We start from the raw sequence: 67,922 nt of genomic DNA on the forward strand, positions 1-67,922 counted from the left end.
CCACTTTCAACATTGACCTCCCAAAATGCAAATTTTACTTGTGTTTTTTTTAAATCCCCCAGAAAACATCCTTGCAATGCATGGGTGTAGGTAGGGGAGGGAAAGAAACGACGTGAAAGGCAGGGGGAAAATCACTTGTAGGGGCAGAGGAGTGAGCCAGGCGGCCGGGCCTTGCTGCTCCCAGCCCCTCCGAGCCCAGTGAGCCCGTTCTGCCCCCCGCGCCCCCCGGGGTGGGTCCTTTTTCCTATCGATTTCGACGTGCGCGCTACAAGCGAAAACCCGTGATTCGGGGCTGAAAATATCGATGGTTTGAATGACATCGGCTTCTTGGTGACCGAAATTTGCCCATCAACGCACACACGTTTATGTGCGTGTGTCTACGTGTACGCTTATGTATGTGCCCCCGGCAGCCCCGAGCGCCCCACCAGCTGCCGCCCTCCTTCTCCTTCTCCTTCTCCTTCTCCTTCTCCTTCTCCTTCTCCTTCTCCTTCTCCTTCTCCTTCTCCTCATTCCCATTCTTCTTTCTCCCTCCCCCACCCCACCCGCGGGTCACCTCCGGCTCCCGCGCATGCGCCACTCTGAGCTCCGCCCCGCCGTCGCGTCACCACCTGGCGCGCCCGGCTGACGGCGGGTCTATAGGGAGGAAGCCCCCACCCCCAGCCCGTCGCCCTCTTCCAACATGGCGGCTCGCGCCTCAGGCGTGCAGGCACGCAGGCGCCGCCTCGGCTCCCTTCCGCCGAGCGCCGCAAGGGAAAAAGGCAAGAAGGAACAGGCCCGGGAACTCTATGGTTTCGCGCGGTGGGTAGCGTGGCGCAGCCGCCTAGTCCGCCCGCCCGCCCGCCTGCCTCTGCCCGCGTTGCACGCCGGGACACAGCGGGTCCTCTTTCCTGCCCCCCCCCCTCCCCCACCCCCGCCCGCCGCCAGTCCTCCGAGCTTGCGCCGCGCCGACATCCGCGTTGCTCCCAAGATGGTGGCGCGGGGCTCGGGCTGAGAGCGAGCGAGTCCGCGAGAGGAGGCGCACCCGTGGGCCCAGCCCGCCCTCTCGCCCCTGCGCGCCGCGCCGCCGGCCTCGCCAGGCCGCTCGCCTCTCCCTTCCCCGCCCCGCCAGGCCGCAGCCCCGTTTCCTCCGCTCCGGGGCTCCGACGGCTCCACCGGCGGCAGCGGCGGCGGCGCTGCCTCCTCCTCCTCGCCTGCGGTCCGGCCCCGAGCGCGGCGCGGCCCCCGCATGAGCCCGGGCGGCGGGAGTGAGCGGGAGCAGCAGGCCGCGGCGCCCAGGTCGGTAGGTGCTGCGCAGCGCCCGGCCCGGGGGAGAGCCGGGAGGGGGGATGGCGCCCGTCTCACGCCGGTCCTGAAGGGGAGGGGGCCAGGAGGCTGCCCTACCCGCTCCCCTCCGCCGGGGAGATCCCCTCCCACCTCGGGTGGGGAAGGCGGGCGGCAGGCACGGCGGCAGGGCTGCGTGGCCTCGGTGGTCCTCTCCCTCCTCCCCGTGAGGCACACGGGTTCGTGGCTGCCCCGTCCCTCCCCAGCAACGGGAAGGCCGGGCGGGCGGGTGGCTCTGGGCTTCAGCCCGCCTCCCGGGGAGACCAGGCTTGCTGGGCGACCTTGGGTGAACCCAGCCCGCCGCTTCCTCAGTGTCCCGGCTCGGCTGAGCGGCGCGGCGGCGGTGCCCGCTCCGCGGAGCTGCTGTGGGCTCGGAGGGCCTCGGTGCCTTCGGTACGGCCCGCGGTGGTAGTTGGGGAGGTGCGGGTGCGCGAAGTGCTGCGAGGGTGCGTAACTAGTGTGCAAGGCCCGCCTAACAAAGTAGGTTTGTTACCTTCTGTCCAGTCTGAGGAGTTGGATCTGCTGACCGGCGAACAGGCTGCTTTGCTGATAAACGCGATCTGTCGCTCCTGACTGTAGGACTGGCTGGGTTTCAGTTTTTAAGTGTATCTGCGGTATTTCTTTTAAAGGAACTCTACGGGTTGTTATGGTTCACAGTCGATTTGTAAATCAGAGGTCCAAGGTGATGTGACGTGGTCATTCAGAAGTTCCTACTGCTTAGGAAACAAACCATGTTCCACAACTCTCCTTTAACTGGCAAGAACCTGTAATCTGTAGACTTGTAGTTATGCTTTTTTTCCTCTAGTTAATGAAAATACTTGTTTGTTTCTTTCTTTCTAAGCGATGTTCTAATTCTGAGACAAGCCTGTGTCTTGCACATCACTTCAGTGATGATCCTTCTATGTCTGTATGGAAGTTTCCCTACCTCAGTAGGAGTCTGTGCAAATCAGAGGCTCTGTGAGAATCAACTTGTGAGATTAGTTTTACCATGCCTCTTGCATGTCTACCAAAAAGTTCCTTAGGGGGAAATTGTACCTGATTTTAGCTCTGATTTCCTAAGGAAGTAAGATGTATGTGATTGTATTGTCAGTTTTTCTTTTTTTTTTTTTTGACTGGTTTGAAAGGGAGACGTCTAAAAGATTAAGTTCCTAATTCATGCAGATAGCATCATGTTAGAGGGACGTTCTTTGCTAAGGGTGAAGCTACAGTCTAAGTTTAACTGCATTGTTAGACATCAATGACGGGGTGGGAGAATAATGGAGATGGTGACAGGTACCTCTTGATAAGAATGAAAACTGCTGGAAAATGAGCTTTACAGTTTTTACAAACTACTTGGTTTGGGTGGTGGCACTAAATACTCTGTGCCCTTTCGTCTTGGAAACAGTTTACTTTTTTAAAATTTGAAAATACTATGAAGCTTGGAGTTTAACGAGTGTGTTGAATTGAAAGTATGTGCATTATCAGATTGCTATAGATGTTAAATAGTTTTCCTCACATACATTTGTCTTTTAGAACAGATGCAGTTTGCAGTGCTTATGACTTGTCTTTAGAACAGTAATGTTCTGTCAATTCAATACAGACAAACCTTGGAAGAAAAGCTAGACCACTACTTAGGTTTACAGGGCCAAAAAATACCTTTAATTAAAATTATTTTGATGCAATATTATAGATACTTCATCTCTCTTTTAGAGTGGAATGGAAGGTATTCATAAATGTTTGCTGTTTAATGTAGCATTTTTCATACTGAAATTAACAAGTTTTTTTTTTCCTGTTTACCAGTTGTTTGCTATTTCTTCTCACTGGAGTATCCTGAATATCTCTCAAGAATTTAGAAATAAAAGCAACAAGCTAGATGGCAAAAGAAATAGTTTTATTTGTTTGAGGTTTTTTTTAGGGGAATGGTTGTGTGTGTTTAAAAAAAAAGTGACGAAAGGAAAGACAGGCTTGAAAGAGCAGAGATGTTTAACTTTTTCATAGCAGTGAGTTTCAAAGTCTAGATCTCTGAGTCCAGGTCCTCTTCAGAACTCTAATATTGTATGAGTTTGATCCCTTTTTAATAACAAACAAAACTGTTAGTCTTGTTTTAATTGCTGCTTCTGCTTAAAGCCGTATGCAAATGATAATTCTTTTTTGAACGGAATTTAAAACTCTGCATTTGTTAAATACATCTAGGGATGTTCTCAGCTTGTTAGAGTCTCTGTTAGAGCACCTTGAGTTTGTCTCTGCTCTAATCGACTTAAGAAAATAAAACAGGTTCTGTTTATTTTCATTTAACTTTACTTTCTGTAGGAGAAAACCTGCTTCAGAAATATGAAATTACATATGTACCCCAGTGTAAAATCATGCTTATTTTATTATGAATATGTGCTATGTTCTCTATGAATTCACAGGTTCTATTTAACCAAATATATAATTGGGGAGGGGAAATATCTTTGAGTCAAGTTTTAATAGTTATAAACATGTTTAATTGTGAACATGTTTAAGCGTATAACATTCTGTATAAACAATAATTAGTGTGGTACATGATATGACACTTATGATGGAACAAATTTAGTGTTTATGTTTTTGTAAATATGCATGGTCTTAGTTTTTCCTGTGCAGGGAAGATATTTTTTTATTTTTTATTTTCCTCTGCTCCTTTTGGTTTCAGTTTACTTAGTGAATGTCCAGAGAGAATTGATCTTTTTTTAAACGCAGGAAATACCTTTCTTCCTCCCCACACCAGTGTATTCATACACTTGGAGGTAAAAGCCACTAATTCTTAAAAATAGAACATGCAATTGAGGGACAAGATGAGAGAATTCCTAAAGCGTGTAGGTATATATCTCACTTCCAGTGTCAGTCTTCCATTGCTGTGGGCCAAGTCTTCACTTCAATTTAGTTAATAAATTGATATTGATTTTTAAACAAAGGAGATATATTTTACACTTTTTCTGAAGTGTCCAGTATATTTAAGGTAGTTACGAGTTTTATAGGGAAGCAGCGTTGAAAGGTTTTCTGTCATTAATCAGATTCTAATTTGTACATGGAAGGAGAGAGATAATGCATTTGGTATCAGGGTCTATAACAAGTAATTTGGAATATGATATTTACTTTTTGGAGAAATAATCTCCTCTTTCCCCTCTCCCAGGAGAGTGCTGTAAGCTTTGCTAAATAGTTGGTTCTCAGAGACAACAGCAATGAGCAGATCACATGTTTGAAGTGACTTTTGTCACCTTAAATACTTTGACCTTAACATTTACTGCATGAACTTCCTTATTTACAGGCAATGTCTGACAGCCTCCTAAGGCTGCATTGCCCATGAATGCAAGTTCGGAAAAAAGCTAGCTCATATGAATCGTGATGTGTGTAATGTATCTGGTTGGTTAGCAGAAAGTCAACAAATACAGTGTAAAGGTAATATTTTGTAACAAAGCAATGGTAGCTATACCTGCTGGTGAGACATTTTTCAGGAAAATAACCTCATAGGAGAAATACAAAAAAGATAAAATCAAATAATTGTTGAGATTCAGGATTCATGCTTGGCAGTGTAACACATGACCAAATAGAACTTTAAATTGCTATTTTGAAGAGTTCCACCTCCTTGTGGCTAGGAGTGACAGAACTTACTGATGACAAAATAACTTACTGGTTGCAAAATTGCATTATAAATAAATATTACTGTAGTGTTCTGTCTCAAATACTCTTACGAATGAATCTCTTAAAGGAAGCATTAACTACTTCTTGCTTTTAATAGGTTGAGCCTGCTTCCCTGTATTATGCAAACTGCTGAATGGAGGAAGGGGGTTGAAGTCAGACTTTACCGATACTCTTTCTGTTACCATCCTGCATGGTTCTTTGCCCATGTTTTACAGGGTGGTGAAGAATTAGGAGAAGCTGCAGTTGTTCAGCTGAGTGGAACTAAATGGGTGGCTTCCCTCTGGACCCTCACTTCACTGTCTTAGGTAAGAGGGGTGACCTGCTTCTTTCAAAGAAACTTGCAACTTTCAAAGCAACCTTAGAACTGAGGTGTATATGTTTTAAGAGAAACTTCTAGTTAGCGAAGCAGAGGTTCGAACTCTTTCTGTTTGAGGTTTTTTTTTCTTTTTTGTTTTCTAATCTAGTGACTTGAAAAGGATATTCATAGTATGTAGCTGTTCAAGACTTTTCATCGAAAAGCGTTATTGTTTGCATCCATCCACATATCTTTTAAGGCATGCTCTATGTTCACATACTTTACCTTAGAGAATCGTGCTTATCTTATGTAGTATGTCAACAGTGGGACTGTACCAGAGGTGAATTACAGCGGCGATGTTTTAGCACAAACTTGAACTCATGTGCCAGTTGTCTGCTTGATACGGAGAGTGCTACTTTTTTTCATGTTCAAATCTTGTATGACATAATTTCAAAGCTGTGGCCTACGTAACTCAATAACACAAAACTTAAGCATCTCAAAAACTGAGGTACAGTATCTCAGTTTGAAACCCAATGGAAGCTTGGTCTTGATGGTCCTTACATCAACTGGTGGGATGGAGTCCGTATTTGGGTTTGGTGATTGTTGCTTAGTTGTCTGGCAGCAATTAGTCCTCGTGATTTGTTTTTTATTCTCATAGGACTTCTACTGCCTTGACCGAGCTTAAGTAATAGAGGTGAAGCTAGTTCTTCATCTGTCCTTCATAGAGGAGAACACACTCTTACTCCCTTTGGTGGACCCCTTTTCGGACTTGTTAATACTTTCTTGATAATCATTACACCAAATAAATCGATAAAATGAGGAAGTTAGAATGACAAATAAACACCCCCTCTCCCTTACCTTTAGGAGCTGTGTGCAGGGGAGGCACAAGAGCTATCTGTAACACATTGCCAAGCTTGCGCGGTGCTGAGAGATGCCAGACTTGTCCAGGCAGCCAGACTCTGGCACTACTTGTGTACTCCTGCTCTGGTATGCTCTGTGGGACCTAGGTTGGAGCAGCTGCAGTTCAGCAGGCTTGGGGTGTTAGAGGGTGGTGGAGTGGCTCTTAAAGGAGCTGAACTTCTCAAATGGGCTGCGGTTCAAAATACTTTGGGAAATGCTACCATAGTTGTAGACAAGTTTTTCTTTTGCATTATGGTTAGTCATGTGTTTAGGCTGATTACTTTCATGCTTAAAGTATGTTGATTTTACGGTACAATATTTTCCTTTTCTTAAAAGGTATCAAAAACTTTTACAAAGCTAGATAATACTGAAGAGGTCTATCATGACTTCAGAATTTCTGTTTCCAATATGATGTTTTCATCTTTCTTATTTGTATAGTCACGTTCAGATAATGATTACTTTTTATTTCATCATAGTGAAATCTCATGTCCAAAGTCTTGGTGATTAATATCGTGTTTTAATATGTGCATATACCCTATTTTATTTTTAGAAGATCCAAGGTATACTAGTGTACACTGGCTGCAGTTGCAGCATCTAGATGTGTTTCAGCTGTTGTAGCAAAACTTGTATTTCTGTGGTCCACAATAGACATTCTTATAGTCCACACAACCTGCAAGTCCCATGAGAGTTCAAGGACATGGGAGCTCTTAAGAGTGTGTATCACTTCTGGGAAATACTGGTATTTTTTGGTTGCAAAGATTGAGCCCTTCACATTGTAAGGTGGTGATAAATACTCCATTTGCATTGTTCCTATGACCTGAATATCTTACTGAAAGAAAGATGTTTGTGAATACTTGGGGTTTTTATTTGGCTAATGTTGTTATATTAAGAATGCCAGTCATTGAAGAAAATTATTCTTGTTTGAACTTATATATTAGAAACATCTGTAATACTAGGTAAAATACCTACCATTTTCTTTAGGGTAGTGCACTCAGAATTTTTTTTTTTGTGCTCTTCTCTTGTGACAGTTATTTGGGGGGAAAAAACGTGGAAAACATCATTTAAGGACCTAATAGAGGTGTCTTCATCATGTCTTCCAGACATGAGAGTTGCAAAGTATTGTTCATAGTTTATAATTACTTTCTTAAATATTTTGCCATTCTGTATGCTATGGTTTGGTTAATTCAGTAGCTTAGCATCTTTGCTAATATCATTCAGTGTGCTTTGAAGTCTCTTTTCTTACTGAAAATGTATGACATAATTGTAAAAAAACAGCACTTTTGGCTCTGGTCATGTGACAGATCAAGGTTTCTTTATGTTGAGTGTAAACAATAGGGTTAGCCATGCTTTTAGTCACATTTGCTGTTTGCATTTTTTTAGGCACATGTGGCTTACTGCTAATTAATAAGTGTATTAGAGATGAATGTTGAAGAACATCTGACTTCATGAAATTATTTTCATTCCTTTTAGACAAGCATTGCAGATTTCATGTTTCATTTTGTTGTTGTTCATATACCCTTTGTGCAGATTTTTTTAGTGGGCTGCTGAACTCCTGCTCTGCTTCGGTGGTAGGTGGTGGGGGGGAGGTTGAGGAAAGAGAACCAGAAGTCAGGTGCTTCAGTTTTGTGCTGTTACTTGACTTACTTGCTCTTCTGCTGCTAGCTACATACTATTAAGCAAATCCTCTGTCTCTGTCTCCTCTACTGTGGTCATCTTTCTTCTGTAAATTGTACTATCTTAAACTGCATAGCTTCAGTTATGTTGGGAACCTTCGTTTTCTTTTCTTCTATTGCTGGGTAATAATAATAAGATCCGTGATAGGTGTATTTGAGATACTACTTCATGCTGTACTTTGTGCTCTGCTTATACTCTATGCACACTGAAAGTTGGTGCTTTAGTACCTTAGAGGAGAGTGAGTGAATTTTATATAGATGTCATTGCTCTATGTGTGTACGTGAACAAATACATACATTGGTATTTAAGCTCAAAGTTCTGTGACACAAGATGTGAAAATATTGGTCACGTTTGTCGGAATAGTTTTAATCGAGTTTGCCTAACAGTGTCACTTGGAATGAAGAATTATTCTTTGACAGAATGTAAGATAGATATTCTGGATTTCTGCTGTTGGTATGGAGTGGAAGTGCCATCTCTGAACAGGAAATTTATCAGCTACCATCTTGTACTCTTCATATAAATTTATTTTTTCTTCTGAATGGTAGTAAAGTTTTATTGGCACAGTTGTATAGCATTAACTTATTCATCCTAATTGTACATAAATCCACATAATTATCATAACTATTTAGCAGTCCTGTTTCATGAAACAGATAGGGTGCTCTATTTAACTTTTTAATTTAAATATAAAAAATTGTGTAGAAACTGTTAGTGCTGTAGAGCTTTACTGGCACAACTGTATCAGTCCAGCATCACTCCTTTTGGGCCTTTGCTACTGGATGGGTTCTCTGTTGTTTGACATCTTTAAAACAAATCTGAACGTACTCTTAAGATAACCAGATTAGGGTTTCCAACATGAGAACTCCAGTCTAACGCAGAGATCAGCCTAAATCAGCTGTATTGGATTTGTTTGTTCAAAACATATGTTTGTTGATTTTAATCCTTTTTTAAAAAAGGAGGGAGAAGAAACCTTGCCAGAATCTTCTGGAAGAAGAAAATGGAGATTTGTAATGAACTGGATGAACAGATTGTAAAACTGTATTGCATCACTAGAGAGGAAAGAATAGGGAACATCGTGTGTGTATATACTTTCTGCTGTTGTGGTTTCCCTAATATACTAAGTATTTTCTGTAGTAGTTTTTATGGAAAGCATGATTTAGTCTGGGAAGTCATATGACTTAGTTTTAGGTAGTCCTGCAAGGAGCAGGGAGTTGAACTCAATGATCCTATGGGTCCCTTCCAACTTGAGATACTCTATCATTCTAAGTCTGTGTTTCCTCTAGTTGCATACTTGTGACTAATCGAATGGCCGTTCTTGAGTTAACTTTTGAAGTTGTATCAAACTTTGTATTGGTATGGAACATAGTGCAAGAACTAAAATGTAATGTTTTGCGTTTTAGGTACAAGAACTGTAGAAGTCCATTTTAGAATTTGAAAAAACAAGTTGCTGCAGCTCTGGAAAGATATGGTATGTTTGTTTTCACTTACATTGTGTATATGCTAATAGTTATAATAACAAAGAATTATACTTTTGTTCCCTGATAAAAAAAAAAAGTTGGAAATAAATTCAGGAAGAAACACACATGTTCATTTTTCCCATTTTTTTCCAACTCAGATGTCTGTTACGTAGGCATAGTTCTCCAGAAAACTGAGTTGTTTGATTTTTCTTGGAGGAAAATAAATACTGTTGATGCAACATTGATGAATTCACTTTTAATTTGTTTTACATCTCAGCATCATGCTGCTGCCATCCATCTGTTTCTCCATGGATTGGATAAGAATTGGTGCTGTTTCTGAAAGTTTAAGGCTTTTTTTTCCTTGATACTGAGCATATAGTGAGGCTTATACAGTTTTTAGATATGACTTGAAAAATAAGTTCAGAACTACTAGAAGACGTAAGCAAACGTCAGTGTAAGTCAAATTTGCAAATCAGAATGTTAGGAAATACAGAAATACTTCATTAGCAGTGTTAAGATGAGCCGATGGCATGTGATATCTCTTTTTGTCTAGGCTCTTAAATGTCCAGTCATCTTAAAAATATGTACATAATATTGCTGCCAGGTTGGAACCTTAATTTGTAGTTATTTTAATTTCAATTTTCTAAATTTATTCTGGTGTGGTCATGTGGAGATATTTGATGTTACGAAACAATTGCACCACTCCATAGTGTCTTAAGTTCTGTTGTTCTGCAGTTTGGTACATAGAGAATTTTTGAAACTTTTTGCATTGCTGCATTCAGAAACACAATTATTGTTTAAGTTAATTTTTCTACAGTATTAAATAGGTCTGTTAATCCTTATATAAAGTTGTATGTAGTTACTTCAACAACTGCTTCTAAGCAATGTGTATACTTCCCTTTTTTAACCACTTGAAATGTGAGGAAGAACTCAGTAACTTCAGATGTATATGCTGTGTGTTTATGTGTAGATTTTTCTTTTGAATGTGCTTAACACAACATATTTAAAGTTTTGAAATCTTAACCTAGCAGAGAGGTTGTTGAGTGTCTTTTTTTAAGTTCTATTTCATAAGAAGCTATAGGCAGGAGCTAAAATGATTGATTCTAAGCTGAAACTTTAAATATAGTATGTGCTAATTAAAACCTGTAAATCTCTCAAAAAGCTATAATGTTACATTATCACAATCCAGATGTTCCTGAGAGAATTGTATAGATTGGTCCTTTACTCTAGCAGGCATCTGGCAGGTAGTGTATGTTCATTTTTGCACCCACAGCACCACTGGGACCACCCACCTGCTTCTTGCTCTCCAGTTTCAATACCAGTTGTGTGTATGATGGCTCTTCTTCAAACCTAAACCATTATTTCTTTATTGCTGTTATTTTTGCTGGCTGCTTTTTTCCGAATGTTTAACTGCTTGCCACCATATGTATGCACAGTCTTTGTGATGATATACACTTCATAAATTGATTAAGAATTCCCCTCTAATCCCCTACAACTTGTGAGGAATGAATACTAATGGAACATCAGAAAAGCTGAATGTTTTGCTACAGAATTGCACGATTGCTTGGTTTTAATGTAAGCTATATATAAAAAAACATGCTAGTGACACTGAAAAGCTTGATGAACAGAAAGGTACTTCACATGGAAGACTGCTTGAAAGATGAGTGGCAAAAGATAGCAAAATAACAAAACATAAGCAAAAGGGCAGATGGAATAAAAGTTTAAATAGTTAAGCTGAAGTGAATCTGTAGAACTTAGCTGTTTGGAAAATAACTTAACTTGATACCTAGCCAGTAAAAGGAGAGCTACTTAAAGAAATTTAAATAGATGATTGGATTTCACCTCCTGATGTAGGAGGGGCTTTCCATTCATAAATGTGTTTTATTTTGAAGAGAGCCTGAAGTAGCAGACATAACTGAGATAGAAACAAATGGTTCTGCTGCAGAAAGATAGGAGTGTGTGTAGTGGAAGAAAAATCAGCTGTGGTCCAAGTGAAAAATATAGAAGCTAAAGATAATTTCAGATCTTTCCTTCTTTTGCAAACGTGAATAAAGTACATCTGTGATCTTAGTGGAATATCAAATCAAAAACAAATGTTTAAGGGAAAATCTAGTGTCCAGAGTTGCAGAGGCCGTTGTAGAATATGAGAATAATGCACAGGCTTTTAGCTTTGGGCTGGGGAGAGAAGATGAGAGCAAACACTAGACCTTTTTCTGTTACTATGTGATTTGTGGAATATTGACATAAAGGCAATGTAAGTATACAGATACTGTAGGATGAAGCTTTTACCTAAATCTATCATCAATCTCTGTATATTAAGATGCACAAATTCTACCTTTATTAAACTAAGTAACTTGTATTTTTACTGAAGTGTAAATTCCAGAATGGCACCAGCTTTAATTTGAAGATAATAGCAAATTCAAATCTCCGCCCCAAGTAATTTATTCCAGTTTTAGTTGTCCTCACTATCTTGCATGCTTGTATTCCTACTCTAATTTGAATTTATCAACCTTCAGTTTCTAGTCGTGGGTTTTTGTACGCTTTCTTTTAATTGGAAGATCTTTTTTTATGCATTCTTTCTGTGCTATGAGAAAACTTAGTTTCTTCCAGTATCCATATTGATTAGCTTGGTTAACTTTGAACTCTTTCCGTTATCTAATAACAAGGCACCTTCTCCTATCTTCATGCTGTCTTTGTGGCGCTTTTCTTCTAATTCTAGAACGTTTTTGAAGAATATTGAGTAACTGCAGAACTGGGTTCAGGTTTTGAACGTGTCTGAAATACTTTGTGCAGATGAGCAAAACACCTTTCCAGGAACCCTTTGAGTCATATCTGTTGTTCTAGCTGTAACACTGGGAGTATGTGCATATTTTACTCCTCAGTTGTGACTGCCTTAGTCACTTCAGGCTCGCATTTTGCAGGATAGATCCCAATTATTTTGGTTTTCTAACTGTGTGAATTTGTATTTGTTATTAGTTGAATGGTTTGGTTTGCCAGGCAGTGGAAAAAAAATCGTAGAGATGCCTCACTACTGTCTTTTTGCAGCTTCATTAGAATTTATGTAATCAAGTTTTATTAGTGGCCATTTTATTTTACTTTAGGATCATTGGTAATTTGACCTGCTATTAGTTGCATGAAGAAAACTTATGGAGTCTTATGTCTTTTTATGTTTTCTGTGTTGGAAGCAGCATGCAGGCAACAAAAGCAATTGAGGTTTCCAACCTTATCAAGGAATTAAGTCTCAAACATGCCTATTAGTACATTTTTTAGATTATTTTTTTTTTCCCCTGCAAGTGACAGTTAAGATTGAATTTAGGGATTTGGTGAATATTCTACAGTTTCCTCCAGGATACTTGAATCAATGTCAAGTTATAAGAGGCCAGCTTTCCCATTAGTTGTTAGCTCCTTTTTTGAAGTAGTAAGCTAGCGAGGGTAGTTCTTAGGGCACCTTTCACTGTATGGATGATGAATGTCCATTTCATCATGTTACTCAAAGTCATTCTGGAAAGGTATTGAATTAATTCTTGAGGGATTCGGAGGAATTCTTCAGAAAACATAAAAAAACCCCTGTCTTTAGTGATATCTTCTTGAGAAAGATAGTTATTTTTAATTAAGCAACTCAAATTCCAGCACTGGAAGGTGAGAAAGATCATGGTACTACTTTGTACAGGTGAATCCACCTCTGTTTTCATGAGATCATCTGTCAAAAAGAGAATTTAAAAAAAAAAAAATTGGATCAAAGATTACTTGAGTGGATACTTAAAATTCTTTTGTAAAGGAAACTTAAATTCTTACAAATGCCACTTCCCAGGGCACACATCCTTCAATAAGGTCAATATGAAGTCATAGTTTAAGTAAGAAAAGCGTTCTTCCTCTCAGGGATCTTCCTTGACCTTGGATACTGAGTGTCAGCTGCCAGATTGCTGTGCTGTCACAGAAAGTGAACATCAAATAACAAGGGGAAAGTAGTAGGTATAGGAAATCCATGTAAGTGACAACTTTCTATGAAGTTATTTGTATCTGGAAGCTTTTTGGCTTTGATTTTGATTGCTGACAAGTAAGTACTTGTGTTCTTCATGGTATGGCTTTAGGTTCTGTATGTTGAAGCTGCAGGCTTCTTCTTGGCTTGTGTTTATAAAAGTTCCAGACTTTCAAGACTAAATTAATTATGTGAAGAGAAGATCTCATCAGGCTATGCAACAAAGTTGCTTTTAGCCTCTTGATCCATCTGAATTTGATTTCTGACTTCTTGTTCTTTCACTTGGCTATTACTTATTTCCTCCCTCTTTTTGAGTTGATAGGAACATTCTTTTCAGAAAACTGTACTTTCGCCACCATGGAGAAATGGATGTTGTCTCAAGCTACTGTATAAATGTTATTTATCCTGTTCCCTCTTGATGAGGGCTACTCCATGCCACGTGATGTTCTTCAGATACATGGTTTGAAGGCATGGATCTTGTGTAATGTCTTGCTAATTATAATAGGAGTTGTAGTCCTGGTTGAATCTACCTCTTGTAAATAGTCACTAGGCAGATATAGATTTGTCTGTACTGAAGCCTGCCCAATCCCGAAGAGCCTAGCAGCCATCTGTGGTTTCTCAGACATATTCCACAGGCACAAGCTTCGTGTGATACCTTCAGCTGCTCTGTGTGTCTGTGAAAGCTTAAACTATAAGCCACGCTCATCATGACAGTGAAGACCAGAGAAATCTGTTTGAATCATAAGAATAAATATCTTCTCTGGGGCTGCTATTACTGCCTTCTAGAAGGCAAGTTACATCCAAAGGGTTTTTTTGTAAAAGAATTCCTGTGACAGAAAAGCAGTTGGTTTATGTCAGTTTCTTGATCTTCATAATACCCTTTTCCAAGATAGTACTCTGTTCAACAATAATGGTTTCCCTTTCCTGATCAAGTAGTATCCTTTGACTCTCTTATTAGGCTTTTTTCTGCCTTGTTTGGGTCCTGCAGTCAAAATCTCCTTTGTTCAAACTAGACTCAGAATAAGGAATCTTTGATGGCAGTCTCCTTCGCTACCCACCCCATGTTTCAATGTGCTGGTCTCTTTGCCAGCAGACAGTACTTTGCTGGTGCTTTAATGACTAAGGCTTTAGAAAAATGAATTCTTTCATCTGTGCTAGGGAATCTTTGCCAGTCATATTCTGTCCCACAGGAGTGGCAGCAAGGGTAGGTGTGGAAGGTAGGACGGGGAAGAGAGAGAAAGATTATTCATTAAGATTTCTTATATCTGGATTGTTGAAAAGTAGCATGAGATTTTTAGAACGTAGTACAGTAAATCTAATTTTAAGGTCTCTAGTAACACATGAGAAATACGCTGCAGCTACCCGATTCAAAGCTCTGATCCACAATAAATTCAATTTGTAGATACAAATTTCACTACAAAACTTAGATGAGTTAACTTCAGCTTGGTGAGATTCATGCCATTGGATACTGCGTCTCTTCACAGAGCTGCTGTAGATGCTATGTTCAGCAGTGTGATAGATCTGACAAACAGAGTTGAATCCATGCTGGGCCTGGGCACAAACTTGGTCATGATTGTGGAGCTGCCACCTCAGAGCATATTCTTTAATGCTCCAAAATCTGATGACTTTTGAATCCAGCACTGACACTGTGTGTTCCTTCACTGTTGACAATCGTGTTCATGATTTCTCCCATATGAAACAGCCTCAGGAAAACCCTATTTTACTAAGGCTGCTGTCAGCCTGTTGTTTTAACATGCTTTCATCTGAATGGAAGACTACTGTAATCAGCTTTTGCCCATGGTCTGGGTGATAAGGGACACAAGTCTAGGTAGGGAGTGATTGATTCAGCATGCTTCAGAATGTGAGCTGGTACTTCCAGCAGTCAGGCAGAATGTAGGTTTCCCAGCCAACAAGGCATTAGAGATCACACCACTGTCCTTTTTGACCGGCATACTAAGTTACTTGGGCAAAGAGCTAGAGGGAGTTTTAATTTCTAAATGCATTTTTACAGAGCCATTCCACATCAGTTCAGAAAGCAGCAAGAATTTATGTAACTTTAGAAGAAAGAACTGCCTTACAATAGGCACCTGTTTCTTTAAAGCAAAGGCTTGCCTGAAAGTGGACATTGTCAGGCCTTAAACAGTCAGAATGCCATAAGCACTGTTTTGTGGCTTCTTAGTTTTGCATCAGCATCTTGTTTTTTGCTGTTTTCTTTTCTGTACAGCTGATAGTCAGCAAACATTAATTTGAAAATCTTTACCCTGTTTGTCATTAAACGTTGACAGATGAGGAACCTTTCTAACTGACTTTTATTCCTCGAACTGTATTCCTGGAATTGACTCAGTTAAACTTTGACAAATTACACCTGTAAAACATAGGTACTAGAGAACCTCTGTTTTATTTCGGAGATTTTTGGTAGCCTACTTCTTTTTTATTTATGTCAACTGCAATGCATTTGGATGAGAAGACTTAAATATTACTGATGTTAAAATAATTAAATGGCACTTTTCCTACCTCAAGGAATGTACTCGATAAAACTAATAAGCATTATTCCGAAACTAATTCAAACTTTGTTCCATTGCAGAGTTTGTAGCAGAACGGCAAATTGTAGTAGAATGGCAAAAGTTAGCAGCTTTTCTGACAGACTTTAGAAAATCATGGGCCTTGCTTACTGATCAGTGATTTTGTATCTCTGACAAGTCAACAGACACAAATTATTATTGATAATGCTTGATTGCTCATCAAACCTAAGACCTTACTGAAAGACTCTTGTAGTAGGTTGGACTGAAGCACAAAAGCTTTTACTGAAACATTTAAAGCTGTCTGATGTGCTCTCTTAGTATTTGCACCAGATCATCACGGCTGTGGGTGTTGCAGAGAGCTGCAGGTGTGCCCTCAATAACTTGCTAGCCTTTGTGCACCTTGGTTCTGTATGAGGCTTCTGCATGGCAACCTACAAATGTGGGGTTTCATCTGGGTTAGAGCCACAGGAGTAAACTTCTCAGACACTGTACAGAGGTCTGTTTTCATAGCTACTGGCTGTTTAGAGAAAGTAAGATAACTTTTATTTACTGAATACAGTGATAACATTTCCATTTTAATCAAGGCTTTGTATTAACAGAAAGTGAATAATGCTGTTTGTGATCTGACTCTCCATCAGAGGCTTTTTTGCTTTACAGTTGTTGTCCAGCGCACCTAGGAGCTCGGGTGGGAGAGAGAATGGGGTGAATTGAGTGTTGAGGGTTATATTTGGAAATATTTTATCAGTGAACTTTTAGTTTAGAGTAGATAATAGCAGTAGGTAAGAGACTAACTGGTTCCTTTTCAGCCATGGAAGTAATCAGCTGGGGTGGTCCCAGGGCGCTCTGGGCACGAGTATTGCTGAGTGATCATTGGCTGCCACCTGCGTGACAAAGTAAAGGACCAACCCTTCAATTTATACCAGTGGAGCCAGATCACGGGAAACAATTGACAGGTAAAATACACTTTTGAAAATCTAAGGGAGAGGAGAGAGTACATGTGGTGTAAATGGAGGAAGGAATCTAAAAGATTGACCACAGATAGTGAAGGTTGCTCCTCTAAAGCTTTTTACGTAGCTTTAGCTTACTTCATTTTGGGGAGAGGCACACAGCGAAGCACAAGTTAAACATTGCTCCCCTGGAAACACAGAACCTTGTTAGGAACCAGTATTAATTGAGTTGTAGCAGGGAAGCAACTAACGGAATTTTGTTGTAGTTAGAACTTAAGAGTTCATATTTATGCATGTGCTTCCAAATCTTTGAATGCTTGTTTTCTTGATGTTGGTTGCTTTCCAGTGGTCCAAGAGATGGGTTTTGGTTTTGTTGGTTTTTAGCGAGGCTAAAAATAAGTTGATGAATTTTCAAGTTCACCAGGAGGGTACTGTAGTGAGTTACTCTGGAAGCTTTAGAATGGCATTCCAAAATGGACTGATTTTGTGCAGTAGGTTCTTACAATGCTTAGCATCAATATTTTTCTTCTGGTTTGTTTTTTATTTAGGGAAATGGCTGAAAATAATTTGTAAGGACTTTTAACTAAATTATTTTTACTTATTTAGAGTTGTTAAGCTTATGCTTAGCCCAGCGTGATACAGGACTGGTGTGACAACTCGTTTTTAATCAGTGACTCAAAATCGTGATCACCCTGATGTCACCGAATGGCCACAGCTTGTAAAAGGTAAGCATAAAGCATATGGTGTTGTTTCTCAGAATCAATTTTAGTATAATTTTTATTTTTAAAGTATTTCATTTGTAGGCTTGAAGTTAGTTTTATAAATAGAATCATAGAATGGTTTGAGTTGGAAGGGACCTTGAAGATCATCTAGTTTCAACCCCCCTGCCATGGGCAGGGACACCTCACACTAGATCAGGTTGCTCAAAGCCTCATCCAGCCTGGCCTTGAACACCTCTGGTGATGGGACATCCACAACTCCTCTGGGCAACCTGTTCCAGTGCCTTACCACCCTCCAACCTCATCACCCTCATAGTGAAGAAGTAGGAAGAAATAGTATTAAGGTATATTGTTTGTTTAAGATAAATGAGCTGGCGAAGTTGACTTACCCCTTTGTTTAGAGTGATCTCAAAGCTGGCTTAGCTTGTCCCTGCCTGCTTTTTAAAACATGAGCCCTGTGGTGCTCTGTTATCCCTCTTAAGAGCAATAGAATCATAGAATGGTTTGGGTTGGAAAGGACCTTACCGATCATCTATTTCCAACCACTCTGCCATAGGCAGAGACCAGATTGCTCAAAAGCCTTATCCAACCCTATCACTTAAGTCTCTGGTGATTTTTACTGTCATACTGAAATTGTTTAGCGTACTCATTTAAGCAACTTGTTCATTTTTTTTTTTTAAAGTATTTGTCCAGGAGGCTTGATGATGATAAAATTTATAGGTTTGCATACCTTTACTTTTCTGTCCTGGGGAGGTACAGTGGAGGTAAAAGGAGTGGCTTGCAGAATAGAGGAGTTACTCCCTGTGTTATTGGAAGTGAGCCACCGTTTGGATTTGCTAGCTCATACTGCAGTGGTCAGATTAGTTGGTGTCTTGTGATCAGTATCTACGATCTAATTCAAAGCTGAAATTTGTAAGAGCATTTGCTCTGACATTTTCTCTGAACAGAACTCGTTTCAGATTTTAAGCATGATGAAAGGACGTCTTGCCATACTATATAGTTGTTTTTCAGTGTTGTTGCCTGCTCAGAGGAATAACAAGGTATCTTGTTTGTAAACAGTTGGGTGTTTCAGAACAACTAGCAATTCAACAAACAACTGCAATTCCTGTAGTTAGATCAATCTTCCACGTTGCTTTAATGAGTACTGAAAGCTCATTTTATTTGGTGCTTGCGTTGTTATTTGAAACCTTTTAAAAGCCAATTAATAAGTGCATTAATAGTTCTGCAAATCATAGTTGTTACAGGTCTGCTTATGTTACAGAAAACAACCTGAAGGAATTTGATCCTTGTTTTCTGCAGAGCTCCTTACTTTAGAGGACCAAACCTTTTTTTGATTCAGCAAGGTGTTTTTTTTTCCTGAAATGTTCCTGAAACTTTGTCTTCTCTTCTATTATTTGTCTTACATAAGAAACCTTTTTTCCAGAATAGTATATACTGAACTGCACTATCTGGTCAAAGCCCAGATAAAACTTACACAAATGATAAGGGTAGGAAAATATTTTGGATATACTGATAGTTTTGTTTACACGTCTGTAGTACATATGACCAGGCTGCCTTTTTTATATGCTAAGTCTAGATGCCAATCTGTGATTTTTCTGTGATTTTTCATATTTCTGTATATTTTAAAGACTCGGTGATTAATACTCTTGATATTTTTGTTTGAACACCACTATTTCACTTGTATTTTCAAAGTAACTTAAAGCACTACTCTTTCCCAAAGCTTCATTGTGTTATATTTCCTGTGACTGAAACAAAGATAGTAACTGCCTCAAACTTCCGAGCTCTTTGCTATCAGTTTCTGAAGTCCTTGTTGTGAATAGAGGAGCTAGCCAGTATGAATATAAACACTTCTTTCCACTGCTCCTCAGGTTGTACAGCTTCTAGCACTTACATGCTTAGGTGAATAATTAGAAAAAAAAATCATTGAGGTTCATTTCTCTCTGAGAAGTATTTAGTGACTTGTTTTGGTCACTGGAGTTGAAGGGAAATGAAATTTTGATTTGTTTTGCCGTTGAGTGTTATTTTTGCCAGCAACTATCTCGTCAGCCCTCAACTTTCATGAGTAGGGGAAACATCATTTGGAGGGAATAAATAGAGACCAAATTTTGAGATTGGGCAGTTTTATGTTATTTTCCAGTTAGAGGGTATTTTGCATTTTAAGTGTGAATATAAAGTTTGGATAGCAAGTTCAGAATTCTGTCCCTAGTGTCAGTTGAATTTTATAACTTAGTGGAATATAAACAAATAACTTCCTGTGTTCCGCATCATCTGTCCCTGCATAGTATCCGGCCAGCCTAGGAATTTTGTCAGCCAGAAGTGCTTTATAGGCACTGGGTCTGTTAATATAATCCACTTTGGTAAAATCTAGAAAGTTGCTAAGATCTGGTATGTCAATAAAGGAACTAAGATTTTAGTAGAGAATTTGGAGAACAGTCTAGGCTTTAATAGGAGAGACCATTGAGTAAAGTAGCACAATGAAACATTGGGAAAAAGGAAATGTTTCAGGCTACATGAGATTTCCAATAGCGTTTAGAATAGTTTAGATAGTCATATAGTAAATAAAGAAATTCAGAAATTCCATTCCTATAAACAAAGACTTTCCTGGTAAAGCTATGGCAAAGCCTGCTTAGCTGTACTAACTGAAGTCCCCTAGCAAACTCTGTTGAAACCTACAAAGTGAGTTCTATTTGCAGATTTTTAAGCTCGCTTCTGTTTAGAGAAAGCTCTGTCATGAAAGACATTTTTGTTCATGTAAGCTACAGAGTTTTACTGTAATGGCTGTGCTCTAGTTCCACTCCTCCCGCAATATATCCAGCATGGCAGTTCTGGTCAACTGTACCAAAATCTATACCCTAGTGAAACTTGGATAAGGTTCTTCAGGATATGATTTCATGGCAGCTTAAGGCGATGGAAGACAAAACTGCTGTATTTGTACTGCCTTGTCTCCTGGCTCATCTGGCTTCAAACTCGGTGGGTAGGGGAGGTTCTAAAGGAAAGAAAAAACAAAAAAAAAATCTGTCTAAAAAAGATAATGACATGTTAACTTCTTGAATCAGTGCTGGCATAAGGAAGATGCAAATAAGGAGGAGCTAAACAGCTGTAATTTAACCTACTTAAATTAATATGGAACTATACCCCTTAAATTACTCTGTAAATTAAGTCAAGGGGGTTGGCAAGCTGAACACAGGTGCTGCTTGTGTGTTCAAAAATGCCAGGCAATAACACTTAATTCTGAATATTACTGACAGACCCATTGGCTGGAAGGAAGAAGCAGAAAGCTACCTTTAACACTTCTGCTCTGTGAGATTATGTCCATAAATTAATGTAGAAAGCGACATGAAACTTGTTTTGAGATTCTTTTGCTCTGAGCTGCCGCTTCTTAGACTCCAGCTGTGCAGAGAATCTGTTTGTAACAGTTGATCACTGATGAAATTTGAGTACGCGTTTTGGTTACAGAAGTGGTTGTGAAGAAGTAGCCCAGAACTGGTGCACTGTGCAACCTGAATACTGCCAGCAGAACTCTCCTCTAATGGCTGCTGTTGCATAAGCTGTGGGGAGAAAAGTGCTGTCCTCCTTAGAGAAATTTGATGTAACATAAAACCTAAGAATATCATTATAAACTGTCTTCTAGATTTTGGTTCAATTAATGTGCAAGTGCTTAAAAGTTGATGCTTTTAGTGGCAGTAATACATTACTGTTACTTTCTACCTTTCCTAACTCTTCATATTGTAATGACTTAAAATAACAAACAGTGCTTAAGATTTTGTATCTGTATTTGCAGATCACCAGGAGAACCTCACTCTGAAAACATTGAAACTAGCCGAATGTAAGTACATGAGTGGATGAGTTTAGTATATCTTGTTTTAAAATGTTTTGAACATATGTGATAGTTACTCTTGCACCTGCTTAAGAAAAAGAAAAGCTAAGTAGAACTGTGGAATGACCTTAGAAACTTTCAAGTTAGTATTTTGCTATGGAAAAATAACTTTAAGCCTCTGTAGAAACTGTGATGTTATTTTTTTTTCTAGAGGATGAATGGGTTGAAGGGAAAGTTCAGAGGTTTAGTGTGAACCAGTAGATGGTAGCATAATACAGTGTTGGAAATCTCCAGGCCTATATTCAGACTTCACAGTAGGGGTGTAATTTGTACCTGCTATTCACTAACATCTTGCATGGGTTTGAAGACACTTGAGTACTAAGACACAATACTTGCTAATATCTGTTGTGGCAGATGGATTGCTGAACCAAAAAGGAAAAAAAAAATGTCTGACTTAATTTGTCAAATTTATATACTAGTTACTTCTAGAAACAGAAAGCTAGCTTTCTTTCACTAAACAATATTCATGTAGCAACTTGCTCACAGTTCTGAACCTTGTTTTGGTCTGTCTTTGTTAGCCTAGAAGCCAAATTAACTAGAAGCAATGTTGTGATAGGCTGAAATGTTCATTTCCATTTCAAATTCAAAAGGGTTGCAGGAATGAGGGAACCATTTTAAAAAAAGAAAGAAGTTATTTGAGACTTTATTATTCTGTGAGTTACCAAAGAAAGATTGTTTTCTAGCTATTCAAACTGTCCTGTCATAAAACTCAAATAGGGAAACCACAGACTCTGCTTTTCTGGCTTAGAGCACAAGTTCCAAAATAATAGAGGGAGTGTAGCCCAGTGGTTAGGGTACTCTCTGAGGCTTCAAAAGATCTGGGTTCATTTCTTTTCTGCCACAAACTTCTTCTCTGACCTTAAACTGTCTCCTCCACACTCTCCCTGCAAAGTAGTTGAGCATTTGTGGGCTGAATGCCCACAAAACTACTATTTGTGGGTTGAATGCTAGTTTCAGGATGTTTTGCAGGCTAGGGGCATAGTGTGAGTTGCCCAAGGACTTCTCTATTGAAGCTGCAAAGAGGAGCAAAGCTGAGGTGAGCCCCTCCGCGTTGGACTGCATACCCAACCTTAAAAGCGATGAGAAGGAAACAAGGGAATGCTTTTCTCATGTGTTTTTAGCAATTCACTGCAATGAAGTGTTTTCTTGCACTAGGAGGAGCATTTGTCCTGGGACAACGATTGGCTTTTCCCTGTCTCATGCCATCTGTTACAGAAGTGCTGTCTAACTGCTTTCTTAGGAGCACAGGTTGCAGGGATCCAGACCTGAGAGGCGACTGGCTGTCTCTGTGTGAATGTGCATTAGAGATTGCAGGGCAAAAATGCTGCCATAGTCTCTTCTGCTCCAGCAGCAGCCCTTGCTGCATTGTGTTTTTATTGTCCTGCAGCAACTGGAGTTGTGTTGTTTCCCTGGTCTAGCCAAACGGAGGGGAATCAAGCTGTACACTGGCTGTGGTCCACTCTGGATATTGTCAGTTGGACTACTGCTTTTTACATGTTGTAAGGAAAGGTGTATTGGAAACAAGGATCTTAACTGGTGTGAAACAAAGACTCTATAAGAGCCTATGATAAATCAGAAGGAAAAGGCAGTATTAGGTTTGCTTGGAAAGGTTTTGGTAGCAGGGGGGCTACAGGGGTGGCTTCTGAGAGAGACTGCTAGAAGCTTCTCTTGTGTCAAACAGACAGTGTCAGCCAGCTTCAAGACAGACCTGCCGCTGGCCAAGGCTGAGCCTATCAGCGACAGTGGTAGTGCCTCTGGGATAACATTATATAAGAAGGGGAAAAAGTTGTTGTGCAACTGAGCAACTACAGCTGAAGAAAGGAATGAGATGTGAGAGAAACAACTCTGCAGACAGCAAGGTTAGTGAAGAAAGGGGAGGAGATGCTCCAGGTGTCAGAGCAGAGATTCCCCTCCAGCCCATGGTGCAGACCATGATGAGGCAGACTGTCGCTCTGCAGCCCATAGAGATCCATGGTGGAGCAGAGATCCACCTTTGTTTCACACCAGTTAAGATCCTTGTTTCCAACACACCTTTCCTTACAATGTGTAAAAAGCAGTAGTCCAACTGACAGTATCTAGAGTGGACTACAGCCAGTCTACAGCTTGATTCCCCTCCGTTTGGCCTGTGGAGGACCCCACACCAGCGCAGGTGAATACCCGAAGGAGTCTGTGACCCCATGGGAAGCCTGTGCTGAAGCAGGCTCCTGGGAGGACCTGTGAACCCATGGAGAGGAGAGCCCACACTGGAGCAGGCTTACTGGCAGGATTTGTGACCCCACAGGGGACCCATGCTGGAGCAGTCTGTTCCTGAAGGACTGCACCCTATGGAAGGGGACCCATGTTGGAGCAGGGAAAGAGTGTGAGGAGTCCTCCACTGAGAAGGATGGAGCAGCAGAAACAATGTGTGATGAACTGACTGTAACCCCCATTCCCCGTCCCTCTGTGCCACTGTGAGGAAGGAGGTAGAGAAAAATCAGGAGTAAAGCTAAGCCTCGGAAGAAGGAGGGGTCGGGGAAGATGTTCTTAAGATTTGTTTTTATTTCTCAATCTGATTGGATTGGTAATAAACTTTACTAATTTCCCCAAATTCAGTCTGTTTTGCCCATGATGGTAATTGGTGAGTGATCTCTCCCTGTCCTTATACAACAAAAGGCTCATGGGTTGAAGTTTCCTCTCACCTGTCCAGATGAAGAAGGGGAGCAATAGAGTGACTTCTGTGCGCACCTGGCATCCAGCCAGGTCAACCCACTACAACATCTATTTTTCCTTCTAGCAGTTTGACAGTTCTTTTTTTGTGTGTATTTGTTTATCCTCCTTAAAATTGAACTTGAAAAAATAATCTACAGTAGCAAGCTTTTCTTTTTGAAAGCTGAATCATTTTTTTGGTGCAGAATGATGATCATAGTTGCCCTGACTACATAGATTTCAGGTATCTAAAACAGATGTAAGCCAGTCAAATTGTAGAGATCCACACATTTGTTTGAGTAGTAGTTGTACAATATTAATGCATGGTATACTTGCGAAACTAAATTTTTTAAAACCGTATCACTGTGATGTGTACACAATCTATTACAGAGAAATTTCTGCAATCCTGCTGCATAGTTGCTCTTGCCACATAAGGTGGAATGGCAGACTGAGTAATACAGTGTGACCTGCAAGCCTACTGTGTAGCTAAAATAGTGACTTATTTACGTGCCTATAAATCATTAGTAAACGCAGGGACTTACTTATGTGAGTCTTTTGTTACTTGCACAATGAGTGGTTAAGTTGTTTTTGCTCTGGTTGGCTGATATAATTACTTTATTTGTTTCTGTGTTTTGCATTGCAAAGCTTTATACCACAAGCATAGTCACATATGTTTCACATGTGTGAATTAAAATAAATTTTAAAAATCTACTGACTCTTTCAGACACTTATGCAGCAAATCATTCTCTGGATAAGGCTTGCTTATCCCAAGCTTTTCAAATTTCGGCTCTATATGTGATGCACATCTTAGTGCTAGTTCAGAGTTGGGAATCTCTTTTCCTTAGCATTCATTCAAGTCTTTGAATTTTTAAGATCAGCATCTTCTCCTGTCACAGGTCTGCATTTATTTTCAGCTGCAATTAGTATAACTTTCTTAAAACCTCTTTAACACTAAATTACATAATTCCTAATTGTTTACTTTAACTTGACTTCTGTCAGTTTGTGCATTTTCACTCTGTGTATGCTGTGTTGTCACATATCAAGGCAAATGTTTGGTATTTTGATACAGTGGCTTTCTGTGCATTCATCTTTCTGTTTTTAAAGATAGAATGCTTTGCAATTTTGAAACTTTTGTCTCTCTTTTTAAAGTCATTGAACACCCTTCCGTTTAAAGTGTTGTTATAGTTAATGTACAGTTCTCTCACACTGGAGTTCATTTGATAGCTGGTTTCTTTCCCTTGAAAGAATGACAAAATAAGAATTCTGCAGCAGTTTCAAAATATCCCAGAAAAACAAATTGCAACCACTGCAAATATGTACAGTAATTGTATTAGTGTTTCATGATACATACACTCAGATGACGTCCTAGTGCCTTCTAGGCATAGAATGCCTTAAATTACTTTCCTCATAGCTGAAAACACAGGTGGGTTTGCATAACATAACTGTGGGACATGCTGATCATGGCCCCCATATCAAATCTTGCCACATATAGGTAGTTTTGTGGCATTTGCTGCTTATTTTATTGCCATTCTTGGAAAGAAAAGATGTAAGAAGTATCTATGTACAGCTGCAGCTTGCACTGTGTTGTGCTGTGATCTGTCTAGGATGAATTAATTTCTTCTCAGAGCCTCTTGCAATGCATCATTTAGCCAGGCAGTTATTCCCTTGAGGAAACTTCATCAGTTAGTAAGACTGCATTGACTCTACTCAAGAATTATTACTTTCTTAAATTTAGCAACAACTTAAGTTACAATTAAATGTCTGTTTTATCCTTACTTCCAAGAGCAAAAATGCAGTAAGATAAGTTGACTGAATTTTATAACTATTTGAAAGAGAAGGAATTCCAGATTTTGCACTAGAGAATATAACTGAAGCAAATGTGTTCTAGACTTTGGTACCCATGGAGCTTGGAGGATGCTGTAGATTTACCAGTGAAAAATAAAATTAAAAAAAGATAGCTTGAAGATGAGATATTTCTCTCTGGAGCCGTCTGATACACAAATGCTAGACTGTTCTTAAACTGGAAACTCCAGTGTTTAAGTCTTATGATCCATGTTATTTGCACTTAGTCTCTACGTGATCGTGGTCACCCTTCTAGGACAGTGTCACACAGAATGAAGGCATAGTGAAAGAATGCTACCATGGAAACTTAACCTAAAAAACATGTTCTGGAGTTTTTAACAACTGGAAGACAGAGTTGCATGATTGTCCCTTTCCTGTACTTGGCCTCTTTTCTTCAAATTGTACAGGGAGAGTACAAGGTCTATCAGCATTTTGGTCTCTTCTCTGCAGGCCAGTCTTAACATATTGCAATGGTCAGTCCTCTTATATCAGTACTTTTACCTGAAATAGTTTCTCTCTTACCTCATGTTTCCTACTGAAACACTCCAGTGGTTCAGAAGTAGACGAATGGAATCAGTGTCTCCAAGTTACTATCTGTAGCTTTTGATACCTCACTTCAGTGCTAATATTAATCTCCTTTCTTTGTTTTGGGCTGCTGATCAGAGCACGCTGCATGAATTTCATACTTAAAAAGTTTAAGCTTGCTCAGTAGAGTACAAAATGAAGTTTAATGGTACTTGCTTGAGTGCCAGGAATTCTTTAACCAAGGGAAAACAACATGGAAGGTAGTAAAGAATATGCAATTTGCCTAATATTTGATAAAATATTTGTGTTTTGTCCTAAATACAAAAGACAGACTGAAGAATTCCTGCAAGTATGCGAAGTTACTATAATTTCTCTTTTTTATTTAATAAAGACCAAGTAGGCCTTGTGGCCTTATAGCCAGTACAGAGTATTAGAGTTTAAGACTCCTTACTTGATAATGTAAAACAAAATTTGGAGAAATATTGAAATGTTTTGTGTGGTTACATGTGATTATTCTTGGGAAGTTTAACAGCTGATAACAGTTGTGTAGTTTTTTCTTTAAAATAATAAGAATAACAAATTTGTTCAAAGAGAGTAAGGCTTTAAGTTTATAGTCAGTCCTAAACTTAGCAATGTTTATTCCAGCAATAATTCAAGTTGCTTTGTAGTTAAATAAATTTATGAGCTTTTTTATGAAGACTATATTTCTCCATGCTTTTGCAAAAGGCACTGATTCTAAATGTGAGCGTAGTATTTAAAAGTCTATATGTCTATTTACATATGCTAATTGTTTACAATAATTACCTAATAATTGTTTCCCCATAATCAGTTACTTAATAGCTTCAGGCCTGTAATTATTTTTTGGGGGGATGGGGGGGAATGTGGGTGGTGAGAATTGGGGATTTTTCCTGAAATTGCTTGAGTTGAAAAGCCAGGCTATAATTGATGCATTATTCATACCTCAATTTTTTGTCTGATTGAGTGTTGGAGGGGTTGCATGCCTTCTTAAGAAGGACAGATAGGAACCAGGGTATGAAACCAGTTAGTCTGTGGAGTGATATTCTCTGTAGAGTCCTGGAGCTAGTAACCTGAAGAGGAAAGGGCAGTAAAGAAGGGTGCCTTGCTAATAGTACTGTGGCAAGGTAGCTTGCCTGTGAGACAAGATTTAAGAGACGCATGCTGACTGTGTTCTTGACGCCCTCTCTCTAGCTGTCTTTCTGCATTGCTCCATAAAGCCAGGACAACTCTTCTGTTCTCAGGATCGCCCTTCCTGAGGAAGTGCCATGCCTGACTGTCAGCACACGATGATCCCGGAGGCCCAGTGGATCTGGAATACGTGGTGGGGAGGGAGGGAGGTCACTTGAGTGAAGCCATTGCGGTCCAAGGGAGCTCAGTCTGCACACCAGCTATTTGGGCTCACCTTGCTGGAAAGAACAAGATTGGAAAATGCGAGCTCTGTGTGCATTTGCAGATGTGGGTTTGCCTAGGTGCCAGTAGATGAAGTGGGCAAGAGGTCTTACAGCACTGCTGAAAAAGAGGGCTCGACTCCAGCTCTGGGTGGAGCGTTTGGCAGTTTGGTGTATGGGCCACTTCAAAAGCATCCGTGCAGGCAGTGCTTTTACCTGGTAGCTTGTTTTCTCTAGCACTGCTGTTCTTTAACTAAACAGGAGCAGGAAACCAACATGCTAGGTTTGAAACTGAAACTCTCAGAAAGCAGTATTTAACTGCACAAAGTTAAACTTTGTTTAAACTGTCCATCCATAACCCACACTTTTTAAAACGGTTTTTGATCTGCTGGTCATCTCATTTCCACAGTGTAGTATAATTGTGGCAGATGTGTAAGTCTCTTTATGCTTCTGTCTGTCAAGGCATATACTGAAAGTTGTTTTGCTATTAGTACTAAAAAAAATGGTCTCTCTTTTTCCTATCCAAAAGACAAACAAAAATTTTCCTCTGTAGTTTCCTTGCACATTAATAGTTTCATTGTTTTTTTGCATTAAGAAAGAAAACAGCTTACGAACACTGTGACACTTCTGAATTCCTTATTGTTTTGTTAAAACAGGCCGTTGTAAGTTTCCACTTACTGAAATTGGCGGTCTTGGAGCAATGTGAGACTTCTCATGTTGTGTCCCAAGCAGAAACCATTCAGAAAGATGTCATTTCATACTGGTGTTTCCAGACAAGTGTGAAACCTTCATACGTATTTCTAAGATTTAGGTAAACTTAAAGCCAAAACAATGCATTTTTGCAGATATTTTTAAATTCAGGCAAGTTTTGGAACTTGGATGAAAATTCTTTGCTCTGAAGAAGAATTACATGCTTCAGATTTTCTAAAATTCCTTAAATGTTTAAACATCTGACTTTCTATCGCAGTTTCCTTTATATAGCATTTCCCTATATTTAGTTTAAGATATTTGGGAAATGCAAATTAGATGCTGGTACGTAGGAACTTTTGAACCAATGCATTCAACCCCTTGTTTTGTATGTGGTTTAGACATTCAAAAGTTACTTTACAACCCAAAATGCAGCCCAACCTAAACCTTTAGACCTTTGCCTAAGCGTCTAGAAAGGTAGAGGCTTAGTGTTGTTTGTTTCTAGTGATACTCCACAGTTTTGGCAGCATTTTAGTTACAAATGCAAAGTACTTATCTGGCTTTTTAATTGTTAAAGAACAATTAAAAAGTCTAAAGGCGTCTTTTTCCTTTAAGTATTACAGAAGTCAGTGAATACTAATTTTTTTTTAAAACGGAAAATTGTGCTTGTGAAATTGTTGGACTTTGAGGAAGGAAGATGATGTCTGTTTTAGGTGCCTCTCCCCCTCACTGAAGTAGCAAGTCTTGTTTGAGGTTATACAAGGTCCACTGTGTGGGAAGTTACCCTTAAGGCTTAAGGATATGTCTGAAATGTTTGCAACTGCAGCCACACCAGTGCAGTTTCATACTCAGATGTCTAAGAACAGTGTGAGTCTTTGCAAACATATATCCAAGTCAGTCACTGCAGCCTTAGCTATACTAGAAGGTGTCTGTGTGCTAATGTACAGTAAACTGGGCACTGAGTTTACAAGAGTCTAGTTGTTCTTCACTAGATGCCTGTATAGGAACCTAAAGGGAGCTGCAGTCTTCAGTGTATAGTGTAAGCTAAGAATAGAGAGAGGTTTTGTGTTACCGCACTTGATGAACAGTTTTAATGCCTCAGGCCAAGAACTTAAGTTTTCTATATACTAAATGAGCAGGGGAACGTGGAAAGAGATCAGATTTTCGCCTCTGGAGAATGTATATTTCTTTTTTTTTTTTTCCGAATAATATAGAAATGTGGGCTGTTGACACTGGTCAGTGACAATAATCCTTCAAGTACCCAGTGGGAATGTGGTATGGAATATCTTACTGTTCTTGAAAATCACACGTTGGCTCAGAACTGCGTTCTTTGTAAGTGCTTTGGATGGACCTCAGTAAGGGGAGCTCTTGTGGAAGGCTCAGTAACTCCTGTTCTACGTTCTTAGGTCTGTAGCCTCACTTTAAGTCTTCACCTTTTTTATTTACTTCAATAGTTTATCTGAGACCATGTCAAAAGTTGGCAGAATAGCCACCAGGGAGAGGTGGGTGAAATTCTAATACTGTTATATTTTGATACTGTTGTACATTGTATTGTTTGCTTTCATAGTTGATTAAAAAAAAAATCTTTAAAACTTCGTCTCTAATAGAATATCACAGAACTTGATTCAGTGAGTCTGCAGCCATGAGTCAAAATGAAAATGTTTGTACAAACAGCATTATTGTAGACATGGCACAGTTTGAGGAGTAATTGGTAGTTAAAAATTGGAAGCAAAATCTTTAGTCCCGTAATCTTTAGTCCCTTAGAAGTTAAATGTTAGAGACAAGTCTAAGCTTAGCTTTGTCTCCTGGCATCTCAGATACAACCTGATTGAAGTGGAGTGTTTTTTTAATATGATAAAATGTGTTAATAGAGGAAAAGGACTTGGGAGTGCTGGTCGATGAGAAGCTCAACATGAGCCAGCAATGTGCGCTTGCAGCCCAGAAAGCCAACCGTATCCTGGGCTGCATCCAATGAAGCATGGCCAGCAGGTCGAGGAAGGTGATTCTGCCCCTCTACTCTGCTCTCGTGAGACCCCACCTGGAATACTGCATTCAGCTCTGGAGTCTCCAACGCAAGAAGGACGTGGAGCTGTTGGAGAGGGTCCAGAGGAGGGCCACAAAGATGATCCGAGGACTGGAGCACCTCTGCTATGAAGACAGGCTGAGAGAGTTGGGGCTGTTCAGCCTGGAGAAGAGAAGGCTCTGGGGTGATCTTATCACAGCCTTCCCGTACCTGAAGGAGGCCTACAAGAAAGCTGGAGAGGGACTTTTTACAAGGGTATATGGTGATAAGAAAAGGGGCAATGGCTTTAAACTGAAAGAGAGTAGATTTAGATTAGATCTAAGGAAGAAATTCTTCACTCTGAAGGTGGTGTAACACTGGAACAGGAAGCTGGAGAGGAGCTTTTGTCAAGGATGTGTAGTGATAGGACAAGGGGCAGTGGCTTTAAACTGAAAGAGGGGAGATTTCGATTAGATACAAGGAAGAAATTTTTTACAATGAGGCAGGTGAGGCACTGGAATAGGTTTCCCAGAGGAGTTGTGGCTGTCTCATCCCTGGAAGTGTTTAAGGCCAGGTTGGATGTGGCTTTGAGCAACTTGGTGTAGTGAAAGGTGTCCCTGCCCATGGCAGCAGGGGTTGGAATTAGGTGATCTTCTAAGCCCCTTCCAACCCAAACCATTCTATGATTCTAATGTGTCAGGTCTTATACAGTAAACTAAGTTTATTCAAACTAGATGTTATGTGAGCTAGAAAGGTGTGCATGCCTCTTTAAGACTAACATTTTCTCCAGTCTGAAAGTGCAAGTTCTTTCTTCTTGGAGAATTGGTCAGCTTGTCACAATGTATTTAATTTGAGTACCTAAAGCAGCTGGAGTTGTTCATTAAATACACAAACCACCCCAAATGTACGCAGTTAGAACAGCTGTGAGAAATAATCCATATAACATTCATGGGTGTATTACATTGGTCAGAAATCACCAAAATTATAGCAAAAAACTTGTGATATAAATGTAGACTGCAATGGAGAAATAAAATGGAAGGAAAATGTAATGAGGAAGGATAATGCTAAAATGATAATGTGTATATGAAATAACCACTGTTTTGTATGCACTGTGGAAAACACGTGAGGGAAGAAAAATGAAAGGAACAGTAAGTTTCAACTTGAGTTGGAAAGAACTTTCATGAAAGCATCAAGGTAAAGCATAGGAGAAGACTGCAAGAGGAGTAAATAAGGAGCATGTTGGGGAGACAGGTGGCCATAGCTCAGGTGTAAAAATTCAGTATGACAAAGAAAGGCTTTCACATTATATACTTAACTGCTTACAAATGACCGTATTTCACACTCTTAAGTCTGAAGGTCTGGAATGATTGACAGTCAAGAATGATCGAAGCATGAAATCTTGGCACTCAGAAATAGATGTCTGAAATCATGTACTGCTCTAAGCTGTATTAAGAAAATTTGTTGGTTTTTCACAGCCTCTATAGTAAAAGCTGAAGAATGAAAGACAAGATCAAAATAATCCTTACCATTTTATACATACGTGGAGAGAGGCAGGTTTTCCTAAGTCCACATATAAAAATTGGAGAGGCTAGAACTCTTTCCTTGGATCAGAATACAGCTAGTCCTTGTTTATACAATAGTGGTTTTGATGATATTGCTGGTGCTGCTTTTTTTTATGGTCTTCCACCTTCATCTTGGTGCCAGGGAAACCTTTCTCTTCAATATTTTTGTCTTGAAACTCTGGGTCATTTGGAAGGTCAGGTAGACATTGAGGTAATGGCTTTCTTTGTAAGAAATATTTTCTTCTCTAGGATCATGAGATCTTGAAGGGTAGAAGGGAAGGAGCAAAGGTGTTATTTCTGAATAATACACACCTCAGTAGTTACTTTCAGAACTTGAAGACTTTCTCCCTTCTGAAGCAGCCGCATTGAAACTTTGATACTTAACCAGCCAGTATTAACAACTACGTGCAGCAAGTGCTGAGTAGTAGCAGTCAGTCTAGCACTTCAATTCTCAAGTACTTGTTCTATGCAGAATCTGTGGATGCATCAACATCTGAAAAGGCAACTTTAAGCTAATATCACAATTTTTGATGAAAATACTGCTTCCTGTGTTATGATCTTTGTAGTACTGTATCACTAAAGTTAGATACATGTTGCACCTGCATGTTACACCTAGTCAAAACGTTTGAAATGTTTCATAGTTGATATTTTTAATTAATAACTCATTTTTTTAAATGAAGTCAAGATTTGGGGGTTTCTTTCCAAAAATGTGGTGAAATATGGTGCTCTTGGTGCTGCATGCAGCTGCTTATGTCCCAATCGCATGCAGCTTTCCACTGATTTCTTTGCCATTTGCATGTTTCTGTAAAAGTCCGTGACCTTGTTAATTAGCCAGTTAAATTTTCTTGTGTGTATATATATAGTACTGAGCACATTGACTTGTATAGTGATACAGTTGTAATTCTTCAAAGTACATACTTGCCATGTATAATTGTAGGAGGAAGGGGAGGATTTGACAAATAGCGTTTTTTGAGAGAACCATATACCTTATTAAGCTGAAGAGAGATATATTCAGCCTTGAGCTTATCTTGTAATTGTGGTTTTGTCATCAGTTTAATTAACCAAGGAGTGTTTTTTCCTACAGATTCAATAGACTAAATATCAGATAACTTAGTCATCTGGAATCTTGTTTAAAAAAAAAAGTATAAATTTTTAAAGGGTTTATGTCCTATTGACATAGTATTGATAGTATTGCTAAATAAATACCTGGATCACTTGTATTTTTGTGCCTCTTCACTCTGTTAGTGGCAACCATACCTCAGTACTATACATCAGACTCAATCACTTGTGTGAGATCCACTTCTGTTTCACTTGCAGCCTTGCTTTGTATCTAAATTGCTTTCTTTTTCAGTGAGGTTGTTCAGAACTGAACAAGACTGTGTCCACTGTAATACTAGAATGTGAAGCTGAAAACTGCATAAACAGGATTTGCCTTTCACTTACACAGGACCCGCAAATTAAATTGTGTGTTAAATATACTTGCATTTGTCAAGATGAGAATCCTGCATTTAAAAAAATCTCCTGATGTGTCCTCTCTGATACAGAAATCTTGTGTTTCAGTGCCTGACTAATCTCTGCCTTGCTGATGCTTTTGAATGAGCTTTGTAAGTGAAAGCTCTACTAATCCTTGTACTTACTGTTTGAATGTTTGCTACAGGAAGCGAGCAGCTGCAAAGCATCTAATAGAGCGCTACTACCACCAGTTAACTGAGGGCTGTGGAAATGAAGCCTGCACGAATGAATTTTGTGCTTCCTGTCCAACTTTTCTCCGTATGGATAACAATGCAGCAGCCATTAAGGCCCTCGAGCTTTATAAGATTAATGCAAAACTCTGTGATCCTCATCCCTCCAAGAAAGGAACGAGCTCAGCTTACCTAGAAAACAATTCCAAAGGTGCCCATAACAATTCCTGCACTGACAGAAAAATGAACAAGAAGGAAATGCAAGGCCCAAGAGATGACTTTAAAGGTAAGATGTTATTTTAGAATTTTCCTAAAATAAAACACTTTTATGTGCACAAGTCTAAGCCTACAGAATTCACTGTAGTGTGTTCTGTTGACTTAAGTAAACTACAATATTCGGCAATCAAATACTTTACTGTCGATTCTGAAAAATAACCAGATTAATGCTGAACTCTGATTCCAAATCTGGATCTTTACCACATCTCTTAAAATCTCTGTGCATTTGTTGTTTTCTGAGATTACTAGTTTTGCAAATATGGAGAGGTTTTTAAAGTGCTGTTGTTTGACTACTTTAGTTTGGCTAGTTTTGTAACTCTTCTGTAGTTAATGATTATAAAAGTTATACTTTAACTAATTGCAGGTTCTATGTTAAGAAACTTAACAGATGAACAAAAAATGATACAGTGGATGATGGGCAATACATCTACCAAGCTAAAAAAAAAAGTTAAGCAAGGTGATTTCTAAGCCAGTGTATGAAAAAAATACTGTTCTCTATGTCTTTAAATTTCTATTCAGCTTTTCAAACTGTCTAGAATAGTAAATACATACTACAAGAAAAATTTTAGTTCTTGCGAAAACCTGTGGTGCAAACAGAAATCACAAGCTGAATGAAATTAAAGCCATTAACCTTTGAGCAGACCTTTTTTAAGTATCATTGCAATAAATGATAAAAAATGGTTCAAATCCATTCATTTTTAGCTGAAGAGAAACTCTTTACAGCATAGAATTAAAAAGCCCTGCAGAATTTGCAATAAACCACAGTAGTGTGTTATAAGGCACCTAAGATGCTCTTGTCAATACCTGCATCAGTTTCTTCTTTATCTGATGCAAGGATAAATTTGTCTACAAATTGTTTATGATCTGAATAAGCAAAGAGGCAAGCAGTAGGGAGGGGGGAAAAGGGAGCCAGTGTAGTGTCAGATGGACAAGAAGCACATTAGATCGGTTTTTGTGATTTGACCTCTTGGTTTTCTATATTTTTAATGGAGGTTTGCACGTACAGGATTTTCCTCCTTCTCTCCGATCCTACTGTCCTCTCTCCCCAGACAGATACGTAGATTGAGAAGGCTCTCATCTCCAGAGACAGTCTGTTGTCTAAAGCAATGACTCAGACTTCATCTCTTTCAGCATCACAAGTGTTGACCTGTCTTTGTAGCTGTATGGACAGAGAGCATTAATACCTGTCTGAGAGTCTTAGTTACCTTTGAAATTGGATGATGTCTAAGGAATCTAGTGCTCTGTAATGTTTTTTAAGTTCCATCTGCAGCAACAGTTACTGGAAAACTGCAGTTAAGTTTAAGAAAGCCAAGGAAATGCATGTGCAGCTTGCTTTTATGCTTGACATAGGATTGAAAGTTCTAAATAAATTGAAAGAAATGCCCTTCAGAAGAAAATTTGTTACTTGTCTATAGTGCTAAGGCCTAAGACTATTACCTTTGGGGAAAAATGTATCTGGGGGCTGTTGTCACATCTCAGTAGTATCTTAGATGGCAGCTCAAAAAGAGGAAGAAAATAAAGAAATTGTAATTGTAATACCTTCTGAGGTATTTAAAACACTAATTTTGAAATGGTGCTCTATATATGACTATATTTGTAACCCGTGCTTTTTATATATTTGATCACCAAAACATGAAATTGGGAACAGAGAAGGTTAGTGGACAGTCAGTGAGGCCACAATCACAACAAAGCTTTCATAAAAGATAATGACAAGAGAGTTAATAAATTTGCTAATTAGGAAGTATGTTGTTGGCAATATAGAGATCACATGCAGTCTTTCTCAGTTGCAGATCACTGCTCAAGCTTGACCTCATGTCCAGATCCGTCATGGAGTATTACTGAGAACAAGGTCTGAGAGGAGATAGGTTTACTTGGCCGGATCACTTAGTTGCAACAGAAAGGGCAAGAGAAGGCAGTAGAAGTTCACATATTCAGACACAAGTCACCTAAAATTGACTTGAGTTAGAAGAAATCTTCACTTAACGTTTGTTTTTCTCCAGCTGTTCTCACTGCTGTAAAGTAAAAATAGGGCAGATTCTTATGGTAGGTCAGTTAGAGACTTGTCACAGGATATGACTTAAAACTGTTACAAAACTATTGATGGTAATACTAAATATTTTTAACTGTAAATAGTGCATGGTTAGTTCCTTAAATACTTAAACCTTTAAAAGAATGACTGGGGAATTCCCATTTTAAGTATGGAAATCTGAAATGTGTTATATTGTGAAATTGTCAACTCTTGATGATGATTTTTATACTATGAATAACCTCTGCAATCCAGAGTCAGTGAACTTGAGGCTGCAGTCGTTATTTTGAGGAGCTATGGCATGGAACAGCATCTGTATCAGCAGTTATACTTCTTTTGGGCAAGTTTGCTTCTTAAGCATGCAATGTAGCAGATAAAATAGGAGATGTTGCACTAAGCTTGAATCCTTTCATAGTATTTCCAATGCTGTTGTTTTTTTAACAGGACAGATTTTACTTTTGAAGCTTTTTCTCTGTCTTCAGATTGGTGGGAAGTAGTGTGACATAAGCTTAATCGTTCCTGTGTTTTATGTGCTCTAAGAGTGGCTTGGCTCTCTGCACAAATCAATAGATTGTGTATCTTTGCATCATTTAGTTTGTATTTTTAATTTAATGACTCCTTGGAATGAATGTTATTGTAGGTAATGGCATTTCAAAATACTTCAACATAAAACTGTCTTTATTAAAATGATATGCTTCCTTCGTTCTGCAGAGGTAATTGTTCTAGTGTGGCTGGTGAATAGTGGTGTGTGGTTTTTAGATCTCTAGAGATGCTATTAAACAGATTCAGTTTTAGTTCTAAATTATGTCAGTTCATAAGAATCTGCTTAAACTAGAACATCTTTTCAGGGTCTGATCATGTGGTAATCCTACTCTAAATCATCAGCTGATGTGCAAGCACCTGTGGGTTCTGTTTTAGAAGTAGCATAAAAAGCTATAAATAATATTTTCTCGTTCTCTTTTCTAAAGAGAAAGGAAGATTTCAAATAAATGGACCACCAATGACTATTTTGTATCAGGAGCTTGGGAGAGAAGGGAGAATAGACAGGCATTTGGAGCCCACATGGATGATGTGTATAAACTAGCTCGTTCATCTGAATAGCATGTTGATGAGTATCCTCAGTTGTTTATCTCAGTGAGGCCTAATGTACAAAGAAATAACTCACATGCCCAACTGTGTATGTGATTTAGAAGGCAGCATAAATTTCTGAGCATGTATTATGAGGTTTTGGGATTATTTTCAGGCATCAGTTAGTACAAAAACAGTTGCAGAAAGCATTAAAAATAGAAGTAAAAGTCGTATATTCTCACTAATATAAAACAAAAGAATATTGAATCTTCAGCATCTATTTTTAAGGGAGAAAGTGTGTGTGAAGTCCATACACATGTACATATTTGATAAGAGGTTCATGCAGTTTAGTGTGTATAGTTTAATGGCTTATGCATTAACTGTACAGATTTACCAGAAGACACTATTGTCACACAGTCTTATTCATTGTCTTTTCAAGTTTAAACATCTTGCTGATTGATTTATTTGCTCTTGTTCAGATGATACAATACTGTTAACTACCAAATATAGTTAACTGGCTGCAAAACAGTTGTACCATTGAGCGTATTCTCTGATCGACATCCATGAATAAAACATTCTACAAAATCATAATGAATGAAATCGTGATTCTTCATGCTGTTAAAATTAAAAAGTATTTGTCTTGAATATTGATCGAGCACTGGCACTATTTTTTTCCAGTGTAATGATAATGTGAAACAGATTTCCTGAGTAGAGCAAATTTGAAGTATTTTATCTTTTTAATTTTATCTTAATAAAATGAATATTTTATCTTTTTATAGATGTGACTTTTCTAACAGAAGACAAGATATATGAAATTCTTGAACTATGTCGAGAGAAAGAGGATTATTCCCCTTTAATCCGGGTGATTGGGAGAGTATTTTCTAGTGCTGAAGCATTGGTACAGAGTTTCCGAAAAGCCAAGCAACACACCAAGGAGGAGCTCAAGTCTCTTCAAGGAAAGGATGAAGACAAAGATGAAGATGAAAAGGAAAAAGCTGCCTGTTCGGCTGCTGCTATGGAAGAAGATTCAGGCGCATCGTCATCTTCATCATCAAGAATAGGTGATAACACACAAGGAGATAATAACCTCCAAAAACTAGGCCCAGATGAAGTGTCTGTAGATATTGAAGCAGTCAGACGGGTCTATGATAGATTACTTTCTAATGAAAAAATAGAAACTGCCTTTTTAAATGCACTTGTGTACTTGTCACCTAATGTGGAATGTGACTTGACTTACCATAATGTGTACTCTCGGGATCCTAACTATCTGAATTTGTTTATTATCGTTATGGAGAACGGCAATCTTCATAGCCCAGAATATCTGGAAATGGCTCTACCATTGTTTTGCAAAGCAATGAGCAAACTGCCCCTTGCAGCTCAAGCAAAACTGGTTAGATTGTGGTCTAAGTACAGAGCAGACCAAATTCGGAGAATGATGGAAACATTTCAGCAGCTTATTACTTACAAAGTCATAAGCAATGAGTTCAATAGTCGTAACCTAGTGAATGATGATGATGCTGTTGTTGCTGCTTCAAAGTGCTTGAAAATGGTTTACTATGCAAATGTAGTAGGAGGGGATGTGGATACAGATCATAATGAAGAGGAAGATGAAGAACCCATCCCAGAATCAAGTGAACTAACTCTTCAAGAGCTGTTGGGTGAGGAAAGAAGAAATAAAAAAGGTCCTCGAGTGGACCCACTGGAAACTGAACTTGGTGTTAAAACTATAGATTGCAGAAAACCACTTATCCCTTTTGAAGAATTTATTAATGAACCACTGAATGATGTTTTAGAAATGGACAAAGACTACACTTTCTTCAAAGTAGAAACAGAAAATAAATTCTCTTTTATGACCTGTCCCTTCATACTGAATGCTGTTACCAAGAACCTGGGATTGTATTATGACAATAGGATCCGGATGTACAGTGAAAGACGCATAACTGTGCTCTACAGCTTAGTTCAAGGACAGCAGCTCAACCCGTATTTGCGACTTAAAGTGAGACGTGATCACATCATAGATGATGCACTCGTCCGGGTAAGTCATGCAGCAACATGGAACTTAGGTTTGTTGGTTCTGGCTGGTGCAAACTACGTAGCGTTTCACTAACTGAGAAAGACTGTGTGTGAGTGCAGTGTTTTATGTGCTAGATTTCCTCTAGAAGAAACTCACATAGCTTTACCATATTAAGTCTGAATTGTAAGCGTCCTGCTGAAGGTCTGCGTGTTCAGCAGAACAACTTCTACTCAGACTGATTTGCAGACTTAGGAGCTTTAAAGTGTCAAATAGTTCTTATACCCCTTTAACAGATTCTGCACTGTTACAGCTCTTAATGGTGAGAGTGGCCAACTTCTGTTTCAGTCCATTTCTTTGTCCTCTGGACTGTCTTGGATCATCTTCTGATAGTAGGGTTTTTCAAGAGGAAGTTGGAATTAAAGCCTTGCAGTTGTGTACTCTTCTTGTGGACTTCTGAACTTCTAGATACAAAGTGTACGGAGTGACTGCATGATAAGCAGAACTTCTTGCTTCTCTAAGCACTGTTGCAATTTGGTGCAAATACTGATATGCCTAAGGAGAAGTAAGACCTGTTAGTACCTGAGAACTGTGAGAGCAGCCTGTCTCTGAATGTATTGGCTTCTTAAAGTAGAACTTAAAGCCATCTGTTCACACATTTTTGGAAGATGGGAATTAGGATACAAACTATAAAGAATATTTCACAGTAAACTTTTGTCATAAAGATGTCCTTTAATTTTAGAACTCATCCTCCCTTTATTTTTTGCTTAAAGCTGATATTTTTCAGAAGCTTATTTTTTTGTGTTCTGTTATTGAAATGCAGCAATGTTTGCAAAATTTTAAATTTAACCATGGCTTTAAAGCTTGTTGCTGAAGAGCCAAGCACGTATTTGAAGAGACTCTGGGGAAAGTACCTCTTTTTGCCTCTCAACCCAGCTGTTACTTACAGTTAAATTTGACTTCTTCAACTGCTGCTAAAGGTCAATTGTGAGAGCCCTAAATGAGCTGCTGCCTTGAGGTTTTTTTTATTTTTATTGTGTACTTCTGAATTTCCAGATGGGTTAGCTGCTTCATGGGAATTGCTGATATTATGACTTGTCAGGGAAAACCTTTGTCTCCAGTACCAATAGGAAAAATAAAATTGCAGTCCAGAAACGGCTTCTGTCTGGAAACCCGATTATTATATTAGGCAAATGAGACATATTGTTATAGGATTAAACCCTACTGTGTACCAGTTTTCTAATTTAAGAATACTCTTTGTAATTTCACTACTTGTCAGAGTTACAGTTGCATCCAGTTATGTTTTGTTACACTAATGAGTTTATTTCCTTGACAGTTCAGCTTTGGGATACATAAGTATGGGGGGGGGGGGGGCGGGGAAGGGAGATACAGTGCTCTGTCTCTAGGAGAGGATGGGCTAAAAGAGGGTGAGAGCTGGTTTTAGGGAGATGTTCATTTTAGCATCAGTTCCAGCAGAGGGGAAGGAGACCTTCCTCTGCATGCTGATGATGGGAAGGAAAATCCATAAATACGAGAAAAGGCATTGCATTCTTGCACATATTGCTTGATGTGGAATGCAGTTGAAATCTTTGAGGATGAAAAAGTATGTTTAGTGTTGCTTAGAAAGCTCATGGGCAACATCAAGTTGGTGCAGCTGCTATATTGCTATAGAGCCACAGCAGTCACTGCTGTGCACACTCTTGGTCTGTTGATAGTTTAGATAATTTAAATCAGATTAAGCTCAAACATACTAATTTAAATTGTAATACAGTTGCAGCAGCCCTTGCACAGCCAGCAGTCTACAAGTTCATGCCTGGGCAGTTGCCATGGATCTTGTGGCCATTAATTTAAGCTGTCGGAACATGCTAAATTGTGGTGATCTGACTCTGTCAAAGCCCCAAGGAGAATTTCAAAATATTTATTCTGGCACAAAAAATAAAGGAAAAAGATAAGATTGTTCTAAATTCAAGTCATCTGAGCTGAACTTTAGTGTTAGTCAACAGGAGCAAGTGCAGCCCAGGCATTTCTCAGAAGTGGAAAACAGATTATATTCAGTAAAACGGCGATGAATGAAGACTGACCATCCTAGCTGGAGGAAGGGAGCTGTATGTGTCATTTCAAACAGATGCTACAAGGTGTAGCTGTTGTGAAATGATGTGGGCTTAGAGAAAACCGTGTTGATAAATATACGTAATAGATACAGAAGTCATGTTTTAACTATTGATGTGTTTTTAACTGATAATATGAAGTATCATGCTTAAGGAAGAGATTTTAAATATTCCTGAGGAAGTGTTAGAAGTTAAGAAAGGAATCAATGAAAACAATACAGTGTCTCTGTTTACTATGGTGTATATATGTCTGTCTTTCATTTGTTTCTTCTCATTTTAATATCAAAAGGGATGCAATAGAAATACGTTTGGAGAGTTCAGAGTCTCTTCAGAGAGATTGTAAAGTCCTCTTAACATCAAAAATGATGACAGAGAGGACATAAAAGATGATATCAAGAAGTTGAATGGGAAATACTGGTTTGCTGAAATGGTAGCACCCAGTCACATTATCAGGAAGCAGGCTTAACATAAGCAAAAGGACATATTTTTTTTTTCCACACAGTGTGCCTTAAAATTATGGTTGTCGTTGCCCAGAACTTGTAGCTCTTCAAGAAAGAAAGACCCATCAAAAGGTAATGAGCAGTACAGGCATTTTGATGTGACGCACGCACAAACCTCAGGAAGTGCTAATGCTTAAATTGACTTGCTGTGTCTCTGGTTGTAGTCTGAGTTTGAACTGCAGATCAGAGACGGGTACCGTGTTCTTCTGTAGCAGCACTGGCAGCATCAAACCTAAGTGAAAGCTGCGTTGTGTGAGTCTGCATCAGTGATGGTCACAGTTTTGGGTACAGTATTGAACTTTGGAAGGATCTCGCCTGAAAATGGTCAGAAAGATCTTGCCAAGATAATAGTTTTCAGTAGTAAAAGAATATTCTTAGATCTGTTCAGTGACAAAATATTTCCAAAAATGCTTAAATTACCACTAAGTGATTATGATTACTGATATTTTCACCCTTGCATTGCATTTTTTACTTCTGAGGTTTGAATACTTAGACTTGCTTGAATTTTAAGTAATTACATATGTGTGTCACTAGACCAGTGTCTTTACAGATCTACCACTGCAGACTTTTTTGACTATATATAACTGATAATTTCATGATAAAAGCATTTTCAGAACTACTGATTAAAATGTGGTTGAGATAGTCTTATTGGTATTCTCCTTATTGATGTTGGGTATTTTGCAAGCAAATATATCAATCAGCCTTCATAATTTCTTCTTGTAAATGGACTAAAGATGGGTCTTTCTCTTCTAATTAGTTGAGCTAATTAAGCTACCACCAAGCTGGTTTTTTATTACTGTAGAATTTTTTTCTTACCGAGAATTTGAAGCAATAACTTTTTTCAGGTTGCTCATTAAGAGAATTATAGTTCCCCCTGGAACAAATACATCTAAGCAAAAATTTTATTTACAGTCACTGTTCGATTCCTTTGCATGTATGAAACTTGCATCAAACTTACTTATCTTTTTTTATTGAAATGGACTTAATGAAACGTACTTTCTTTATATTATACTTATTTGTATGTATGTTAGTCTGAAAGGTCACCAGGGGGGTGGGATGTTGGAAATGGTGAAGTGCTCATCCTCGCTTTTACTGAGGAGCCCTTACATCTGGGAGTTGATAGCTCAGTTTGCAGTTATTGAAAGCAGTTAACATGCTTTTTTGTGTTTAACAGGTTTCTTTTAAGAGGTTAGATGTACTCCTGCTGAGTCATGTTATGTGGATATGGTAGTAATGAAAGGAAGCTTATCCTTAAATCCCCTTTTCTGCCTTTTCATCTCCCAACAGCTATTTCTTTCATCCCCTTCCTCTAGGTTTGTTCTTTTTTTTCCTTCCCTTGCCTGCCCCACCCCTGCACAGATTGTACGGGGATTTATTCTCAGGCAAGAGTAATTGAAAGGGTGTGAATTACCACATGTGAGTTTGGCAAGTGAAAATGTGGTGGACTCCTTCAGCAGAGTCTGGCTGGTACTTGCTCACGAATTAGAAACTCGCTTTGACAAATTTCACATTGAATGTAGATGGCTGGCAGGCAGCAAGCCTCTCCTGCTTGTAACTGACCCTGCTAAATATATTGATGAGCGAAAACTCTTATGTGACAGCTGAAGCCAGGAGGCAGATTCTCTTGTAGCGTGTTAGCAATAAAGTACTTCAGGAGCTTTGAGGTTCTTTTAGACTGAATCAATGCTTAAGTGTGTTGAGTGGAAAATCTCGGCACCAGTGTGCCTTGGTTGGGTGCAGAATATGTCTGACTGGTGAAGTATGAATGAACCATAAAGTACAGCTTGAGAGGATGCTACTTAGTCACTTTTAAGTATTACTTCACATGCTGTTTTGCAGAAAATTTAGTGACCAACTTATGTCATGATGTGTCACTGGTACCTTCAAACTTGAATTAGTTGTGTTTGTGTCGTTTTTGTCATGTAGCATGAAAAGTATTCCTGTCACTGCCTTTAAGAGAACTTTTATGTTCATTGGTAGAACTTGAGGGGTTTCTGATCATTTTTAACTGAACAGAGATTGGTTCAGTTACTATTAATTTTAAGAAGATAAACTCTCGTGTTACATTAGGCTTTTAAATGTAGTCATATTTCTCTTATTCGATGGAAGATTCCTTTCTTTCAAGAAAGAACAGTGTCGTTCTGCAAGCAAAGTAAATCATACAATCTCTTATGCTGTGGCACAGTATCATATTTCAGCAAATAAATTACAGATATTCTTTATAATGTCATCTAAGCTTTTAGCTTCTTAATTTACAGATGCATGATTTTTGATGCCACTGCTTCAGAGATGCTACACACGTGCTTTCTGGGAAGTCTCTGGAAAATGTAATGATGAATTCATCTGCTTGGCCAGTCAAACCACCATGACGGAGACTATATTAGCCTCTAAAACTTCAGGAAAATACACACACATAGAGTGGGTTTATCCAGCAGCATCTCTGTTGATGTGATTGAGGCAGCTTTGGTTATTTAAAAACAAACAAACAAAAAAACCACACAACTAAAAAACCACAACAACCAAGCCACAAAAACACACAAACAAAAAAACCCAAGCCACTCTAAATTGAAGTTCATACTTCCTTGCTACAGAAACGCTGCTGCAGTTCTGCTAAAATTCAGTACCTCTACTCTTGCGACTAATGCTGCGTTTTCCACTGAGTTACAGTTTTCTTGTGAAGCATCAGCATTAAAAGACAAACGTTCAAAGGAGCAGCTAAATCCGCACCCTTCAGTTGAGCAGCTTAGCAACATTGTCCTGGTTATAGAATCTACTTCAAGGAACATTAGGCTTTGGCTCAAAATATTGGCTTTTTGGTAATCCTTTATCTGACTCTGTTGCAGACATCAGCACAGTGTTCCAATCTGCTCAGCTGGCCTTGCTTAAGTGTTTCCTTCCTGTTATTTAATACCACTTTTCTTTTACATCACTCATTGCAGCGTAGTTCTCAGTCAAAAAATCATTTTGAAATAGTTTTTTTAATTGCTTTATAAGTATGAGCACTCTCCTTAGTATAAGTGTATTTCTATGACACAAGGGAGCCTTTACACTCTGACAAAGAGTTGCTGTCCCAAAAGAAATGCAGAGGCAATACTTGCTTTCTCAGAACTCATCAAAATTCATCAAACTTGCAAAATAGTAAAATCACTGATGGTAAATACTACAAAGCCAACAAAGTCATGGCTGGGGAGAAGAAAACAAGGCATTATTAATGCAAATTGTAAGTGGAAGATATTCCAATAGGAGAAATTCTGTCTGTCCAGTTTGAATATATAACCTGTACTTACGGTCTTAAAATAAATGCTACTTCTCTGTTTTTAAAAAGTCAGTTGTATTTGGAACATGGCTTAAGCTCCATTATCCTCTAATTCAGAAACAATTTTTTTACACATCTGTAAGATACATAATTTCACGATTTAAATGAAAGGCAAGATGCAAAACTGCACTTATGGGAAGCATGTATGAGAATACCATTGGGGTCTCAAATGCAACATGGTTTTTGTGGCAGAAGTATTGTTGTTAAAATACAGAATTTCAAAGAATGAATGTTGTTTGGTCTCCTTAGGGGCAAAAATAGTTCACTGCAAATGCTATGCAATTGAAAACTAAATGCTTTAGGTAGTACATAACTAAGTTTTCCAGATAATCTTGTAATTTAGTATATATCTCATTCAGCTAATCTGACTTGCTCTTGTTACTGGTATCTTCATGGTTTACCTTGTGTTTTTGTTTTTTTTTTTTTAATTGAGCTTTTTATGCTATGGAGTTACACTCTCTCTTCCTGATACTAGTTTTCAATACCAGTTAGTGCAGTTCTTTCTCCACATGCTCCTTTTGCATGAGGGGTTTCAAAGTCTTCAAACTTCTTATGCTAACCACCTTAGTTCTGTCACCTGTCTACCCCTGCCATGCTGCTTGAAGCATGGCTGGCTGACTTGGCAGTACCAGGAGAAAACGTATCTCACTGGTGGCGTCATTTTGTGAGTTGATGGTGTCATTATTGCTGCCTTTATCCTCTCTGTTCTATTTCTGTTTCCCTTTACGCTTCTGTAGTAAAATTCTGGGACATAAAGGATGCATTGGTGCGTGTGTGTGGATAAGGTAGGGTAGTGAAATAAAAAGAAATGTTTTGGTGTGTTAAGGACACCTGCTGGTAAGTACAGGTTGTGCTATCCCAGATTAGAGGCAAATCTCACCCGTAATGCAGTCTTGGTAGAGGAATGTACAAGTCCATCTGTGCCTTACTTTACTGCTGTTGAGTTTTCTTTGCCACATAGTTACGTTTAATATAATCATGCTGCACAGGTTTAACCAATATGTTTATGCTTTTAAGCTGCATATTTGTTATCAGCTGCAAAATATTCTTGCATTACTTTTGATTTATTGAAAGGATACATTTTTGTTGTAATGGCTTTTATATAGACATGACACCTTTTCTTATGAAACATCTCAACTTCTATTTGACACTAACTGAATTTTCACTTTCATGAAAGCCATGTGGTAGATCTCTTTAAAGGCACTGAAGAATTAAGAGCAAGAGATTTCTCAGACTCTTACTAGTGTCAAGAGGAAAGGGGATCGATTTGGCTGTAATGTTAGTGTCCTTTTATATGGTGGTTTGGTTTTTTGCCCAACTCTTTGTTTCTGAGATGCAACTACTAGTCAAAGGCTTATCTTCTGTCTTCCACTGTAAATTATCACATAAAGGTTCTGAAAGCATATCTATGTAATCCCTTCACAAAACCATTTGTTGTCAAACACGTAGATCAGATTGCAGTCTCTTTTCATTATTAGATGAATTTAATTATCCCAGTAATACATCTTGTTTTCATACTGTTTTCTGTGAATTTTGTGCAACACAATGCTAACTTATTTAAAGTACTTAAAAGAATATAAATGAAGAAGACTACCAGATCAGATCTGTGGTAAGTTTCTTGCTGCATTAATCCTCAAAATCTAATACGTGCTTAGAGTGATTTGGCATTGCTGTTGGTTTCTGATATTTTACTGTTGTGATTTATGCTTGCTTGCTTAGGTTTGGAGGGTAGTTTTGATTTCATTATTTGACACTCAATTGACTCCTCTAGTAAACAGATCTACTAATGAAATACTTCTATCTGTTCACTTAATAGCTAGAGATGATTGCCATGGAAAATCCTGCAGACTTGAAGAAGCAATTGTATGTTGAATTTGAAGGAGAGCAAGGGGTAGATGAAGGAGGTGTTTCCAAAGAATTTTTTCAACTGGTTGTGGAAGAAATCTTCAATCCAGATATTGGTATGTGTTGTAATAATTACTAATTTGTCAGATTTTTACCACAAAAGGTTGAACAAGATGATCTTTTGAAGTCCCTTCCAACCTGGGCTATTCTTTGTTTATGCAGTACCTTTCTACATCTGCTGCTGCTTCTGTCTGAAGCTCTCCAGGTTTCTTGGTGATCACAAGAGTACTTGACCCATTGAGGCTCACTGTGTCATCATCAGTCATCCTCCTAAAGAGGAATGATGAAAGAAATATCTGTGTATAGTTAGTGAAAGCTACCATTGCTTGTTTAGATATAAATTACTAGTATAGGGTTCCTATATTATTCTCACCTTTCTCCTCACTTTGCTTTGTGATTAGCTTCTAGAATTAGTAATCAAACCAAAGAGGAAGAGCTTCTGCAATAAAACCAGAGTAGGACTATGGTGAGTTCTTGAGTTATTTCCTCCCCTTCCTCCAGTTTAAAAAATCTGATAGTCTTAGTTCTCCGATGATTTCATCTAAAAGGGGTGCAGATCCAAAGTGTGGCACTAATGTCAAATTAGATTGTAGTTAGTTAAGAACTAGGAGCAATTTGATATATCAGAGCTAAAGTTTATATTTTATTTTAACAGTCACATTTGCATCTTACTGTTTCTTCCCTTGTTCCCTGCATCAGTCTTTATGCTTGTCTTTATACATGTAAGGACATGCTGCTTTCAATATGCAGCTTGTCTGCAACTCTGAAAAGATTAAAATGTTTTAAAATGTTACAAATACTTTGTGTTAGGAGAGAAATTAGACTTACCAGGTTCCTATACTAATTTGTAATTTAAGTGAAATATGATGTCACATTGTAGTTTCTGTAGTTCCATTAAAGAAGCTCAACAGCTTATGGCTATTAGCTAATTTGGGTTCATTGACTGTTTTAAAATAGAAAGCTGTTGTTCTTGTTTTGTAGCTTAGAAAATTGATGATGAAAACACAGAAATTTATTTTGACCATGTTAAAGAGGAAGTCCCCAGAATCAGTAACAGAATCTGAACCTTGCATTTGCCCTTCACTGTACACAAGCCAGTTGTTGTAGCAAGTGGTACAGATCCATAGACAAGTCTTACTCTGAAAACTGCTGTGAACTTGGAGAGATTTGGAATCTGAATTAGCAAGGTTACTTGGAATAAATTAGAGTATGGCAAAATAAGGAAGTCTTAGTACTTTGAGGAATTTCTGTTTTCAATGAGAAATACATTTTTGACCTGAGTTTATCTAAACAGAAGTTGTGTGGGTTGCCTATATTGAAGTACTCCTATTTAGTAATTGAAGTCTAATTCAGCGAAGATCCAGCCAGTATATGTATGCTCCCTGTATATAAAGATGGCTAATAGATTAGATGTGTATGCATGTTTTAGATTTTACTTCTGTATTCAAAATACAAAAGTATGTACAATTTTCATATTTGTATCAACTTTGAAAAAAGGACAGACACTTACTAACTTTTGGTGTAAATGTGTAAAAGCAGAAAATGTAGCTTGCTTTCACAGTCTTATTTTCTTTTGCATCTATTAATATGCGCTGCAGTATAACAGGTTACGCACCATATATACCAAGTGTTACTTTTGTTGATTTGTAAACACTTTGTTTACCTGAGAAAATGAAGGAAATCCTTTAAATGGAATTTAAAATGTCTGTCCTCTGATAGGTATGTGTGGAGTGATGCTTATTGCTGTAATAGTTTTTTGCTATTATGTTTCAAGTGTTTTCATATTAAACTACCTTAAAGTTTTACTTTATTAGATTTATGACCAACAGTCACAACGGTAAAAGGGAAGAAGGAATAATATAATATTCCTAGCAACACTATACAACTGTGTTCTTACTGCAGCCTCCTGTTTCTTCTGGTGTTTTATTATGATTCTAACGTACTATAGTCTTAATTTTGATCAGTGAGTAAAACATTGTATCTAACATTAAAGCGTTTCTAGATGTGGATCTGGGTAAACTGTTAGTCCTTCATTATTAGACATTTGCTGGAGTTGTTTGTTTTGACTGTTTAACTCTTCCATCATCCTTCCAGAAGTACAAGTCATTGCTTTATTGTGCCACTAGTCTAGAAGTTACTTCAGTCAATTAAAAAAATGGAATGCAGGCTTCTATTTAAGTTTCTCCTATATTGCTTGTGTTGCTTATCCGTTTTTGATTTCCAGTTGTCTTACCTGATGTGTTAGTCTGTTGTTTGTGTGCTCCCCAATAGCTGAGCCTGTCCTAGTACCTTACTGAGAGAAATAATCTTCAATTTTGGGCATCAGCCAGAGTCTCTGAATGAGTTTTCAGTTCATTTCCTTACACTGAATGAGAACTCAGGCTTTATCTCTTGGCTAAAGGTGACATCTTATTTTCAGTCTTAGGAGTCATTTTGTGGCTCTGTTCGTGTGGCTTTGTAATCAGTTTGTACATCTCCATAGTTTGTAAATAAGCCTATCTTTTAAGAGCTGAGAAGATAAATCCTTGTGGCAAACATAGTTCATGTTCTTGACCACATGCTTCTAACTTCTGGTATGTGGGGAGGAAGAAGCCTGGGTGCTTTTCCTTAGATTCTGTCTGGAAATCAGGACACTCAGCTGCACAAGCAGCAGGTCACTGGGAGTATATTTGTTCAGGGTGGTCTCTCTCCCTTTAAGTGGATGGGTTTTGCATTTATCTTGCTTCAGTGTCTAGTCAGGTAGCAATGGATTTTACTATGGGACTCATTTAAATAGTAGCCTGTAGACAAACTCTGGTTTCATAAACAGTGTAATCTAGTGTCTTGCTACAGCCAAGAGAGAGAGGGACTCTTTGCCCTTCTCTTGTCTCTGCAGTTCTGTCTGCTCCCTCCAGCTCCTGGCATGTGCCAGTTCAGCTGTTTGTTGAAGCCTTCTGTGAAGGCAGTCAATCAGCTGTGAACTTGGCAGGAAACTGATTAGCTGAAATAGTGAGCTGAATCAGATGAAGGGATAGAACAAAGCAAAAGCTCTCCCTTTCAGCTGTGATAAGCTGTTAAGATGCAACCTGTCCTGTGAACAAGAGTCCCATGTTATGTTTTCCCCTCAAGGTTGGGATGTGTGAGATAGCTGCAGTAACTCAATGGACCTTGTTAAGTACCTTAAATGAAAAAAAAAAAAAGTCTATCGGGCATCTAACTCTAAGTTTATATGTGATGGTTAATCCCTGCTCCATCATCATAACTTCCGATTCAGTAAATAGGGCTGCTTCTAGTCTGGTTCCTTTGCTGGACTGGCCTGGAAAAGCCTTTGAGGAAAGGCTAGATAGTAATTACTATATATCTGTATCTATTACTAATCACTTTGTAGTAATTGGATTTTCTCAGGATTTTTTTATCCAAGTGGTTTTTGATTGTATTCTCTTCTTGCACTGTTGTATTTATCAAAGTTGCAATCTATTTTGACAATGTGCTCCTTGTTCCTCAGTAATGGAAGGGGATGAAAGGTTGTGTGTGTAATGTGCAGCTTCAGTGGGCATTGCAGGATGTTGTATTGCAGGTCTCCTGCATGCTTTTAGTGGTAATGTGAGTAACAGTGTTTTGAGCAGCTCCAGTTACCCTGCCGTAAGTAGCTTGTTAAGTTACACGTTTTAGAGGCATTCTAATGCAAATGGATTTATAACGGTATGTTTTACATTCATTTTATTGAAACGTAACCGTAATCGTTCAACATCATTTTCTTACAGGGATGTTCAATACAGATTGAATCTACAAAGCTGTTTTGGTTTAATCCGTCCTCTTTTGAAACTGAGGGTCAGTTTACACTGATTGGCATAGTACTGGGTCTGGCTATTTACAATAACTGTATACTGGATGTACATTTTCCCATGGTTGTCTACAGGAAGCTAATGGGCAAAAAAGGAACTTTCCGTGATCTGGCAGACTCTCATCCGGTAAGTTCATCATGTTCTTTAAGTTTATTAATGCATTTTCATGCAATAACTTAACCTAGATTTAAATTAAACACAAGATAACTGTCAGAAGTGGAAGTGAAATAACCAGTGACTTGTATGAAGAATCTATATTTGTTAAAATAAATTCATAAGCAATGAAACCTCTTACTATATCTGATTTGGAGGAGGCAGAATTGTCAAGTCAACAAATAGGACTGGGTATCAATAAAGCTTTGTTCTGGTTTTTTGTTTTTACATACTGCCTAAATTGCTTAATATCCCTAAATATCCCTAAACACTATAAAGCATGAAACGTTATTAATAGTATCTCCCAAAGAGACTTCTAAAATTAGGCTGTTTATATCTATTTGCAGAAGTAGATTTCTACAAAAAAATATGAAAGTGACAATAGACTTGCAAAGGTGTGATGCTCATGTTGGTTTTTATCTAAAGCAGAAGTCAAATAAGACAGCCCATGAATATCCCTACAGTTTGAGCGGTGATCAATGTCCATCTTCCTCCACCTCTCCCCAGCCAGTGGCTGTACAAAACCAGTAAGCCGTTCACCTGCTTTAGTAGATAGAGCATAGAAGGATGTATGCCAGGACGTCTTGGCCCTGCTCCATCTTCAGTCAAGATCACCAGTAGCTTCCCTCATGCTAGCTAGTATGAGTTATTAGTAGGCTTCATTTCATTTCCAATGGTGGGACATTTCCCTTTTCATAAGCAGTTATGGAAAATCTTCAGCTGTTCAAAAAAGATGAGTAAAATGATACTGTTTAAAAAGAACTTGCCTTTTATTTTTGTTTAATCAGGAAATGAGGCATGTGTAATAAAAAAAACAGATTATACAGTCTGCTTTGGATGACTACATATAACAGCATGCCAACTTTGACCAGTTTCCTCTGTAAAATGATGTTGAGAAATACAGTGTGCTCCCAGTTTCCTGTTATTTTTACTATAAACTTAGAATTTTCGTGCAGGAAAAGTGGATTTATTTCTGTGGAACAAGGCAGTCAGGGCATTTCTTAAATTATTTTTTTTCCCACTACTTGTACATTTCTCCTCTGACACCTACACTCCCTTCATTTAAAATCATCCTTTTAAAACTCTTTGCATTCTAACATGACTGAAACACTGACTTCGGAGCTTCTCAAACCAAAAATGAAATTCAGAGTTGTCAAGCCATCCAGTGCTTGCTTGAATGGTATAGAGCATTCACCAGCCATCAGCACCGATGTTCCAAGTCCAGTCACTTTCAATGCAAGATATTTTTAAAGGTGCTGTGGAAGAATCAAAAGGATACAGATAGCGAGAGGATGAGGCTTACATGTAAACTTTGAATATTTAAAACATTGAGGGGAAGCTTAGTACTTCTGCCTTATTATAAAAATAAAGTTGCAGTCAGCTTTTGCTTTTATCTTCATTTTGCACTCTTGAGTTCTACACCTCTGTCTCAGCCAAAGAATCGTGCATAGCCTTTGGTTTCCAAGAGTGTCAAAGGCGTAGCAGGGAGGAAGGATGGTTGCTCCTTTGAGTAGAGCAAACTCTTAAAGGTAACTTCAGATTCCACCTGGCAAATTCTGACCTAACTTGTGATTTATTCTTTTTCGTGCATAGATGTTTTCTTACTTTAATGGTTGCCCCATCCATGTTACTTCAAGATTATTTCCTAGTTTGTTTGCATTGTAAATTAAGAGGTGGGATATAAAAGCTGCTGCCTTAACTTTATCTGATATAAAATACAGCACTTTCTTTGATTTTAACACATATATGTTCAACTTACTAGTGTAACATGTTCTGGATGCCAGAAGTAAATACAGTTTCAAAAGAGTTAAAGAAGAAAGAGCAATCAGTGGCTCTTAAGCTACAGGTCTGATCATTGCATTTAGGAAGATTCCTGGGTACTGGCAGGCTCTTCTGAGGGAGTTAGCATTTGTTGCTGTGTTTCTTTGTTGTCTTTTCTTAATATTTGCTGTTGGTTATTTTACAAACACTGAGCTTAATATACCTTTGTTTGGACTTTTATGGGAGATCTTATGTCACAGAATATAATGACCCTTTTTGAGGCAGATGATTTTGTCTTCTGGTATTACTCAGTGAAATCTGTTGAAACTTATTTATGACAGACATGTATTTCTTATTCTGTTAGGTTCTTTACCAGAGTTTGAGAGATTTACTAGAGTATGAAGGAAGTGTGGAAGATGATATGATGATAACGTTTCAAATATCTCATACGGACCTCTTTGGCAATCCAATGATGCACGATTTAAAGGAAAACGGTGATAAAATTCCTATTACGAATGAAAATAGAAAGGTACACTCAAATTATGTTTCTAACATAATCCACAATTTTTAGATACCTTATGTAGGACTCTGTAAAGGTTTGGCCTAACTTGTAAGTTTAAAAGCTTTTTAAAATTGCCATAGCACAGTGTAGTTTTAAGCAGAAAAGGGGTGTGTGGGTGTTTGGTTTTTAAAGAATGTGTCACTACATGCATATATAGCTTCTAGGTGTGGTGTTCGACCTGTCTGAGAAATATTTGAGACGTTCTCTTTACTATTACTCAGTAGAAGCTGAGCCCAGATAATCTGGGTAGAATTATAGAATTAAATGTATTTTGGGGTCTTACGTTATTGAGAGATACTTCAGGTGCACTGTATGTCAGAATACTAAGAGGTTTTTTTTGGGATTGTTTCCTTGCAGGAATTTGTCAATCTGTATGCTGACTATATACTCAATAAATCGGTAGAAAAGCAGTTCAAAGGCCTTTCGGAGAGGATTCCACATGGTGACCAATGAATCTCCTTTGAAATATTTATTTAGACCAGAGGAAATTGAATTACTTATTTGTGGAAGTAGGGTAAGAATCCTGAATGTACACCAGAAAAAGTGGAGCTTTTTTGATCCTAAGTATATAGTTAGTGGTCATTTTTAAAAATGTCATCTTCTTACAGAATTTAGATTTTCAAGCACTAGAAGAAACTACAGAATATGATGGTGGCTATACAAGAGACTCTCTTATTATTAGGTAATTTTTTCTAATTTCTGAAAGATTAAAAGCACTTTACATGCCTGTTTCCTCACAATGAATTTAATGTTGTAAGATTTAGTATTTTTGTAGTACTGGAGATGCAAGTGTCTTATGTATAACTTTACTCAAGTTAATGTCACTAGAAAAAAGCAGATATAGTACAAGCATTGTCTTTAGCTTCCAGTAGACTTTGGTAAAGCTTAAAAGGGATTTTCCCTGAGTTTTTTGTCTTATACTGTATAGTTAAATAATTTCCCTTATAAACAGGGCTGTTTCCAATAAATTACCACTGCTCTGCTGTTTAAAAAACAAACAAAACAAACAAACAAAAAAAAACCCCAAACATCAACAACAAAAAAACAAACCAAGCACTGCATTGTTTGAATAGCTCATGTGTATAGAACTTTCTTCTCTAGTTAGAAATCAAGTAAAGTCAATGTTTCTTAGGAGGGAAAATGTTTTTAATGTCTCTACCTTCTTGTCCCCTTTGACTAGAGAAGACTAGAAATTCTGAAGACAAGGGCCAGAGAAGTGTGCATCTTCAGTCCTCTAGACTTTGCCAACTAGTTAACTAGTTCTGGCTAGGGTAGAAAACCTTTGACAGCAAGGCTGCATTTGTTTACTGTGGGTGTTGAAAAAAGGTGGTAGAAATGCACAGTGTAGTGGAACCAGTATAATTCCTTTAGGAAACAAGAATTACAAAATGAAGGAGGAATGTTTGCAGATTACTTATCAGGCAAATTAACATTTAAAAACATTTAAATGGTAATAGTTCTGATTTCTGCTTCTGAATCTCATTAGTGGCTAAATGCATCAGTGCTAGTTTTGGTTTATGAATGCAACTTCTTAACTGATGTTAAGGTTGATTAGAATTACTAAACCTTCAAAGTTCTATTACTTTTGAAAGTCTCATTTATACCAAATAAAGTTTTTAGTTTACTTACTTTTTGATTTCTTCCTTGATAGGGAATTCTGGGAAATAGTCCATTCATTTACAGATGAACAGAAAGACTATTCTTACAGTTTACAAGCAGGCACAGACAGAGCCCCTGTGGGAGGACTTGGAAAGTTAAAGATGATCATAGCCAAAAACGGCCCAGATACAGAGAGGTAAAAAAACAAACCTCCACGATTTGCTTGCTCGTTTATAAATGGAACCTTTATAAACGAAATGAAATGGCTTTTAATTTAGTAACTTAGTTAAATCTGAAAGTGGAATCTTTCAGCAAAGTGGATTCTCTTAAATTCATTATTTTGGATTTGTGAAATAGCAACGTACTGCGTGTTCTCAGATCTGATCCAGCTTTTTTTTTTGTTTTCCCTACAGGTTACCTACATCTCACACATGCTTTAATGTACTTTGCTTCCGGAGTACTCAAGCAAAGAAAAGCTTAAAGAAAGATTATTGAGAGCCATCACATATGCCAAAGGATTTGGCATGCTGTAATAAATTTAACAAAAGGGATTAAAAAAATGATGGTGATGATGTCCCTGTCCAAAAAGGCCATAAGATAGTGAGCTACAGTAGTCACCTGTGTTTGTGCCTCCCTTCTTTACTGGGGACATTGGGCTGGAACAGCAGATTTCAGCTGCTTATATGAACAAAATCTTTATTTTTTCTTTTAGCGTGAAAGTGTTACATATTCTTTCACTTGTATGTACAGAGAGGTTTTCCTGAATATTTATTTTAAGGGTTAAATCACTTTTGCTTGTGTTTATTACTGCTTGAAGTTGAGCCTTTTTGAGTATTTACAAGAAAACAAACTGTACTCTCCCAAGGAAAATATTGCCATCATTTGTAGACCATGTAACCTTCAAGTATGTGCTATATTTTTGTCCCTGTATCTAATCAAATCAAGAACTGTACTTTTTGAAAGTTTGCTTTGAAACTTGAAGTCTTGGAAAACAGTGTGATGCAATTACTGCTGTTCTAGCCCCCAAAGAGTTTCTGTGCAAAATCTTAAGAATCAATAAAGATGGAAGGGAGAACTTGGAATGTTAAATTGCAGCCTTGAGAACTTTACTTTAGTCACAGCACAACAATTAAAATTCGTTTCACTATATGTTGTCTTCACATGTCTTGTAATAATTGTGTTTTTTAATTAGGAAACAGTTCTTAGCATATAAAAGGGTAGAAATTTTAGTTACTTTTTTTAAAAAAGAAGTTTACTGGGGAAAGTGCATTTCAACTGAACAGCTTTAGAGTAGGGAGTGAGCGTTTGGAAAAAAGATAGGAAGTTTTGCTATATTATAAACAAAGCATGTGGAAGTGCACTTAAATGAAGTTTTATTCTTAATTGCCTATTATGTTGACATTTTAAATAGACAATCCAAAGTCTTCCCTACGGTTATGTCATCACCATTTATTTAATGAATTGTTGTTCCTGCTTATCAAGGCACATGATCAGTGTTGCAACATATCGAAAGGGATGGCTGATGTATTTTAATCTCATCTAACAGTAAGCAAAATTGAACAATATTAACATAAGGCCTACTTCATGTTGTACACTTCCAACCATTAAATAAACTGTTAGAAAGTAAGTACTAAGGTTATGTTCATCTACTACATAAAGTATTCGGTAGGTTTTTAATTAACTCTACAAATCATATCAGAAATAAATCCTTTACCTTTCGTAGTCGTGTTTAATCTTAATTTCCCCGTGCAATATGTGATGAAGGGATTATGCGTTTTAAGTGCAGACGTAACCGGCATATCTCTTTTCCAAGACAAGCTGCAGCGGATGTGCAGAGGCTGAGGCTTGTGCCTTGACAATTGCTATAACTGGCTGCTACGATCAAACCCGTGGCTGTGTGAATTGGCATTAAAAGGGTGTAGTTTTGAAATCATTGGAGAAAGAAAAAGATGTCTTTCAGGACTATTTTAATAAATTCTTTCTAGTAATAGGAGCAGACAACTGTTATGTAACTATGATGCTGAATAAAACAGTGACCTTTTTCACCATGGTTCAGTGAAAAAGAAAACAAGTGACTTCCTTGCTTTGATAGATTGGATATTGAATTATTTGATTAGAAAACATTGTAGTACAGCATAATTTGAGGTTTACAGGTACGTAAAACTCTCCAGAAGTGAACTATATGATGTGGGGTCCAGCTATGTTTCCCTCTCAAGTCCAAACCGATGCAAGACGGCCCGGATGCAGGGACTCAGACTTGCTGGGGAGGGAGGACGTGCTGGCTGTCTTCTGGTTTTTGGTCTCAGGTGACACTTAGGGGCATGCCTTCTTGAATGTTCACCTCATTGCATGTCCTTGGAGAGGAAGAGGCAAGATACCCTGCCTCTCAGTTGGGCAGCTGACAACAGTGCTTGCCCATCCCTTCAGATCTGGGGCTTCGTTGACTGTAGGTGTTGAGAACAGGATTCGCTGAGTGCCTTGAGGTGTTTTGTTACAAGCGTGAACCGCATCAGGATACTGCTGTGTGGTATGTACTACGTGAGTAGTACTGTTAAGCGTGTACCTATAACCTGTTTTATCCTGATGTAGCTATGGATGGCGTTACGCCCAGCAAACAAGTGTGTGAGATTCATGTTGGGTTTTTTCTATGGGCCCGAAAGCTGGGCGAGACCGCGTAATTGGATAGCAATACAAAGTTCTCTAACTGAAGTGTTGACGTTGTAAATATGCTTTTTGTCTTCCTTTAGCATTAAGATTAAAATAATACATAATTGTATTGGCCTTTAAAGCATAGTTGTTTTTCAAGGAATCATTTTTGGGTAAGATAAAAGTACTTTATATTTGGCAGATTTCCCATTTATATATATATACACACCACCTCCTCCAAAAAGCCACTGTATCAAAACCTTATCTCCTTAGCAGTATTGTAAATGTGCTAATTGTCCAGCAGCAGCAGTTGATACGGTTTGAAATAAATCTGTCTTGAAGTCTTGTAGCTGTAGGCTGCTCTCCTGCCCTACAGAAGTTCCAGTTGGTCTTCTGTTGCTTGAAATGTTCATCAAAGTGGGGAAGATGCTGGTTTAAGTTCTTTTTTTTCTGGGCTTCAGGCACACCCAGCATGTCTTTCACCCTCACTTAGTTTTTCAGCAGTGTTTAGCAAATTTTAGGACTACAGAACTTACCTTGGAAAGTTAGGTGTACTTACGTGTCACTGAAATATTTCTCTCGAGTGAGCAGAAGACTCCTCTGCTATGGTAGCAGTCTGATGCCAGTGTGCTGATGCTCTCTCCTCAGGGTGTCCTTAATATGTTAACAAGAAAATATTTTGGGCATCTCAGCGTTGGCTCATTTGACAAGTGACAAATGCCTCTTTGAGCATTTCCTTCTGCACCCTAATAGACTGCCAAGAGGTTCCCAGCCTTGGTGCGAAGGGACGTCAGGCTTGTTATCTGTGTTTGCAGTACTGTGTACCTCAAAAATTATAACAATGCAAGATACGCTTAAAAGAATCATCTGAAGGACTGGACAAATATGGCATTTTTTTTCAGATTTCATTAGGATTGAAGGAGTATTTTCTTTAGCTCTAAAGGTATGTTAGCATGCGACTCTGCATGAACCAAGCATCACCTGTTAAGAGATGAAGCTGTTCTTTGTTGCTAAAAAGGTTTGGGGAACAGCCATCAGGAGTGAGCACAGTCCAGTTAACTAAGGGAATAGTGTATTGTGGACTTCTGACTGGGTTTTCTTCTGCTTGACAGGCGGTAGCCTGCGAGGGGACTGTGACAGCCAAGAGACCCTCTCCAGCCCTGTGCTTTGAGGAAAGCTGATGCCAAAATGGGCCGAGAGTGTGCCCAGTGGCTCCAAGCCACTCTGTGTTACGTTAGGCAATCCATGCCTGTCATCCAACAGTGGTCTTCACTGCTGAAGCAGGAGCTTGCATACCACACTGGCGTGAGTACCTGAGATGGGCTGACCTCCAGGTAGCCTGCAGTGTGGACTATCCACATGCTTGCCTGGGTTTCTTCTCTGCGGAACAGGGAGTGGGACGTAGGTTTCCTTGCTGCTGCTGATCAGCAGAGGAAAACCCTCACAGCATCAGCTTAGAGGTGCTTCCCTGGCACTGTTATAGCCAATTGCCTCCAGGTAAATTTTTAATCTCACCAGGGGCTTACAAATTTCCTGGTTTGCTCAAGAATTTTACGATTAAGGTACTTCAGTTGGGCTTGAGCTGTGGCCTCACTTATTATGCAGAAAAACTCCAGGTTTCAGCTTGGAAAATGGAGCAGAAACTTGTTCCAAGTTTAGCCATGCAAAATCAAGCCTTTCCTGGTAACAGCTTAGTTTATTACAGTTAGTCTCGGAACCACAAGAGTTGGTGATGTTAACCTAGCAGTTACCATCTGTACTTGAGCACAACTTTAATTAACTTTCAGAGTTATTGAGTGATCAAAGTTGTTGTTGCCAAAATTCATAAAGACCATCAGGCACCTGAAAATGAATTTTATTAAGAAATTCAGGTTTATACTGTATCATAGAAGGGACACTGCTTTGGAAATAGAGTTGATAGCGGCATTTGTTTTTAGACAGGTCCAGGTCACTTCTTATCCTGATGAAGTCGTCTGGAAAACCCATGAAATAATGGTGTGTATTTTTCTCCAGTGTTCCATCTAAAGATGTCTTCAGCTGTTGATTTTTTAGTATTTTTCATTAACAAAATTGAAAAGGGTATCTTGCTGCTGGATTCCTCTAAGCAGTAATTTTAACAGTTGTCTGCTAGGTGACTCCGACTGTATGCTGCACAGCTGTAAGGTTTCTGTCTTCATAGCTTTGCTGTGTTAAATTGCCAAGTGCGATGCTGCCCTGCAGTCAGAGGCCTTTCCTGCCACTGACATTGCGTCCTGATGTACCACCTTGTCACTGAACGTGGGAATCTCTCTCCTCCTGCTGTCCCAGAAGTTTCCCGCTACATCTGCGGTCGAGTTTCTGGTAAGTGGCATCGTGGCCAAGCCTGAAATGGGGCAGCTCATTCACTGCAACTACAGACCAGGTGGACCAGGGACTGCCCGCTTGTTGAAAGCTGCTGTGACAGAAATCCACACAGAGCAGAAAAAAACATTTTTGCCTTGCTTTGTCCATGGGTTCTTCCTCTTGGAAGCTATGCTCTCCAAAGAGCAGAAAGTCGGCATGGTAGATGCTGGTTTGGGATCCCACAATCTCCTTGAATGGAAGGAGGGAATTTCACAAGCATAAGATTGCAAGTAGAAGAGAGCTTGTGATCTTTGAAAGTCAAAACCAATCCTTTTTTTCTTGCCCACCTTGCCCACCCCATCCCCTCCAGAAAAATGTATTTTTTTTCTCTTGAATACAAATTCCTATTTCTGTGAAACCTGCTGTATGAAACATCAGTCCTCTTTTGCAATGGCTGGTTTACGGGACAGGCCCTGGGTGGGAGCTGGGCTTGGCTGGAGAAGTCAACTGCGTTGGCTGGTGAGGGGAGCAAGTGAAAGAGTGAGGTGGGAGAGGAGGGCAGGGGATGGGTTGGCAGAAAAAAGCATCTAGTGGGGAAGAGAAGCAGTTGGAAAATGGATTTTGAGACAGACTAGGGAGTACGAAAGGAAGTGGAGGTGTGGTTTGGTTTTATTTTTTCAACTGAAAGGAGAGTTGTAAAGGATCTTGGGAAAACAAAGTATGGTTTTAATTGCAGATGTGAAGCAAGTGTGTTGTTTTCTGTTCCACGGTATTTGTAGGATACAGCCAGAGAGTGGTCCTGGTAAACTAATTGAAGTCTACGTAGTACGTCTGTGTTTATGGATGTCTTGCTCCATATATCTTGCTTCAAGCTTTCTATGCAGGGAAATTTCGAAGAGACAAGGACATCAGAGATGCAAGTAGAGGGTGGGAAGATGTTTATCCTATTTTAGAATAATAAAACAGCATTAGGAACTGCTGTGTTATCTTACTGGGTAGGTTTGTGCATAGTTTTGAGACTTAAAAATGAAACCAGAGCTGGATCTGAAAGTCATCCAGTGATTGCTGGAGTCAGCCTTCAGCCTTTGGAAGGGCACACAGCAGCACAGCTGGGCTACAAGCAGCAAGGCGCGCCGGGATGCTGCTGCTCGTGTGGGCTCAGTTGACAACTACTACTGAGCAATGTCGCGTGAAGACAAAACCTGCTGCAGCTTCCAGATTTGCGACCGAACTGTTGCCGTGCAAAGCTGATGTGAAGCCTTTCGTAGTGTCACCGAAAGCTTCTGCACTTGGCTGCTGTGCTGGTGGGATCGTGTACAGAGAAAATTCCTTAAATCCCTCTTCCCACGGCATGCTTTTGCTTCCACAGCTGTAGAGCACAGCAGCGTGAACAACAGTGCTCACAAGTAGCTGTCTATAAAATGGCAGCTAGTTGAACATTTCCGTTCTAATTTTTGAGCAGCTGTGCATTATGTGCTGCTACAGTTGATTTAGTTATTTCCCATTGCAAGCACTCGGTGTTTGAGCAGCAAGGGGGAAAGATCAGCTGAGCTAATACAATACAGTTAAGGGGGTTTTATTATTTCTCAATATAATTTATTTAAATAAAATGAGAAACTCGCACTGAAATGTCCTCCTAGATGAAAGCACACCTTCCTAAAGAATAATCTCCCTTGTGCTAGGTACACTGATTTTTTTTTAATTTTTTTAATCACGCATCATCTGTTCATGAGAAGCCTACGAACTCTGTAGCAAGTCACCCAAAAAAAAAGCAGGTGCTATTTTGCCTCACCAGTACTGATGCTTCTTTTCAAAACACAACACGTGTTCCTTTACGATCATCTGATAAAGGTTGCTTTTTAATCAATTTCTTTCAGATTTCTCTGGGAGGGTCCCACAGTGGATTGCCTTTCAAACAAGTTCCTATCTGGCTGCTTTTGGACAGGGCTGTAGCCATCAGGCTCTGTCCTTGCCAGAAGTCTGGCATCGGCTGCTTCTGGCCACTGATAAAAGTAGATCAGCTGTAGAAAAACTGCCTGGTCAATAAAAGGGGGGTTCCCTGTCTGCTTTCTGCCCTGGCTGTGTGCCCCGCAGCCAGCCCAGGTGTCATTCCGGACGGTGGTCCTTGGGCCTTTCAGCAGCAATCCTGCTCCAGACTTGCAGCTTTTGCAGTTTGACCTTTAGCGTTCAAGCCAGTTTCCTTGCTGGCTTTGCTTTTGGAGGAGAGAGATCTTGAGGGTCTCAGCCGTAGGAAGGGTTTGTTGGATCTGGGACTCTGCTTCTGGGACCACCCGCTGCTGCTGTTGCCACCTTCAGAGGACAGGTTCTCTTGTGCTCTTGGCTTCTTCTAAAGGGACAGTGGGGCAGCCTGGAGCCAGTGCTCTTGGCTGCCGCATCCTGCAGCAGGCGAGCACTTGCAATGGGTGAAGCTGGAGGGTGCAGAAGCAATGGTGATCTGCCTGGTGCCTCTGAGCTGCAGGGCTGTGACAGGTAAAAATGGGCTGTTTTGGCAGTTTATGCCCAGCATCTGCAAGGTGGGAGGCCTCTAGCAGCTGTATTCTGCTGTTTTTCCACCTTTTCTCTGGGAATCTCCATCCTAATGGCTGTTGCAGCCCTCTGGAGTGTCTCAGTGACTGATGGCAGCATCTGTTGGTCCATCACCATTTGAGTTTACTCTGCAGTTTGGTTGCTTGGGTTTTTTCCCCCCTTATACAGGTGAGAATGAAGCTCTGTAGACTGAAGCCTGTATGGAGCGGGTAGCGCTGCTGTCCCACACAAGGTTTCTCCTGCCCATGGCGATGGCCAGGGAGGAGGCGTGTGCTCTGCTGGAGACATCCTTGTCACCTGTCAGTCTGGCATGGGCTGGTTCTGGCCACTGGTAAGTGTAAATCAGCTGTAGAACTGTCTGTCAATAGAAGGGGAGGGGGGGTCCCTGTTTGCTTTCTCCAGGGCTCCAGATCACTGTCTCTTCTGTAACAGCCTCTCTTCCCCAGTGGTGGCAATGGGTCCTTCTCCCCCAGCTGGGACAGATGTGTCACCCTTGCTCTTGGTTGCAGTTTTGGACTGCACAGCACCCTGAGATCCTGCGTGGTTCTTTCCTCTCCCCTCTCCTTCCTCTTCGTGCCCATTTTCCTTCAAGCCACCAGTGCTTCTGGCTGGTGCATTTAGGTTATGGCAGGTGAAACCTTTTCAAAGCAGTTGGCCTTGAAACTCTGAACTGAAAGTGTTTTGTTTGGGGTGGCTCCTCTGTCAATCCACCTGGTAGCTGGGAGCATCACCCTTCCTGCCAGCACTCTGGTCCGAGCCTCCCACAGAGCAGCCTGGCCATGGCTAGCGGGATAAACCGGCTGTGGTGGCAACGGATGAGTTTGGAAAGGCATGAGGTGCTTTCCTAGAAGAGCTCTGCAGCTCGTCGTTGCTAGACATTGGCTTTTTTCCTAACCTTCATGTAAGGGTGGTCGGAGGCAGCTGTGTTATTGCAAGGAGATGAGGCATTGGGCTTTCGGCAGTCAGGATCCATTAAAAAAAAACACTTCTGGATCATTTCCTTTACCACAGAGTGCCCAAAGCCGCTGCTGTAAGAGAGGCTTCCTTGTGCCAGGCATTGGACAAGTACCCGTGAACAAGCAGCTCCGAGGACTCGCTTTAAATGGCCTAAATCTGCAAATAATTTGAAAATAGAGGGAATCCCACTGAAGCTTGTTGGATTAATTGTCGGCACCATTCTGCAAGTAAAATATTTGTACTTCAGTGGGGACCGAAGTCGGCTCTCCTGAAAAGAGCAGATCTTTGCAGCATAGTCTGTTTGTGCTAAAAAAATAAAAATAAAACTCCTTTCTTGCTTCTCTGTCTCCTCTGGACAGGCAGGCAGTGCCCGTCGGTTCTTGCTGTGCTGCCCACCTGGAGGGGCTGCTCAGGTGTAGTGACTTCTGTGGGGTGGCTCCTCTTCCAGGGGGAAGGAGGAAAGTAACTGTTGACATAAGAACAGAACAAGGGTTTTTCTCAACAGGAAACTGTCAGAAATGCCGTGTCAAAACAGCCTAAAAGCTGATAAATTAGTAGCTAATCATCAAGCTGCCCATCAGTCCATAATACAGTTGTGCTTTCCTGATTTTCCATGTTGCTGTTCTTCAGTTGCCCTGTTACAGGCACCAGCCACTGCAAACATGAAGGAAAGAAAAATGGAATTGCAACCATCAGTAAATTCCTTTCATGTTTCTGCGCTTCTGGTTTGAGTAACCTACCCTAATTTTCTCTGTTGGAGCTGGCCACTGTCCTCCTCGGCCCCTCAGGACAGCCTTTGGCACTGGAGCCGTAGCCGTTTACCTCCTGTGTCCTGTGCTCTCCCTGTGGAAGCCAAGCAGAAGTGGTAGAGCTGATGAAAAAAATCTGAGAGCTGCTGCTGCTCCTGGAGTAAAGCTAACGTTTGTGCTCATCTTTGAAGGCGAAGACACCTTGCTGTCTTGCTCTTGAGGTTGCAGAAACCAATTTTGCTGAAATAACGTTGTCTTCCCTTCCCTCCTCGCTCTGCTCTTAGGGTGCAGAACAGGGAGGACTGCAACCACAGCACGGCAGAACTTTATTTTCCACAGTGAAGCCGTGAGGGCAGGGCAAGCCTCGGCCTTTGATTTGTGAGCTGGAAAGGTTGCAAAATCTGAATTTCAGAAACAAAAGTCCGGCCGTTTTTTAGAGCCAGGGCTTGCAAGTGTTTCCCTCCCCTTCCAGCCAAGGCAGAGTGGGACTTCCCCATCCTCCCCCAAAGGATCCTGAGGCAGCATCCTCCTCATGCTCTGTACCGTGGATGGGACCGGGGGGAGAGGGGGATTCCTGGATTGATGGCTTCCCTCAGGAAAGCTGCCACAGCTGAAATCTTGTGCTTTAGCTGCCTGTACAGTTGCCAGATCCATTTAGTGCATAATTCATTTTACTCTCAGGGATACACAAAGGGTTTTTATGAATGTGAAATTGTGTAAACAAGGGTTTGAGTCTTTCTGTCTGTTCCAGGATGGAAACATTAATAGAAGAGCTGGGGGATGTTGAAGCCAAGGACAACGTTCGAGATGAAGAGCAGCTCTCCTTTAGTCACCCTGACTGCGTTATCTCCGCTGGACAACTCAGACCAGGTTTGACTATAAACCCTCTCCCAGAAACAATTGCGTCTTCCAAACCAGGAATATACGGACCAGCTCAGAGAAAGCACCAATGCTTTTGTGGGGGGAGGAAAATAAACAGTTTGTTTCTTAATGTAAAGCAGAGCCCTCTCTGCTTGTAGGTTAGTAAATATTTGGCAGGAATAAAACTGTGTATGGTTTGACAAACTGTAAAGCAGATGCCTAAGAATTACATGCAGGGGTTGTTCCTTTCCCAGGCTCTTTCTGCAGCAAGAGCTGCACAGTCAGGCTCACCCCAGCCCTCGGCTGGACACGTACAGGTGCTGTTTTGCTGTCACCACCATTCTGTTGTCCAGTTCATTGAATTTTCCAGAACAGAGCTTTCTGCTGTAAAAACTGTTTTAAGTAAACAATAGTAGGGGACAAGGGGAAAAGGATGGGGTGCTGTTAGTTAGAGCACTTTGGAGAGCAGCAAGACTTGAATAATTTGCCGTTATGGAGCAGGGCCCATGACTGGAGGCCCTTTCCCTGGAAAGCTCGCTCTCTGAGCAGCACCTGGAGCATGGCAGTGCTGCTCCACTGGCTTTAACCCTTCTTTACTACACCTACAGATGTTCATACACCTCTGGCCTTGTCCATTGAGTGTCTCGCTCAGCACAGGTAGCTTGGAGCAACAGTACCACCCTACGGCCACCCCCTTCGCACGGGTTGGCTCCTGTACCTGTGCAAAGTGAGCGCTTTGGCCATTACACCTGTTGCCAGATTCAAAGCCTAAGTCTGAATGCTCTGCAAGAGCTGTCCCTGTTCCCTGCTCTCCCTTGTGGGGTTGAAGGACCCAGCCCAGCCCATGCCAGGTACTGTCAGATGCTTTAGGGGGACTTTCATAGGTGAAGAGTGCGTGCAAGTAGCAGAAAGCTGCAAGCACTTTTATTTCTGCTGGATGAGGTACCAGCCCCGCTGTGCTGGCCCTGCACGGAGCCAGGGAAGGGGAGGACAGGAGACGGGTGCCCGTAGCAAAGGCAGCAGCACATGAAGCCCAGCAGGCTCTGCACCCCACAAGGCTCGGCACCATGAGGGAGCGCAGTGGGGGTTGAGCTCTTGTGCCCACATGGTATCTGCAAACGCAGTGACAGAGTCAAAACTGGGCATGGGACCAAAGCCGTGTGCCAGCTGCCCTGTGGTGAGGGGAGAACACAGCTGTTCCACTTGGTTTTCTGTCACTTCAGATCTCTGCTCCAGCTAACGATCTTCTGGGCCAGGTAATATTGGCATTATCCAAGTCTTTCATGACATGCTAAATCCAGGGAGACATGGATAAGAGAAAACACAGAGTTTCTTGAATGTTACTCAAAATATTTTAATGTACATCCTGTAGCCACATAAAGAAGGGGGAAAAACATCTTACAGAGATGAAAGACATTGAAGGATGTGATTTCATCATGCCAAACAGCTATATTTCGAGGTGACTGAAGCCAATAGCATCAAATAGCTCTTTTCTGGCACGTGAAAAACCAGACCAAGAGGCATGGAAAAGGGAAGAAAAAAACTGACAGATAAGCTGTTCTGCTCCATTAGGTAGAGAACATTCTCGCTTTGTGGAGTTTGTTAGCAGATAAAAATTTGGTATAAATAATACGTTGAACAGTTCTATTTGTATACACCTAGTAGGCTGGAACAGCTGTAGTGTGTTGGGTAGATGGTTAGGTATTTACAGAGAATGATGACTGATGTAGAACATGACAGTAAGTATGAAACTCCTACCAGATACAGCATTTGAGTAACACAACAGCGGATGTCAGCCACAGGCGAGTGCGGTACCTGCCTCTGTGACGAGGCAAGAGTTGCAAGTTCAGTAGCCTGTGCCAGCACCGTCGGTGCTGACGGTGGTAGACGGCAGCCAGCCACCACCCAGCCCCACCTCAACCCTGCCTTCCTCAGTGCCAGAGCGAGGGTGCTGGACCCTCACCAAAAGCAGCCTCTCTTAACCGCTCTGTTTGTCGTAAGCCCTTAGAGAAAACAAGGACAAAATTCAGCTGAAAAATCAAAACTCTCAAACTCTGCTGGTCGCATATAGGTCTCAGCTACCTTCCAAAGCCCTCGTTAAAGTCAGCGGAAATATTTATAATAGAGGTTAAGCCCAGTCTACAGTAGATACCTAAGTCTAGCTGGCTTCTAGGCTGATGATAGTAGGAGTTTAGGACATGGGCCATTTCTTTGTTGCTGTCAGGTTTGTCTCTCACCGGGCTCAAAAGCGTCACTAGGAGGGGGACAGCTGCTTGCCCAGACAGGAGCGCTTACCCTGAGCAGTTGTACTTGGCTTAACAAAGCTACCACCTCTCTTCGTTTCACTGCCATCTAGTTAAACCACCCTCGTAGTGGGTTTCTCACCAATTTTCTAACAGGCCATCCTGTTGGAAAAGGATCCTTCCTTGGGATTCCTCACATCTATTCTCACATGCTGTGAGGGCTCCTAAGTCAGGCTGAGGAGAACTAAAAGGCAGAGCACTGCCTCTGGTAGCACCTAATGCCGCTGGAGGATCCAGGCCCCGCACCATAGATGCTGGATAGCCTCTGCTACTCCATACTCTTCTGAAGTCAGTGAGATACTGGAGGATAAACATAACACAGGGAAGGCAGGCTACACAACAGAAAAATACTGTACAGCAAAAAATGAAAGCTCCTATCTTCCAAGTGGGAGAATATTAGAGAAATCCCCTCAGTGTGAGGGAGACAAGCCCAGAAAAAAACTGGAAACAGCGGTGTGGAGGAGGCTGAGGGGGTGTGGAAGAGGCAAATCCTGAGGCTGCAACATGACAGAGCAAGAAACCACCTCAGTATTGTTCTGCCCTGAGTGTCACGGCAGGCTGAGTGGACCAGACCTGTGCATTCACCTGAGAGCCAGACCACTGGCAGAAACAGCTACTCTGCAGCGAGCAGAAAAGCAACCCAGCACAGCCAGGCTCCCACCAGCAGGGCCTGAGGAAACGTGGCCTCGTTCTCCCTAACTAGTAGAACAT

The 67,922-nt window shown here is 39.8% G+C and overlaps 1 protein-coding gene across 1 annotated transcript; it reads left to right on the forward strand.

The window, feature by feature from the left end:
* Positions 1–709: 709 nt before the first annotated feature.
* UBE3A (ubiquitin protein ligase E3A) lies at positions 710–56,554 on the forward strand. The gene is given in 17 exon segments (XM_086619265.1): positions 710–798; positions 9,226–9,293; positions 16,590–16,736; positions 17,337–17,455; positions 21,231–21,275; positions 33,693–34,003; positions 37,867–39,122; positions 46,839–46,989; positions 48,757–48,764; positions 50,686–50,877; positions 53,030–53,194; positions 53,585–53,641; positions 53,643–53,741; positions 53,836–53,909; positions 54,879–55,022; positions 55,240–55,268; positions 55,271–56,554. Coding segments are annotated over 14 exon segments (2,640 nt in total). The 5' UTR covers positions 710–798; positions 9,226–9,293; positions 16,590–16,736; positions 17,337–17,435; the 3' UTR covers positions 55,360–56,554.
* Positions 56,555–67,922: the final 11,368 nt, after the last annotated feature.

This window comes from Tauraco erythrolophus, chromosome 1 (assembly GCF_009769465.1).
Source record: "Tauraco erythrolophus isolate bTauEry1 chromosome 1, bTauEry1.pri, whole genome shotgun sequence".
In the NCBI taxonomy this organism is placed as follows: Eukaryota; Metazoa; Chordata; class Aves; order Musophagiformes; family Musophagidae; genus Tauraco; species Tauraco erythrolophus.